Here is a 72,089-nt window from a genome sequence, read left to right as displayed (position 1 = left end):
TTGATAGCATAACAATGGAAACTCAAGTCAATATCAATGAGACCAATGAACATAGCACTATTGAGTACTATACTCGCAAATAGATAGAAATTTAAAAATCAGCGAAATATGAGTAGCATACATGGCCTTACCTTGACCAACAAACAGTTGGATTCAGCAAGCAGAGCAGTATGTTGCAGGAGAGCAGGTAGATGGCCACAGGTAGCACACTGACGAGTTTGCTCGAAGCGGTCACAGAAGTTCACGGATAGCACGACGACGAGCAGATTAGCATAGATCTCAGTGGTTCTCAGGTAGCACGTTCAGGAGTTGACTTGCAAAGCACAAAGATGTTCTCATGAGACATATCAAGTGGTTTATAAAGTATTACAAACAGGGGTGTGTTTGTGAATGAATGACGTGTGTATGTTGTGGTACTATGTGGTTTGCCGGGGGCCGGCCAGTGTGAGGGGGGGTCCTGGCTGGACACACGGGGTCTGAGGAGGCCATGTTAGCGATGGGCCCTTGGCATGGGATACCTTTTGAAGTGTACATGCTGTTTGGCACCTTGGCCGTTCGCGCCCCTGACAGCCCCCCATGGCACCGTGCATCCACTGGCGTGAACCGCCTTTGATAGAGGGGGGTGGGATGGATGGGCCTGGGGCGTGCAGATAAGGCACAGGAAGACTGCTGAATGGAGACACACTTATGTGGATTGCAGGGGGGCGGCCTGCTTCAAGGGGGAGCCCTGCCTGGAGACACAGAGTCTGAGGAGGCCATGTGAGCGATGGGCCCTTGGCGTGGGATACCTTTTGAAGTGTACATGCTGTTTGCCACCTTGGCCGTTCAAGCCCCTGACAGCCCCCCATGGCAGCGCGCATCCACTGGTGCGAACCGCCTTTGATAGAGGGGGGTGGGATGGATGGGCCTGGGGCGTGCAGTTAAGGCACAGGAAGTCTGCTGAATGGAGACACACTTATGTGGATTGCAGGGGGGCGGCCTGCTTCAAGGGGGAGCCCTGCCTGGAGACACAGAGTCTGGGGGGGCCATGTGAGCGATGGGCCCTTGGTGTGGGATACCTTTTGAAGTGTACATGCTGTTTGGCACCTTGGCCGTTCGTGCCCCTGACAGCCCCCCATGGCAACGCGCATCCACTGGACTTGTTGTTATGGACTTTTGTTTTTGTTAAACTAACCACTTTTTTATACTTTATATAGTTATACTCCGCCTTTGATAGGGGAGGGGGGTGGATGGATGGATGGGCCGGTGGGCGTGCAGACAAGGCACAGGAAGACTGCTGAATGGAGACACACTTGATTCATTTAAAAAAATTTGTTGTTAAAATATATGTGGTGTTTTATTTTGTTTCTTTTTTTGATGGCACAAAAACACAAAACTTTACACATTGTACAGGTCAGGTTGCAGCACAGCGAGGGAAAATCCCCTGTACTGACCGCTGTCACTCGGGAAAGTTTCTCTTATGGCACGAACGACACAGGCGGGTATTACTCTTCGAACGTGGTGTCCAAGCCTCCCGTGAAGCCACCATGTAAAGGAACGATAGGCCACCAGCCGGTACCACCTGTGAAAAATAATGATACAAACTGTTTTTAAATGACCAAGATAAGTTGATTAAACGTTTGTTGTCAATGACAATTCTTGTAACTAATGGCATTCTGCTCGGACAAATGCTATCTAGACACTGCACACTATTGAACGACTTTCATGCGTTACAATGATATGTAGATGTAATTTTTGATATAGGAGACGACCATGAAATGGTAGTGGCATCACAAGCAGATTATACTTACTCGTTACTCGGATTACGAGGACGAACAGTTGCGCAAAGTTCATGCATAAGCACCATCATTATCCTCAACACGGACCGTGGGAGGCAGGCTGCCCTGAAGTCTGGCAGCTCGGTGATGCATTGCGGTCGTGGCTCGCCTTCCAAAATGTAGGCCACGCATCCCGAGTTTTCACAGTAGCAGCAGTTCTCCTCCTCGGTTGGCATTAGCTCGCACCGATTGCATGTGCACCAGGTGGAAACACCGTTCATGCGACTAGGTCCAGTGTCTTCATCCGTTGATTTGTCCTGCCAACTGCCGTCCGAAGCACCATCGTTTTCACGTGTTTCCCTTTCCAGTAGTTCCTCCTCGGTATACTCGGGCTCGTACATGCAGGGCATTATTGTAGCCATTGTGTGGTAAACAAACTAAAATAATTTATAACGATGGTACAGGTGTTCCCAAGGGCTACAAGCGGCAAAGGTAGCTGACCAGAGCACAGAAACGAGTCACAGAATACTTAAAGTAACACAGAGAGAGGAATGGAATCGGAAATCTGCTGCTGTGCATTGTGAAACGGTCTGTTTATACTTATTGAGGAAAGAGGCGTCCTGCCATTTTCCATGGCGACACGTCATTAGCTAAAGCGCAGCGAATGTTGACACAAGACATGTTTTGGCGTTGTGAAATGGGCGGTACGCGTCTGCTGATGACAGGCTCAGGGCGGGGGATATGATTTAGTGCCGCAAAAGCAGGTCAGCCAGGGTGATGGGGGAAATGATAGGATTATCACAAAATGGCAGCTCCCTGGTGCCTGTTTTCGCATGCGTTTAATGGACGAAAACTCGGGTAGGGGCCCTAGGAAATTTTTCTAAAATCGAGCGACTTAGGCTTAAAAACACATGGCCGACCCGTAGGGACAATAAACATTTTTGACCGAACCATTCCTTTAAGTGCAAAGCAGAACAAAACAGTCATAACATTGAGAAGAAAATACAGTTCTACTGGCAGCCAGAAGCTTCGGTTGTTGGCCTTGTCAGTGAGCCAAAGCTTTACTCTGGTTTTGAAAGCAATGAAGGATGGTTCCATTCTAATAGGGGGGGGTTAAGGAGTTCCAATACTTCGTGGCTTGGACAGGGAAACTGGCTCCCCCTGAAGTTTTTAGGTTAAACTTAGGAATTGAGCGGAGCTGAATTTGGGAAGATCTGGTGGGACGGGCTTGTTGGTATTTAGAGAACTTGTCTGACAAGTATTTAGGCCCAGAGTTGGGCAGAGATTTGTGAGTGATTGCCAGAGCGCGAAGTAATATTCTATCGTGCACTGGGAGCCAGTTGGCTTTCTGTCTAAGGCTGGAGATGTGGCTGGATCTTGGAATGTTTGATGCTGACCTTAAGGAGTTGTTTTGAAGGACATGAATTCTGTTGAGTTTCTGTTCAGAGGATCCTAGGAATAGCGTGTTGCAGTAGTCTATTTTGGAGAGCGCTAAGGCTCCGGCTAATGTCATACAGCTAGAGGGGGCCAAATATGATTTACATGCATTGATTAGCTTGTTAGTTTAAGCTGTTGATGATGCAATGGAGCTCACTTGTCTCCTTAAGGGCAAGGAGGAGTCGAGATAAACTCCCAGTGTTTTTATCTCCTTTGCAACTATAATCGGGTTCCCATCAATGTTGAAGGACATATAGCGCAGGTCAAGTTTGTTAAGGTGGGCCTGCGTGCTGACAATCAGGAGCCCTGTTTTTTCGTCGTTAAGGCAGAGGCTGTGGGCAGCCATACATGCCTGTATGATATCGTTAATTAGTTTAGAGTCAGCTTCGTAGCAACCTGACAAAGTGATGAGACCTGGCTATCATGTGCGTAGTTCGTGTAGATGACACCCATGTTGTTGAGACGGTCAAAGAGGAGCTTCGTGAATATGTTATAAAGCGTTGGTTTAACGCATGAGCCCCGGGGCACCCCGTAGTGGATGGGGATAGGGTCTGCTGAGGCAGAGGGCAAAAAGACTCTGGTGGTGCGATTGGATAAGAAAGATTTAATCCAATTGGAGGGGTTGACAGAAAAGGCTGCTGCAGTGGTTAAATGTTCAGTGAGGATCTGGTGATCGGCCAGATTGAATGCAGCCGAGAGGTCTAACAGGAAGAGGATGGCTAATTTGCCTTCATCTTTCACCTCTTCCATCTGTATTTTCAAATTCAGGAGGGCTGTCTCAGTGCCATGCCAGCGTCGAAATCCAGATTGATGGAGGCCAAATAGGTGATTGTCCTCCAGGTGTTTCTGGATTTGCTGGTGAGCAACTTTGTCCAGAATTTTTTGCAGGAAGGGGACGGTTGTGATGGGCCTATAATTTGTTGGTATGTTAGGGTCTAAGTTGTTTTTTTAGGAGTGGTATGACCCAAACCTCCTTGAGGTTGTTGGGGACAAGGCTGGTTTTGAAAGAGGAGTTTATCACTGTGGCGATGAAAGGAGACAGCTCTTTGGCACCTGCCTGGATGATGGGAGCCGGGTACATGTCTCCTTGACATCTTGAAGGCTTTAGACCTCTAATGATGTTTTCCACTTCCTTAGGAGTGACCAGGGAGAAGGTAAATGGAGGGCACTGATGGAGTTTATGCTTGGGAAAGTGTTTACCGGCTTAGCTGTTTGCAAGGCTATTCTTCTTGGCTTCTATTGTGGTTTGGAGTGAAGCTATTTTGTCCACTAGGGCTTGTTGTATTTTGGTGCACCAGCCTATGGCGCCAGGCTCATAAGAATAAAGTCAGTCCTGGCGCCATGGGCGCCAGGCTCATTACAGAAATCTTACCTGTTGCAGACCATGCTGCATACCTACCTGATGCAGACCATGCTGCACGAAGCCACAAGCCAAATGAGGCTTAAAGGGACTACTTTACCTCAGGGACTCCTTTCCTCTCGGGTGGGGCTGTGGAAGAATACTTACCTGGGACTTCTTCCAAGGCTATTTAAGCCACACCCGGACAGCCACACGTGCTTCGCGTTATTCTGCTTGCTGCAGCGTAACGCTCACCGTGTCATCAGCAGCTCCAGTCTTCAGCCACGCCCGCTTCAGCCCTGGAACACCTGAAACAAGAAAAGGAGAAGGAGAAGAGGTCAGAACAAAACCCTTACCTGAATCCTTGATCCAGCACATCGTCGATCTGGAAGAGAGAAGCCTTCTCAGGTGCATTGCCACGCACCTCGCAGAGCCGCGCTGAACTCACCAACCGAGGCTGCATTCCTTTACTCCATCGCGAATCCAGCATCTCCAGGCCATTCTTCAACACCTGGGGGAGACAAGAACAGATAGGTGAGCAAGGGCAATACAACCACCCCCAAAGACTTACCTGATTTACCGTAGGGGGGTACTCACCTCATCTCGAGTCGGCGCAGTCAATTCCGCATCACCGCCGCACCCCGGCCCCTAAGGGGAAAAAACAAGGACAATACAACCTAACCCCAAAGACTTACCTGATTTACCACAGGGGGGTACTCACCTCATTTCGGGTCGGCGCAGTTAATTCTGCATCATTGCTGTACCCCGGCCCCAAAGGGGAGAACCACAATAGATTTACCAGGATCTTACCAATTGCCACTTGGAGCTCTTCTGGTGGTTTAAATCTGCAACCTGCAAGGAATCTGGCAGAGTGAAGATCAGACTTTTGAACTCTTACGAACAATTGGACTTAGAGTCAATACTGGAACTCACCAATTCCTCCACGCCAGTGAAGTAACTGGTCGTCTACGCGCCCCTGCGCTCGACGCAGGGTGGAGAGCTCATCTTTCCAAATCTTCAGGTGAGATTAAGAGGGAACTTCAGGAGTGTTCTGTGGGCAGACAAGGGGAGTGGGAAGGCGGGTTAACGCTCAGATTACGGGAGGTTAATTCCCTTTCTCCATTGCAGAAAGATATTTGTACGAGTCCAACAAACGAAGCTAAGTGGGTCTGTCCAGTCTGTCATCTCGGCTCTACGTGTTACTCTGGTGGAAGCAACAGCGGGCCAGTCCAGATTGACGCCCCCGTGGGAATCAGGTGAGCGTAACAGAACGCGAAGCCTACCCACAAATACCCACCTGGGCGTCATGGAGACCTCGGAAACTGATCAGTTGGCCCAATTATTAGGGGAACTAAGGGCCGAAGTGCATTCCGCCCGCCAGGAATTCAATGCCCTCAGGAGGGAATTGATAGTGTCAAAAGAACAAACTGATGATTTGGCCAGACAGCTATTACAAAACCAGGCTGGACAAACACCTCTACCTGGACTCGGGGCCAGCCCAGCTCCGGTGCCACCGAGTAACCCTGTGCAGATAAACCTTCCTGGAGCCGTTCCCTTGGGTCCGCCTGAACGCTTTGCCGGAGACCCTAAAAGGTTTGCTATATTCATGAATCAATGTCGCTTACACTTTTTATGTAGACCTGGAGCTTTCCCAAACGATCAAGCCAAGGTAGCTTTTGTACTGTCATATCTCAGCGGCAGTGCAGCGGACTGGTCCATTCCGCTAGTAAATCAGGATGACCCGATTCTTCGAAATTTCCAAGGTTTTCGAACTAGTATGGAAAGACTGTTCGCTCGACATTCCCAAGGACAGGTTTTGGATAACGAACTTTTATCCTTACGGCAAGGTAATCAGGATCATTTATCTTACATTGCAACTTTCAATAGATTAGTTGTGGAAACCGAATGGCCTGAAGCCAAGCGAATTACATTATTCCATCGAGGGCTTCGGGGAGAACTCAAGGATGTTTTAGCCCAAGTCGTGAACCCGCCTTTAGACTGTGCTGAATATATAGATTTTCTGGTCCAGTTAGATCACAGACTTCAAACCAGAAAGGCTGATCGAACCAAGTTTGAAAACAAGGTCTTGGTTAAAACCTACGTACCCTCGAAGGGGGTAGATGCCTCAGAACCCATGCAAATCGGGGGGGTTAGAGGACCCTTAACCCAGAAGGAAAGGGAAAGAAGACGGCAACAGCAATTATGTTTATATTGCGGAGCTACTGGTCATTTCCTTCTGAACTGCCCTGTAAAACCACCCAAGAAAACTATAGGAGCAGCAGACGAAAACCACTTGAAACCTGACTCGGGAAACGATCACGCCCGGCAAGCGTAGAGGTCAGCTTGCCGAACTTAAAGAAGGACACTCTGACCTCGCATTTCACCATACCCATGGTCCTTATAGATCCAGAGCAACCATCACGCATGCACGCGGTAAAGGCGTACGTAGATAATGGAGCCATAGGAAACTATTTGGACTACGGATTGGCTTCCAGGATGAATCTACCTCTCACCCGAAAGACCACTACCGATGTCGTCACCACTGTTGATGGAACTGAAATTGCCTCTGGGCCCGTAACTCATTCCACTGCAGAGATGACTTTGCTGGGTCAGGATGGACACTGAGAGGTTATGGTGTTTGATTTAATCAAGGCTCCACAGTTTCAACTGATACTGGGAATCCCTTGGTTGGGAAAACACAATCCCTGTATTGATTGGCGAGAGAAGAGACTAACCTTCCCAGAATGTGCTAACACCTGTTACCCAAAGAGAACTCTAAATTCAGTACTGGCCCCAATAATCCCAGCTGCCATACCATTACCTGCTGAATACCAAGACTTTCAGGATGTCTTTCAAAAGGAGCAGGCAAACACCTTACCGCCGCACAGATTGTATGATTGTCAAAGAGATCTCATACCAGGAGCACAACCACCTTGCAGGAGAATCTATGCCCTTACAGAACCTGAAAATCTCCACTTGCGCCAGTACCTAGACCAGTATCTTGCTAATGGCTTCATCCGCCCGTCCAAGTACCGTGCATCTTCCGCTTTGTTCTTCGTGCCAAAAAAGGAAGGCGACCTTAGAACATGCATTGACTACCGCGCGCTGAATCAGATAACTATCAAGAATCGGTACCCATTGCCTTTGATCCCTGAACTACTAGACCAGGTAAAGAACGCTTGTATATACACAAAACTAGACCTTCGGGGGGTATATCATCTGGTACTCGTCAAAGAGGGTGACGAATGGAAGACTGCTTTTCGCACCAAGTACAGATTATTTGAGTACCAGGTGATGCCTTTCGGACTGTGTAACACACCAGCAGCCTTCCAGTTCTTCATGAACGATGTCTTCCGAGAGCTCATCGATGTTTGTGTAGTCGTTTACATCGACGATATCTTAGTATACTCCCTATCAGAATCCGATCATGTAAAGCACGTCCGAGCAGTCCTAGAAAAGTTACGCCAGTATAAGTTATACGCTAAACTGGAAAAGTGCATCTTTCACACTACGGAAGTAGAGTTTCTTGGATTTATTCTGACCCCGAAAGGAATCTGGATGGATACACAGAAGGTGGACGCAATTCTTAATTGGCCTTCGCCAAGCTCAGTCAAAGGAGTGCAAGCATGCTCGGCTTTGCCAATTTCTACCGTAGGTTTATCCCGGACTTCTCACACATTGTACATCCCATTACAACACTATTGCGAAAGAATAAACGCTTTACATGGACAGAAGAATCCGAGAACGCCTTCCAAGAGTTAAAAAAGAAATTCACGTCCGCTCCTGTATTACGACACCCGCGCCCAGAGCTTCCCTACATAGTGGAAACAGATGCATCCAGTTCAGCTATGGGAGCAGTGCTCTCTCAAAAGGATCCCGAAACTAACCAGCTGCACCCAGTGGCGTTTTGGTCAAGAAAGTTTTTGGCTCCCGAATTAAATTATGCTATAACCGACAAGGAACTATTGGCCATCAAGTCCGCCTTCAAGGCTTGGCGGCACTATCTGCTGGGCGCCAGGCATACCATTACGGTCATCACTGATCACCGCAACTTACAATACCTAAAGGTAGCCAAGGCCCAATCTTCACGCCAACTCCGTTGGGCATTGTTCTTCGCCGAGTTTGATTTTGTAATAACCTATCGACCAGGTTTTAAAAATGGAAAAGCTGATGCCCTGTCCCGAATAGGAATGGAAGAAACAGAAAGAGCTTTAGAACCTGTACCCATAATTCCTGAACAGAGGATCCTTGGTCTGACATCCATACACTCTCTGGAGGACATTCAAGAAAAGGTCCATCAACTCTTTGATTCCGATGCCTTACAGGGCTGGGCAAGGAAAGGCCCAGAGTATTCTGTCACCAACAATCTACCTTATTACCAAGGCCGGCTATTTTTGCCACTAGAGGAACTACAGAAACTTGTCATTTCTCATTACCACGACACCTCGATGGAAGGACATCCTGGCATTGCTAAAACTGAAGCCAAAATCAAGAAACAGTTTTGGTGGCCCACCTGGCGAAAAGATGTCAAGTTGTTTGTCATGTCTTGTGGCATTTGCGCTCAAAATAAAGGGGAAAAGAAAAAACCCGCTGGGTTATTACAACCATTAGACATACCACCTACTCCTTGGCATACCTTGTCATTAGACTTTATCACGGATTTACCCCTGTGCAAAGGTTATAACACCATTCTAGTTATTGTAGATCTTTTTTCTAAAATGGCCCATTTCATTCCTTTAAAATGAATACCTTCAGCTTCAATCCTGGCCAAGGAGTTCCTTGAAAATGTTGTCCGTCTACATGGTTTTCCTTCCGTGTTAATTTCAGACCGGGGAAGTCAATTTATTTCACATTTTTGGAGGAAGTGCTGCCAGCTGGCATAAATTGATGTTAGGCTTTCAACCAGCCACCATCCCCAGACCGACGGTCAAACTGAGAGAACCAACCAGACTCTTGAGCAATACCTACGTTGTATGCTACATCAATCTGAGGAGGATTGGAAAGACATTCTTTGGATCGCCGAGTATGCATACAATAATTCTGTGCACTCAGGAACTAAACAAAGCCCTTTTTTACCATATATGGTCACCATCCTCGAACTTCAGACTTAGATGGTCCCCAGCATTTAGAGATGCCTGTGGTGGACCATCTCCACGCTGTTATCTCACAAGCCTTTAAAGAAGTGACTGCACATTTACAAAAGGCTAAGGATAAATACAAGAAGGATGCTGATCAACACAGGGGTGAAGCACCGCAATACCAAGTAGGGGACCAAGTATGGTTAGCCACCAAGTACTTACCACTCAAGGGAACACGGACTTTTAACCCCAGGTACTTGGGACCTTATTCTATTAAGGCTATTATTAACCCAGTGGCCGTCAAGTTGGACCTGCCTGGTCATATGCGTGTTCATCCTGTTTTTCACGTGTCTCTTTTGAAGCCTGTGCAACCAGGAACTAGACTAAGCACCCGACCGGAACCTATCCTCATAGACGGGGAACCCGAATTCGAAGTCAAGAATATTTTGGACTCTAAAAGGGTGAGATCAAAACTCTTCTATCTCATTGATTGGAAAGGGTATGGTCCACAAGAAAGATCTTGGGAGCCTAGTGACCATGTGCATGCACCTCAATTAGTGAAAAGGTTCCACCAAGAATTTCCAGACAAACCAAGGCCGAGAGGGAGAACAGCTTTAGGAGGGGCCTTGAGGGGGAGTGCTGTCACGATGCCTGCCCCCGGAAAGCCAGACCAGGCCCAGCTACCCCGGAAGCAGGCATCATGCCACTTGAAGCATGCCCAAAAACCCCAGTTAGGGGCTCTTTGGCTACAGTCCTGGCGCCTATGGTGCCAGGCTCATAAGAATAAAGTCAGTCCTGGCGCCATGGGCGCCAGGCTCATTACAGAAATCTTATCTGTTGCAGACCATGCTGCATACCTACCTGATGCAGACCATGCTGCACGAAGCCACAAGCCAAATGAGGCTTAAAGGGACTACTTTACCTCAGGGACTCCTTTCTTCTCGGGTGGGGCTGTGGAAGAATACTTACCTGGGACTTCTTCCAAGGCTATTTAAGCCACACCCGGACAGCCATACGTACTTTGCGTTATTCGGCTTGCTGCAGCGTAACGCTCACCGTGTCTTCAGCAGCTCCAGTCTTCAGCCACGCCCGCTTCAGCCCTGGAACACCTTTAACAAGAAAAGGAGAAGGAGAAGAGGTCAGAACAAAACCCTTACCTGAATCCTTCATCCAGCACATCGTCGATCTGGAAGAGAGAAGCCTTCTCAGGTGCATTGCCACGCACCTCGCAGAGCCACGCTGAACTCACCAACCGAGACTGCATTCCTTTACTCCATCGCAAATCCAGCATCTCCAGGCCATTCTTTAACACCTGGGGGAGACAAGAACAGATAGGTGAGCAAGGGCAATACAAACCACCCCCAAAGACTTACCTGATTTACCATAGGGGGTACTCACCTCATCTCGGGTTGGCGCAGTCAATTCCGCATCACCGCCGCACCCCAGCCCCTAAGGGGAAAAAACAAGGACAATACAACCTAACCCCAAAGACTTACCTGATTTACCACAGGGGGGTACTCACCTCATTTCGGGTCGGCGCAGTTAATCCTGCATCATCGCTGTACCCCGGCCCCAAAGGGGAGAACCACAATAGACTTACCAGGATCTTACCAATTGCCACTTGGAACTCTTCTGGTGGTTTAAATTCGCAACCTGCAAGGAATCTGGCAGAGTGAAGATCAGACTTTTGAACTCTTACGAACAATTGGACTTAGAGTCAATACTGGAACTCACCAATTCCTCCACGCCAGCAAAGTAACTGGTCGTCTACGCGCCCCTGCGCTCGACGCAGGATGGAGAGCTCATCTTTCCAAATCTTCAGGTGAGATTAAGAGGGAACTTCAGGAGTGTTCTGTGGGCAGATAAGGGGAGTGGGAAGGCGGGTTAACGCTCAGATACGGGAGGTTAATTCCCTTTCTCCATTGCAGAAAGATATTCGTACGAGTCCAACAAACAAAGCTAAGTGGGTCTGTCCAGTCTGTCATCTCGGCTCTACGTGTTACTCTGGTGGAAGCAACAGCGGGCCAGTCCAGATCGACGCCCCCGTGGGAATCAGGTGAGCGTAACAGCAATAGGTTTGGCTTTTTTACATGTTTTCTACATCTTTCTATCATGTAGTGTGGCTTACCTTTCAGTATTGTAGTGATGGTAACCTGTGCTGTAAGAAGTGCACACGTGTCTATCCTGAAGCGTGCCTTAACGTTCATGATTGCAGTGATGGTGTCCTTGCAACGTATGAAGTGCGCATGCATTGTATCAGTATTGCCTTGATGTTGTCCTGTCCTGCGTTATGTGCACGTGTCTATCCTGCATTGTGTTTTACCTTTCATATTGCAGTGATGTTGTCCTGTCCTGTATGAAGTGCACATGCCTCCAGTCTTCAGCACGGCTTACCATTCCGTATTGCAATGATAGTGTCTTGTACTGTAAGAAGTGCACATGTTTCTATCATGTAGTGTGGCTTACCTTTCAGTATTGCAGTGATGGTGTCCTGTCCTGCGTGATGTGCACGTGTCTATCCTGCATCGTGGTTTACTTTCCTGTATTGCAGTGATGGTGTCCTGTCCTGCGTGATGTGCACGTGTCTATCCTGCATCGTGGTTTACTTTCCTGTATTGCAGTGATGGTGTCCTGTCCTGCGTGATGTGCACGTGTCTATCCTGCATCGTGGTTTACTTTCCTGTATTGCAGTGATGGTGTGCTGTCCTGCGTGATGTGCATGTGTCTATCCTGCATCGTGGTTTACTTTCCTGTATTGCAGTGATGGTGTGCTGTCCTGCGTGATGTGCATGTGTCTATCCTGCATCGTGGTTTACTTTCCTGTATTGCAGTGATGGTGTGCTGTCCTGCGTGATGTGCATGTGTCTATCCTGCATCGTGGTTTACTTTTCTCTATTGCAGTGATGGCGCCTGTCCTGCGTGGTGTGCATGTGCCTATCCTATATCGTCGTTTACCTTTCAGTATTGCAGTGATGGTCTCCTGTCCTCAGTGAAGTGCACGTTTCCATTCTTCAGTGTGGCCTATTGCAGTGCGGGTGTCCTGTCCTGCGTGGTGTGCACGTGTCTATCCTGCAACATTGTTTACCTTTCAATATTGCAGTGACGGTGTCCTGTGTGCACATGTCTATCCTGCATTGTCGTTTACCTTTCAGTATTGCAGTGACGGTGTCCTGTGTGCACATGTCTATCCTGCATTGTCGTTTACCTTTCAGTATTGCAGTGACGGTGTCCTGTGTGCACATGTCTATCCTGCATTGTCGTTTACCTTTCAGTATTGCAGTGACGGTGTCCTGTGTGCACATGTCTATCCTGCATTGTCGTTTACCTTTCAGTATTGCAGTGACGGTGTCCTGTGTGCACATGTCTATCCTGCATTGTCGTTTACCTTTCAGTATTGCAGTGACGGTGTCCTGTGTGCACATGTCTATCCTGCATTGTCGTTTACCTTTCAGTATTGCAGTGACGGTGTCCTGTGTGCACATGTCTATCCTGCATTGTCGTTTACCTTTCAGTATTGCAGTGACGGTGTCCTGTGTGCATATGCCTATCCTGAATTGTCGTTTACTTTTCAGTATTGCAGTGACGGTGTCCTGTCCTGCGTGGTGTGCATGTGCCTATCATGGTTTACTTTTCAGTATTGCAGTGATGGTGTCCTGTCCTGCGTGGTGTGCATATGTCTTTCCTGCATTGTCCTTTACCTTTCAGTATTGCAGTGATGGTGATCTGTCCGGCGTGGTTTTCACATGTTTATATCTTGCATCGTGGTTTACTTTTCAGTATTGCAGTGATGGTGCCCTGTCCTGTGTGGTGTGCACATGTCTTTCCTGCATTGTCGTTTACCTTTCAGTATTGCAGTGAAGGTGTCCTGTCCTGTGTAGTGTGCACGTGCCTATCCTGCATCGTTGTTTACCTTTCAGTATTGCAGTGATGGTGTCCTAAATGAAGTGCACATGTTTCCATTCCTCAGCATGGGTTAGTACAGTGATGGTGTCCTGTCTGTCTGATGGGCACTTGCACTGAGTACCACATTTCAGGTTTGTAGAGGTGTTCTTACCTCTGTGAGATGCATTTGTATCTTCGAGCAGTGATGGGAGTCTTCACGTATTGCATTGGATGTGTCCTGCCCTTTGTGAGCCACACTTATATCATTCCTGCATTGAGGGCCACCACTTAGCACAGTAATTTTGGTATTTGTATGACTCATCCTGCAGTAAGGGTCACCCTTTAGCATTTTACTAGGGTGACCTGCCTTATCTGATGGGCACTTTTGTCAAGGAGTTCCCCCCTTCTCACCTGAGTTTGATCTTTGCTGGATTTCTTGGTCGATGCCTTCTTGCGGACGGATCGGGTCTTGAATAAGGCTGCACAAGTCTCTTCCGACTCCAGCATGCGTTCAAAGTTCCGGGATGCAAGGATCCAGGAATCCAGGAAATGTACAGAGTGCGCTACTCAGCACATGGGTCCAGGAATCAAGAAAGGAAGGAAAGGGACTAGGAATGGGGTTGGCTGGGAAAGAACCAAGGATAACAATACCGTGAGCTACGGAGCACACGTCTGGTCGCTACTTCGCAATAGCATTGAGATGCGCAGAGCCGCGGGAGGAGTGGTCTATTAATAGAACACGCTACGTCCAACGTGTAGAGCAAAAAAGGTGTTTCACAGTGGACGGCCATGTTGGGAGTACAAGGGAGTGTAAGCCCCATTGAGACAAGGACCAGAAAGTCCAAAAGGGGCGTGTCCTGTAGGTCATGACAACTTGCTTCAGTCCAGTGGTGAGGGCCATTTACACGAATGTAGTGGAGGGGACATATGTGAGGTGAACTGGTTTCACCCATAACTTTAGTGCCACTTTTCTGCACTATGTTGTTACGTTGTCTGGTCCTGGATTAAGGTAAGTTTTCTCAGTCCTCAATAGCTTCACTTAGGCCTTTAACTCAGTCCCTAGACCGTTAACATGTGTGCGAACACTTGGAATGGGTGCTTAACGCTATATTTTGTTCTGACAGATGCATGAGAGTCTTCTCGGCCAATGTCTCAGCCCCTGCTGCTCCAGTCATCTTCATTGTCCCCAAAGTTCTTGTGTCTCCCCCACACTTTATAATATTTTTACCAAACCCCTATTTCACCTCTTTGATGACCAGGGCTTTTCCCTATACCAGTTATGCGGATGACAACCAGATCCTCCTCCCTCTCCCCAGTAACTACTCTACTGACTCTAATACTCTGCTCTCAGTCTATCAAACCATCCAGGCCTGGGGGGCCTCCCACCCCCTCTGCCTAAATGTTGACAAGACTGAAATCCTCTTGGTTGGGGCTCAAGCCTCACTCAGGAAACTGGATCAAGCCTGCAACACCTTTGCTAGCGATGGCATCACCATACCAGTTTCTAGTGAAGTAAAAACCTTGGTTGTATACTTAGATGCCACCATGTCCCTAACAAGACAAGTCAACACCGTAGCATCTGCAGCGACTTACTCCTCCAAGTTAATCAACACCTGCAGACCCTTTCTGTCCAGAAACAGCTGCCTCACATTGCTCGTGCGCTCGTCGGCTCCAGTCCAGATTATTGTAATGCCTTATTTGCAGTGATGTGCACATGTCTATCCTGGAACCTTAATAATCTCCAGGTCATCCAGAACGATGCACTCAGAGCCTCACTTAACATCCCAAGACCTGAGCAAATCACGTCCACCAGAAGAGTACTCATTGGCTACTGATCCGATAGCGCATTATCTTCAAAACATTAGCCATAACCCACAAATGCCTTGAGACGAGAGAGCCATTAGATAGAACAGTAACATCATTTTACCACATTTTATGTCAGGCCTGCACAAGCTAGTGCAACAACCAATGAAGAAACTGGTGGGAATGGAGGCGAAACCATAGCCATAGATACAGTTGATGATCGTGCATTACTGCCGATTGTAAAAAGAAAAGAAGAAACAGAAAGCCGAGAGCAGAAAGCAGGAGCGGGAAAAGTTAGTTCAGAAGAAGTTATCAAAATTAGCCATATAGGGAGCAGCATTGACAAGTAATGAGGGTGTGGAGACACAAGAAATGCGACAAGCGCAGCAAAATAATGTAGCATATCCTCCAGATCAGAGTAGATACAATTTGTGGCCAAGTGGAAGATGGAATGGGTGTGGAGGAGGAGGACTATATGGATTTCAAAACCCTTGGGGAGGAGGAAGATTCAGTGGTGGACTGCCGCAACAATACTAAACTTGCCGAAGAAAAGGACACATGGCCAGAACATGTAGAAGCAGAAGAGGAATGCAGCAAAACTGGCAGACTCCAAGAGTGGGGATGGTCTATGTCCCGTAATACAATACAGAAGCACAGGAGCATTATGCCCAAGATCACACACAGGTTCAGATGCACGCGCTGCAATCGCATCAGATACAGCAAGTGCCATTGCAAATTCATTCACCACAAGGGCAAACTCAGCAAGTCCCTATGCAGACACAAGCCAAGATACCACAACGGAATATGAATACGGGAGCCCAGTAAGCATCTGCACCTAAATTAGGGAGTGTGACTGTGATAGGAGGGAATCCTTTCACAGGTACAGGTATGCATTTATATCCACAATAGGACAGCCCACATATCGACCTGATGTGTTCAGTACTACCTGTTACACCGGACCCCCAAGCGGTACCAAGGTAAGACATTTTCATTTCTTGTAGACACTTGGGCGACTCGTTCCTGTGTCCATGAGGGAAAATACCCAATGTCAGGTATTGCCATGAATGTGCAGGGATTCACTGGGCCGATGAGTTTATTTCCTTTCACAGACAAATTACCAATCTCTATAGGACATATCAATGCCATTATTATATTCTAGGCAGACGCCCGGGTAACATATTAGTGCATGATTTGATGACAAAACCTAACATGACAATATCTTTTACTGATTAAGGAATAGTGTGTTCCACTCCAGGGATATATTATATGAATGTGAGAGAGCTTATATTAGCCTTCACAGGCCCAAAGGAATTAAGAGGAGTTCCTTTAGATTCAGGAGTATTTTTGTATGTAGCGACTATTCTATTATCATGGTTGACCAGGTTGGTAGGTAATCTATTAATGAGGTTAGACCAGAAAACCCATGGATGATGGAGAAGGGCAGACTATTCCTTTGGAATTATTAGCTGCAGTGGTAATAAAGGAAAAGGTGGTTCTTCATGGGACAGATGATGAGGGAAGAGGATGGGTAACAGTGATAGCCCTCAGTGAGGGATACAGGTTGACATATTTGACAGATCAGGAGCTGTTTAGGGATGAGTATTTTTCATAACTCTCACTTATTGGATGAAAGTAGAGAATGGAGAAATACCACAAAGAATAGCGCTGGTAAAAAAGAAACCATCATTTTTTCCAACAAGATTTTGAGAAAGTGGCAAGAATTTTATGGACGACAAGTCCATATGATGTGGGTCTATTAAAAGGAGTAGGAGCAGTACAAATCAAGCTTAAGCCAGGAGCTCTTTTGCCATGAGCAAAGCAATAGCCTATGTCTAGAGAAGCAGATGAAGGAATATTTGAGACCATTTCTGCTTTAATGAAGCAAGGAATATTGGTGCCAACTGATTCTGCATGCATCACGCTGGGGACCCAGTGAAAGCCTCAATGGGGGGGTCATGGAGGTTTATACAGGACCTTCGGCCCCTAAACAATATAGTCGAAGTTGAGTTTCCTTTAGTCCCAAATCCTGCGACAATATTGTGCAATATCCTATCTATAGCCATGTACTTTGCAGTCATAGCTTTAAAGAATGCGTTCTTTTTAATTCCCCTAAATGAAGACACACAAGATATGACTTCCTTTCCATGTAGAAATATTCACCTGAAACATACTTCTTTGACCCAGGGGTACTGTGAGTCCCCTTCATTCTTTAACATAGTCCTTCAGATAGACCTGGGTAATGTTCAGCTCGAAAGTGCAATTATTCAATATGTGGATGACATTTTTGTGGGCAGTTAGACAGAAGAAATATACCATGAATATTGAGTTAAGCTTGTGACTACACTCTTGGAGAAAGGGTGTAAGGTGGATAAAGAAAAGTTACAATACCGTCAGAAAGAGGTCTTGTATATAGAACAGTTGATTTCTCATGAAAGGAGGAGAGTGACACCTGAGAGAGCAGAAGCAATTATGAAGACCTCAGAATATAAAACAGCGAGAGAAATGCAACAATTTCTAGGCCTATGTAACTATTGTGTGGCTTTTGGTTACAGAATATATATTCAATCACTTTTAAAATTACTTTAAGGAGCACAGTTTGACAAAAGTAAAATAACATGGACAGATGAGATGCCTGAAGGATTTGAAGAATTAAAAAAGGCAATAAGTACAGCCCCTGTGTCAGGAATTCAAGATTATCATAAAGAATTGTACTACTTGTCTCATTCAAATGGGGACGTAATGACAGCAGTCCTTACACAGAAATCGGCATTAGGACATGATATGATCTATGATATGATATGATATGGCATTTATAACGCGCCTATACACAAGTGTTTCAAGACGTGACGAGGCATTTGAGGGGGAACAGAGGGAAGCCAAAGGCAATGATCATACTAGGCCAGGTGTCATTCAGATCGTGCAAGTGCATGGGAAGGGGAAAGGGGGAAAGTGCAGGGGAGAAGGGGCAGTGGATAGGGCAGTACATGGGATAATAGAATAAATAACAATAAGTAAATGTACGGCCAGCTGGTGGCAAGTGCAAGGGTAAGTGAAGACATCCAGTGTCAAGTGCTGGTAGTAGGACTGTAGGGATACAGAAAAACAGTCCCCAAGTGCGGGGTTCCCAGGAGGGCAGCGCAGGTGTGCGACTGGTGGGGGAGGGGACCTGGGACCAAGATCAGCCGGTAGCCAGATAACCAGTGCAGTATCAGTTTTAGCCAGGAATTCAGCCGGGGAGAGGAGACGAAAAAGCAGAAGCGAAGAGAAAGGTTTTTAGGTGCTTCTCCCCAAGTTTCAGTGAGGCAGGGAGGGTGTTCCAGAGGGAGGCCCCAGCCGAAGAAAGAGATCTACCACCAACTCGTTGCTTAGAGAAGCGACTGACCCTGAGGGAGTTGGAGGCGGATGAGCGAAGAGCTCGAGAAGGAAGATATTTAGGAAGAGAGAGTTGAAGGTATTTAGGCCCCAGGCCTCAGAAGGCCTTGTGCAGAATGACGGAAGGTGCCTTTCAAGAAGGAGGAGGTTTGGCTGAGAGGCCTGGACCATGACAGGGCCATTCTGGTAATGATGCCCCTAGAGGATAGGAAGTGTGCCAAGAGTACTTCCCATCGGTTTACACCATTAATGGGTGAAGAAGAGAAAGGGGAGAGGACTAAGGCCATATGGGGGAATCCAAAGGTCCGGAGAGGCAATGACAAAAAGGATGTCAGTCACAGTCTGCCTGGAAGAATCTTTGATGTAACTGTCAACAATGTGCAGGCCTTGCTTGGAGACCAGGAAATCTTTCTTGAATGTATTCCTTCCAGACTTCGAAAGAGAGAAAGGCTAGGTGATAGAGTAGCAGTTAGAGTAGATGGGGGAGGGGGAGAGCAGATAAATGGGGAGGGGTATAAAGAGGGGGACGGAGCAACTGTACAACGCACGACAAACTCACCAGGTGGCCAAGCATCAAGACAGATGCAGACGAGTCAGGTGCAAGATAAAGGAGGTCCATTAGATTAGATGCTCACAAACTGTGCCTGTCAAAGAGCAGCTGGGTCTCAGGAAGTTTCACAGATTGAAATGCAATTGCAGGCTCTTCAGGGCAAGCGCTGAGTGCCTCAGGCTCCGCAGCCCAGCATCTGCTGCAACCCCAAGCCACTCATTCTCATACGCAAAGATATGTGCTCTGCGCAGTGACATGTAGCGATCCTTCCAGTTCCCTAGGAGGGCTCCACTCCCGAGGAGGCCTCCACTCCCTAGGAGGCCTCCGCTTCTCTGTAGGCCTCCGCTCCCTAGGAGGCTACGCTTCTCTGTAGGCCTCCGCTCCTTAGGAGGCTCCGATTCTCTGTAGGCCTCCGCTCCTTAGGAGGCTCCGCTTCTCTGTAGGCCTCCGCTCCCTAGGAGGCCTCCGCTTCTCTGTAGACAACCTGCTTTCTCTGTGGTATTTGCTTTCTTTCTACTCCCTTTCACACCATCTTCTGTGCTCCTGAGAGCACATCCAGGGCCACAGATCTCACTCACTCAAGGTTGCAGATGTCACTCATCTAGGGCTGAGGCCCTCATCCATCCAGGTCCATGGATCTCAGTGGTCTGGGGCTGCAGAGACACACTTCCAAGGATAAAACTCTCACTGCCCTAGGACTGTGGATCTCTCTCATTCAATTTGATGGTGACTGCCACAGTAAAAATATAAAAAATATATGTGTCTGTGTATGTATGCATATGTAGGTGGATTTTTATGTATGTGGGTAGGGTAGACTAACGGCAGAATTCTACAACAATAGACCCAGCTTACAGGGCAGCCTAAGCTTTTACAAAATGTATGATCCTATCCATAAAGACAGCACTTTTAGTCAATTTTCAGAGGCTTGGAAGCTTCTTCTTTGTGTTGCTTGTGTGTATGTGTGTGTGTATTTCTACACACATAGCAGAGTATACTAAAGGAGCTCTTACAGGCAGTATTCTTCAACCATAGACACAGCTAACACGGTACCCTAAGCTTTTACAAAATGGATGATCCTATTCAAAAAGATTCAGTTTTACTCCATTTTCAGGGGCTTACAAGCTGCTTTGTGTTGCTTGTGTGTATGTCTGCACAGGTGGCAGGGTAGAATAAAGATGCTCTTACAGGCAGTATTCTTCAACCATAGACACAGCTTCCAGAGTAGACCAGCCATATGTAAAATGCGTGATTCTATCTGCACAGATGCCGTTTTGATCAGTTTTCACAGACCTACAAGCTTCTTCTTTGTCCTGCATGTTTTTATGTGTATATATATCTATACACAGGACAGGCTAAACTAAATGAGATCTTACAGGCAGCATTATACAAACCTAGACCAAGCCTATAGAGTGGCTCGGGCATTTACAAAATGGCTGATCCTCTCGGCGCAGATGCCGTTTTGCTCAATTTTCCGGGACTTACTCGCGTCTTGGTGTTGCACATCACCTGTTTGCATTTCTCAGCTGCTTTCACATGAGACCCGGGAAGGTCAATGTACTGTTGTGTTTTGTGGGCACAGAGAGCACACACAGCATTTTCACAGTGAGTGAGTGTGGGGTACTTGTGCTACATTCCCAGACATTTTCCTCAGGTATCTTACACCAATGTGTGTAAAAGTTGTAAATGTAAGAGCACAATTCACTAAACACCTCACACACTTAAGAAAGATAGCAATTGAGTATATCTCCTTCTTCCTCTGTCTTGTACTGTAAATAGCTGTTAATGGGCGAGGCAGTACCTTCCCCGGCTCCAGTAGACCTAATGTGGTGAACAGCTCACACCATGCGCACATGCTAATCTGTGACAGCCCCCGCCCCATCATTTAGCTGTAGCACAAGTAAGGAAATCCCCCTGAAACCTTTAGCTAGCAAAGGGACCAGGGAGACTGAAACTCAAGATTGCAGTCTTATTGGAAAGTCAATCATATCCCACACTCCGTAAACCCCTGTTTGTCCCTACCAATATAGCGTTTCCTGCAGCCATCACCCCCACCTGAGTCCCCTTTTTAATAGTACAAGGAAGTGCACATGTATTGATAAATCCACACTCCACCTTCCATCTTTTCTGCTCCTCATTTCATCACAAACAATTCCCTTCAGGAATGCATCATCACTCCGATACCGAAGGCCTGGTGCCACGTCAAAATCAGCTGGGTTTTGGCTGTTGATTGCGGGGGGAGAGGGGATGTCTTTTTGGACTGTGTGAGAAGAGCTAAGGGCTCGTGGAAGACAGCAGGGTAGATCTCTGGGCGAAATTAACATCAATGTTGTGAGTAGGGGGCTCCTACCCACAGCAATACCTGACAAACGCCTTCCCTGCCTCGACCGGTACAAGTCAAAGCAGGCCACTGACATGGCACTAGAGCAAGTTAGAGTGAGGTTTTAGATATCTCTCAGCCTGCTAACCAACATACTAAGGAAGGTGAGATGGGTGACTGCAGTCCTCAACTTTCAAGCTGGTCATCCACTGAATCTTAAGTTCTTGCCTCTATGAACACTGAACTGGTTATTGTAATGTCTGAGTTTCAACATTGCCCCTTTTCCTCATCTGCCAACTCATAGATGTGTATGTGCTCCAAATACGGTCAGTGACAGAAGTGTACCAAAAAAGTAGTGGAACTGTGACTCCGGCGACGAACAGAGCAAGATGGGACTAACTTGCAACACATTTTTAAAGGGGGGCAGTCATGCTGGTTGACAGCCAATTGATTTGAAACAGATTTCACTTTACCTGTAACTCATATCGGCTGATAAAGTGGAGAAGCGTGCCTTAACTTCATAAAGAACAGTTCTGATTATATGTCAATAGTATGAACCTTTCTTTGTGCCTGCTAAACTTTTGTATTATCTATTTCTGCCTTTAAATTCGCATTTCACATTTGTTTTTGATGAAAACATTTGACTTGAGAATGCTATTTGGTTTAAAAAATTAGTTTATTTTAGTTCTTGCCCTCTACCCGTGTTTCACTGCCATTATATTGCATTGGCAGATCCTCAGGAGGGATGATCCCTTTTTGGGATAGATTTGGTTTAGCTAAAGAATTGACAAACATAACACATAGCTTAAATATTCAGCAGTATCTGTTATAATTCAAACCAGTTTTCAAAAATATTCAAAAGTATTTACAAATTATAACACTGGTTGTATTTCAATTATTGACATGCATCAAAATTTGTTACCCATTGTGATATAGGCAGAAAAATGAGCTTATAATTGTTCGTGCTTTCACAAGTACATTTTTACTGTAGTTTATACCTTTTTCTGTCATTTGTACCCTTAACAAAACTTATACTCACATTTTTGGTTTTGTCTAATGTTTTTTGCTGTGAGATTTTCAGCACACATTAGTATTCAGTAATTCTTTCATCCCTTGTATTTGGTCATTGTTTGTAGCCAGTTATCTGTTCATTTTTTTTAATAAGATTTAGTGGTTGTACCTAAAGAGGAAGAGTAAGAGGGTATTTTAGTTCTTACCCCCCCATAGGTGCTCTATCGTCTAGTGATAATTATATATAGAGACTACTTAATCTCATATGGAGTTATGAGGGCCACTTACCTATGTATTTTTGTAGATATTGTTCTTCTAATGAAAGAGCGGCATGATAACCATCTTGTTCCTTGGTCGCGGTATTTTCCATCTTCAAAAGGGTGCCGCAATCACGTGTTTAAGTTTGTTCACGTGATCGCGTCTGCCATTTTCGAATGTGAAGGTTTAATGCATTAGCCGTGCTCGTGCGTCTGTGTGAGCCGCTTAGAAATGGTGCCGCGATCACGTGTTTAATCCATACGCGTGATTGCGTACACCTTTTTAGTTTGGGAGAGTTTTTACAATGTTTAAATGAGGTCTAAGCTATCTCTTCGACGGCCATCGACCTAAACAATTTTCCTATGATCACGTGATAAATATGATCATATGATTTTTTCTATGTTTTTTTCATACTGAGTTAATGGGTACAAAGTACATTTCCATTTACGATTCTTTTTTTAGACAATTTGAAGAATAATGTACACTAAGCATGATTGTAACCGACCAAATTACTATAATACTTTACTGGTATTTTTGATTCGCTTGGAAAAGAAAAGAAGTTAATTTTACTACAATAGATTTATCAGTTCGCCTTCAGAGTTCAAACCTCTATGGCATGAGCCCAAAGTACAAATCCAGTATGCTTCTCTTATCCTAAGAATTTTTCCACGTTGCTTCCTCTCGGTGGTACCATGATTTTTTCGATTCCAAAGAATTTTACATCACTTTTTTGTGAACCTTTATGTTCTGTCTGGTGATGATATCCTAGAGGGTATCTTGGGTCTTCCTTGATGATTGATATTATATGTTCTTGTATCCTTTGTTTTAGTTTTCTTGTTGTGCTGCCAACATATATAGCTACATTGTATTGCATATACAACTAATTTTGTGTTGCAGTTGATAAAATCCAGAAGTTTATATTTTTTTTCCATTTTGTAGCTATATTTCTGTTTTTCCATTTGCACTGTATTCACAGATTATGCACTGGCCGCATTTGAAATTGCCTACGAGTCTTTGTGAATCCCACATCCTTGGTAGGCCTTTTTGTTGCACTCTATTTGAAAAGTGGGAATGACTGAGTTTGTCCTGGAGACTTTTAGATCTTCGAAAGGTGATGTTCACTTCTTCATTCAAGCTGTTTGTTATATCATCATCCATTTTTAAGATGTTCCAATTCTGTTTTAGGATTTTCCTTACTATTTTTATGTCTGATGTATATGTTGTGATGAATCGTATTTTTTCAAAAGTTTTCTTTTGAGTTGGTTTGTCTGTCAATAGTTCCTCTCTTGTCCGATTTTCAGTTTTCTGATATGTTTTCTGGAGATGTTTTTCTTTATAAACTCTCTGTTGGAATTTATTCATTGCTATTTTCACATTTTTTTGAAATTCTTCGTTTTCAGTACAATTTCTTTTTATTCTTAGCATTTCTCCGTAGGGTTTATTTCTTGTGATGTGCTTAGGATGGTTGCTTTCTGCATGTAAGACTGTGTTGCCAGCTGTTGGCTTGACATATAGTTTTGTACACATGTTTCCTTGTTTCAATTTTAGTTCCAAATCCAAGAAGTGGATTGTTGTTTCGCAATGATCGATGGTGAAGTTCAAGTTATAAGTATTGTTATTTAAGAATGTAAAATAATCCTGGAAGGTGTTGGTGTCTCCGTTCCAGATGATGAGGACATCATCAATATATCTGCCCCAATAGATGATATGGTTCTCTGTACTGAAAGCTTTATGTTGCCAGACATGTTCCAACTGAAATCAGCCTACGTATAGGTTGGCATATGCAGGTGCAAATTTTGCCCCCATAGCAGTCCCTTGTTATTGCTTGTATATGTTGTTGAAGAGGAAGACATTGTTGTTAAAAGTAAAATTGAGCATTTCTAAAAGCATGATGTTGTGTGCTTAGTAGGAGACCGACCTAATTTTAATGAAGTATTCTATGGCTTCCATACCTTTCTGGTGTGGTATCGATGTATAAAGAGAGGAGACATCTAGAGTCACCAGCCTTAAATTAGTTTCCCAGTTTATGGCTTCTAGCTGTTGTATAACATGCTTAGTGTCTCTTATGTAAGAGGCAAGTCCCGACACTGGGGGTTGTAAGAAAGTGTCAATGTATTTGGATATTGGTTCTGTTAAGGAACCAATACTATTTATTATCGGTGTAAGTGCTGGGAAGGAAACAAAAGGTTTATGTATCTTTGGGATGAAATATATAGTTCCCAAAATTGGAATTGGTTTGTTAGAAATTGTTGTTCATCTTCTGTTAGCAAGTTGAGATCCGTCCAGTGTTTTGTCATGGTGTTCCATTCTTGTTTCAGGTTCTTAATGGGATGTGTTGATAGTTTCTCATTGCAGTTTTGTAAATTCAGGTGTTCTTCTGCTGCTTTAAGGTATTCTGTTGTTTTCAAAAGGACAATATTTCCACCCTTATCTGCTTTTTTTCACCGTGATGTCATTGTTCCTGCTAAATTTATCAAGTTCTGAATTTTCTTCCCAGGTTAACTTGTATTTGATTCTTGATGTTTTTCCTGTAAGGTAGTTTTGTCTTAATCTTGATGTGCATGCTTTGAAAAAGAGCTTAATCACATTATCGTGTAGAAGATTGGGAATTAATTTGGACTTGGGTCTCAAGTTTGTTTTATGACTAAGGTCCGTATCAATCTCCATATCTGCTGATACCTTGTCTATAGTATGGATATCTTCTTCCTCTCAAATATTCAAAAGTTGAGCTGTATCCTTCATGTGCGCCACTGTTAATTCTGAGGGTCTTATGGGTTACACTGTTCTTATTATTTTTGCATTATGAGCAAAATGTTTCTTCAATTTCAGGCACCTGCGAAAGCAGAAAAGATCTACATTTACAGAAAAATAATCCAATTTCTTGGAAGGGCAGAAGGTGAGTCCCTTGTTTAGGGCTCTGACAAGGTCTGGCGATGGGTCTAGATCTGTAAGGTTTATTAGTATATTTTTGTTGTTGTGATGTTTTTGGTATTTTGATCTTGTTTGCATCCCTTTGCTTTCGGACAATATATTTGGTACTATAGCCCCTTCCCCTCCGTCCCCTCCTTGTCCTTCTGCTTTTTGAGGGTTCTGAGAACCTTTGGAGGTTTTTGTTCAGGCGAAATATTGGGTTGTTCGCATGTTTCTGAATATCTTGTATTCCTCTAAAAAGGCTATAGAGGTAACTGGGTCTTTTGCAGGTGCTGATTGATTTGGTGGAATGCTTAGTTCTTGTTCAGTGTCACTCTGAGATTCTGCTTCTGAGGATGGTGGTGAAGTTAAGGTTTGCAGTATGGTTGAAGGCTTTTTCATTTTTTGAAATTGACTTGATGTATAGTTTCTATTTGGTATTTGCTGTTGGAAAGTGTAGATCCTTTTACATTTATAATCCATTTCATCTCTGATGACATTTTTCTGGTTTTTGATTTTGAGGTCATTTTCAAAACATTTAATGTAGTCGTCTAGAATTTGGTAATTTTTAAAAGTTGCTTCTGGCAAGTTCAATTTATCAATATCTGCTTTTATTTGTTGTATTTCTTTGGTTGTTATATCATGTGATTTTTTTGGATTATTGATTATGTGTGCCATCATTTCCTTTGATGTGTTGATTATTAGTTCTTCCCATTCTTGAAATCCTTCTAGGTCATTCTCTTCAAAGGATGGAAAGATGCATATGCCCAAACCCCTTGGTATTCTATTTACTCGTAGGTATTGTTCCATTGTTTTTATTTCCCACCATCTTGAAAGTACCTTTTTTTCCCAGTTGTTCCAATTTTTCAAAGAGTGATTTTAGTGATTCTTTATTTGTATTGGTTGGTTGTTGGTTGGATACTTTCAATCCCGAAAATAGTTGTTCCGCTTCTTGTTCTCTTTTTTCATAATTTGAAGCCATTTTAATATTTTGTTTTTGTGATCAAATAGGTTCTGCCTTTGTTGTATTTGAAAAACACTTGAGAACAGTTCTGGAATGGTGGAATGGTGAAATTAGTTGCAAATACTAGTGGAGTTGTTAAGAGCAAAAAATAAAAGTAGAGGATCACTGTTCCCGACCGTTTCTGCTCACTTCGACCACTGCATAGGGTGCAATACATCTATTTGAGCGAGAGAACTATTGGGAGCCAGAGAAATGGGACCCGTCTGTAAATGGCCTGGAGTAGGTGTGCATGTTGTCTTGCCTTGTACAGCCTACTCCTTCCCTTCCCCAATCTAGCCCACTCCCTCTTAGATCTTCTACCACCTTACACTATTTATTTATTGAATATATAAAGCGCACAACCAACCCAGAGGCATAGAGCGGCTGTTCCATATACAGGTTATTTAAATAAGGTTCATTAGTTTGGGGAGGAAGGATAGGTCAAGGGCAATGTGTCTGTCTTGGAAGCAGGACAACGTGGTGCAACACAGGTTTGAATCCTGATCCTGTGCTTAGAAACCACTTGCTGGCATTAAGTGTGTTGTAAGTGAACAATCAAATTAAATAAAAATGAATACATATTATGTATTTGAGTAGATGATGGAACTGGTGCGGGGAAAGAAAAGGAGAAATGCACAAAATGTGATTCAGTCTAGTAAGACAACTCTATTTTTTGTGCTTTTTAGAATACCCTGTAAGATTATTCTGTTCTCAGTGACGGAAGGAGGAAGTTCTACGGTTTAACTGCGATGTAGGGGAAGATCGAGCCTCTGGCTTTAGTTCGTTAAACTTTAGGTAATAGTAGGCGGTGAGCGTAGGGTATCCAAGTAGGTCTTGTAGAGTGGGATTTGGTTATTTTCTGGGAGAAGTGGAGGGTGGGCTGTGTTGTACAGGCACTTATGGGTGATAGACAAAGTTTTGAAAATGATGCGTTCTTGGATGGGCAGCCAATGAGCTGCTGAGATATGTTCTTTTTTAGGAATGTTCAGTGCTGCTCGGAGGGCATTATTTTGTATTACTTGTAGTTTTTGAATGGAAGAAGTTCTTGCAAAGCGGACATTGCAGTAATCTAGCCTCGAGCCAATGACTGCTTGGGGAATTGTTAAGCAGCAGTCTTTAGAAAGGAAAGGTCGCGCAGCATTTACTACTTTGGTGGCATATGCTGCTGGCGAGGCAATAGTGCTCACTTGGCAGGACATAGAGAGGGTGGCATCGAGGTACACTCCTGGGGTTTTTACGGACGATAGAGACAGGGACCAAGATGTTATCAATCTGGAAGGCAGTGTATTGTTCATTGAGATTGTTTAGAGCTGTGGGTGACCGACAAGCATGATTTCGGTTTTGTCTCCATTTAGACACAACTGGTTTGCCACCATCCAGGACTGGATCATGGAATAGGTATGGTTGAGGGTCTTGGAACGTCCACATAGTTGCCTGTGAGTGAGGGTAACATGTGGGTGTCGTCATAGTAGTTAGTGTAGGCTATGCTGAGTGATTCCAGGATGTCGAAGAGGGGCCTAGTGAAGATGTGTATAGGATTTGGGATATGCATAAGCCTTGAGGTACCCCACACGTAATAGGGGATGGTGTGGCATTGGCGTTCTCTGCGAAAACCATCATGACTCTTCCTTCAAGAAAGGATGTGATCCAGGCAGTGGCAATAGGGGAGACATTGGCAGAGATAGGAAGGTGGTGGCATAAGATGTTGTGGTTGGCCAGGTCAAAAGAAGCAGACAGATCTAGGAGGAGAAGTGCTGACTTTCCATTGTCCCTGATCTCGTCCAGCTGATTTTTAAGTCCAGCAAGGCTGATTCTGTACCATGGCAGAGGCGGAAACAGACTGCCGCATTCCTAGGATATGGTTGGCTTGAAGGAAGTGCTGAACTCGCAGGTAGCTGCCCGATCAAAGGTTTTTAGTAGGAAGGGGACAACTATGATTAGCCTGTGGTTGGTAGGAGTAGAGGGGTCTAAGGATATTTTTATTAGGAGGGGGAGAGCCCAGGTGTCATTGAGGCTGGCAGCCACTGTGGTTGTCGAGAAGGAAGCATTTATGAACGCAGTGATGAGTGGTGTGAGGATTTCTGCGCAGTCACCAACGCACCACATGGCCAGCCATTAGCACATGAAAGTAACTGAGCCACGACTAATCTCTACTCTCTAGCCCTGTCACACTCTCCCACATCATCGGCTAACCAGAGCCAAAGCATTGTAATCTATCAGATCCCAGGCTCTTCACTATGGATAACCTAGGTTTCGCCACCAAAGCCATAGAAAGCAGAATAGCAGTCACCACCGGTTACTTCCAACCTGCAGCCACCTACACCACAGTTTTCGTGGTTCACTGTGATTTTAAAAAAAACTGTAATAACTAAAAGATTTTTAACAAACCTTAATTACCCCAAAACTACCAGAGGGTTGCACCCCGTTTCCCTATGATTATATCCCCACCCCAATTTAAGATTTGTTTAAAAAGTTGTTATTTTCATTTCGATAATATCACTGGATGCCAGTTTTCGTTTCTGCCTCTCCCAATAGGCAACTCCAACCACCTTTTTTCTTAAAGAGCCATGCACAGCGAGGACCTGGATAGTGGCAGAAGAGCGCTATATAAGCCAACTTACATTACATACAAGAAGTTTATGCATACAAAACATTTTAACGTAACATAGGTCCCTTCCCTGCCAGTTGCACACCTGCACTGCCCCCCTGGCAACCCTTGCACTCTGGGACTGTTTCTGTATCCCTGCAGCCCCTTTCCAGCACTTGACACCTAATGTCTGCACTTACCCTTGCACTCGCCACCAGCAGGCCGCACTTTCTACTTATTGTCTTTATTGTTATTGCACTGCGCCCTCCACCCCTTCCCCCCGCACTTTTCCCCTTTCCCCCCTCCCTTGCTCCTGCGCAATCTGAATGTCACCTGGCCTAGTAGGATCGTTGTCTCTGTCTTCTTCTCTTGCCTCATCGCGCCTTGAAACCCTTGTGTATAGGCGCGTTATACACGCCATATCATATCAAAGCCAAGCGCAGGGGCTGAGGTAGAAGAGGTTGGTTCGCTATCATTTGGCTGGATTAATGTCAACGGTGGGACTGTGGCATAAACTCCCTCGGTGTCCAGTCATAATGTCGAAACAATAATGTCGAATCCAAAAAGTCGAAAACAAAAATGTCAAATTTTTTATTTTTTTATTTATATATTTTTTTTGGGCTCTGGGGGTAAAAAAAAAGGGGTAAAACAAAAAAAAATGTAAAAAGGGGGGTATTTCGAAAAAAAAGCAACCAAAAAAAAAAATTCGACATTTTTGTTTTCGACTTTTTGGATTCGACTTTTTGACTTTCGAGATTATTGGATTCGACGTTTTGACTATAAACCGACTCCCTCCATGCAATATACCCCTTAACATTTCTGAGCACAGATAATGTGTGTGCCTGGAGACTGCCCCTGCGTGGTCACGGTGCACAGTATAAATAAACATAACATAGCATGCATGCATAGGGATTTCACCAATATAAACCTAGATGACAAAGCGTTGTCACGAGATCAGAATATACTAATGGCTTTAAAAGCTGGTATGGTCATAGTTCAGCAGCCACTGTCCAATGAGGTGTTATATTGGAAGAAAAGGTTCTTCAGCGCCATCCTGGGTACAGGTGGGAGGAGCCAGGGTGTTGGCATGGGCGAGATATTGCAGAGTCTGGGTGCATAGCAGGAGAAGGCCTGTTTTCTAATCTACTCTTTTTCGTATCTTTGGATTCAAGCCTATCCATGGTGTGGCCTCAGGGGTTGCCCTTGTCTCTGGAGTTGGTCAGTGTTTTGACTAGGTAGGTCAATAAATTGGAGGTCAACGCTGTTTAAATGATGATGGCAGGGTCACAGGATGCAAAACAAGTAATAGACCTATGTTCCCCTCTGTCTCACTCCGCATGCAGCCACCGCCCACCGACCCGTTACCCCCACCCCTCTGTCCAATGCAAACACGATATTAGGGTCCTGACTGTCCTCGATTTCATCCCTGCAACTGCACTATTAACTCTGAAAGAAACAGTTCTCCACAGCATGCAGCTTTAAGCAGCCTTAACTCCCACCATTCGCACCTCTTAAAGGACATACCCAGGACTACAACCACTCCCTCCCTATCCATTACCTGCACACACAGCTGTGCCTGCAGCAATTCCAGGTTAATATCGAGCTAAATTGCAGAAGACAAACACTGATCACTGCAGTGGGGCCTATGTGGCGGCTCGGGAATGGGAGGGCCAAGCCTTAAGCAGGCTGTTCAAATAAACAGAAGCAAACCAGCACCCGCGAGACAGCTCAGCAAGCTGTGAGTCCTGCGTGTTCTGGGGAGGGCACAGGTTCTACTCCACAGCAAGGGTGGGGGGGAGAAAAACAGAGGTTCTGTTGCCTGACATCCAGGAACGGCACTCCAGTTTACAAAAAGTAAAGAAACAGTGGTGGATTTTCATGAAAAGCAGAGGACGGGCATACCTTCTATTTCCCGCCCCTTTGATATATGATATGGCATTTGTAACGTGCCTGTACACACGTGTTTCGAGGCGCGACAAGACAACAAAGGGAGGACAAAATAACGATCCTACTAGGCGGGGAAGGGGCAAGGGGAGAAGTGCCGGGGGTAGGGGAAGGGAGAAGAGCAGGTAACTCAACAAGTGCAGCCAGCTGTGGCTCATTAGTTTAGAGAGAAGGGACTGTAGGGTTGCAGGCACAGACCCCTAACTGCTTTGCTCTTGAGAGGTAGTTGTGAGGCTAAGCTTTTGGAGCTTGTCAGAATAATATTTTTATGGGTGGGGGTGATGTGACTGTATTTCTTCTGGCCTGTGACGAGCCAGGCTGTGGTGTGCCGGATGGCCTTGAGGGGGGACACAGAGACAGCCAGGACTTCTGTGAGGTGGTCCTTGCCACCACGTAGTTGGGCGAAGGGTAGCAATTGGATGGCAATCCTGTAAGGCTTGATTCTGCAGCACGGTATAAGCTGGTACCATGCTGTCTGTGACTTCCTGGCAACTTGAGACGTCCTGTCACCAGTGATCCAGAGAGATTTAGGATAAGGTGAGAGTTTGTGAGTGAACCCGATCAGTGTGTTTTTAGAGAGGCCCGCCAATGCACTGTACCAACATTGGGGTGAAAATATAAGTAAGCACAGATACTGGAATAAATCCTGGGGTGGAGTGGGAACCAAAAGAGGCCTTAGAAATAACTTTCAAAGTGGCCCCATGTTTCGCTTTTTCAGCAAGTCCAACTCTTGTCCTATGAGAACATTCGGAAATAAAATAGATTGCAACACAAAAGAGGCCCAGGGTTCAGAGGCCTACTGGGGAATCTCCAGAGCTGCCTGTAGGCCAGTCCACCCCTGCCAGGGTGCAGCGACCGACTGGGGAATCTCCAGAGCTCCCTGTAGGCCAGTCCACCCCTGCCAGGGTTCAGAGGCCTACTGGGGAATCTCCAGAGCTGCCTGTAGGCCAGTCCAGCCCTGCCAGGGTGAAGAGACCGACTGGGGAATCTCCAGAGCTCCCTGTAGGCCAGTCCAGCCCTGCCCAGGGTGCAGAGGCCTACTGGGGAATCTCCAGAGCCCCCTGTAGGCCAGTCAACCCCTGTCAGGGTGCAGAGGTCTACTGGGGAATCTCCAGAGCCCCCTGTAGTCCAGTCAACCCCTGTCAGGGTGCAGAGGCCTACTGGGGAATCTCCAGAGTTCCCCGTGGGCCAGTCCACCCCAGCCCAGGGTGCATAGGCCTACTGGGGAATCTCCAGAGCTCCCTGTAGGCCAGTCCACCCCAGCCCAGGGTGCATAGGCCTACTGGGGAATCTCCAGAGCTCCCTGTAGGCCAGTCCACCCCAGCCCAGGGTGCAGAGGCCTACTGGGGAATCTCCAGAGCTGCCTGTAGGCCAGTCCACCCCAGCCCAGGGTGCAGAGGCCTACAGGGGAATTTCCAGAGCTCAAAGTAATATTCGATTCTTCCAAAATTAGAACACCATTCACAAAGTTAATGACTTTCTTTTTGTCTTATTTATTTAGACCACTGTTATCATCCTCCACTTAAACACTCAGGGATCATGTACTAAAGACACTGAAAAGTTCTTAGTAATTTTGTTAAAACGACACCCATTCTTTGGGACCACCCTTTACGAGCCTTGGATATCCTTTTTTGGCAGCTATCCTTCAGCCTAACCCCCTCACAGCATAAGTGATATGAAGGGTCCCAGTGGGCTAGGACTCCCATTATACAGGAAGCCCTGTATTACAAAATGGTGGCCACCCCCTGTTGACGTGGGCCGTGGCTGAGCCTGTTGGAAACTCTGGAGAGAACCAGGAGTGCCGCTTCCCTACTGAACGGCTGCTGGAGGAATGGCTCCTCCCTGATGCTTTGGTACACACACCCTCCATTCCCCACCTAGCCTGAGACTGGGTGATCTTCTCTCCCGTTTCCTCCCCAGGTTGCTTGTAGATCTCTTGCTTCCAAATAGCCTTTCCGCCACCTCCCCCGTTGTTATCTCCACGCCCCCTTGCATCTCTGCTTTCCTCGCCGTGTCCTTCCCCCTATGATTGTAAAGCGCTGCGTTACTTCCCGAAGCCAGGTGTGCGGTCAGTTAACACCCTAATACTAATGCGGTCAATAATAAAGTGTGGAAGGTCTTCCTCCCACATCTGGAATGCTAGAGCCGTGAAGGACTCTGTTCCATGGTGGTATGCCCCTTTACTGCGTCGACATTATCAGTGCAGGTATTAACTGCGGCCAACATTGTAACGCAGGTCTTTACTGCGCTGCTAATGCCGACGTGGCAAGCATCCATGTCCTTGCTCGGGGGGAGGGAGTGTGGGGAGGTGTGGGGGAAGTTGTGTGAGGCGGCAGGCAATGGCAAAGCCTGGGTGGGGAGTCGTTAAAAGTAAGACCAGAGCAGGGTTGAAAGGTGTGAGAGGGTGAGCTGGGACATAACTGCAAGGTGGTGAAAGGGGGACCCCCCTTCTAAGAAGAGGGTAGGATGTAGGGGGTTTAAGGGTAGACCCCCTTCCTTCAAGCACAAGAAAGGCTGCATGACCAAACAAGTACCGTGCGGAAAGTGAAGGCGTGCAAGGGGCCCACATGGTCAATGATGCATGGAAATTGAGCGCTGCAAAGTCAAGGAAGCCTGTTCCAGCCCTACCAGCCTTTTCCCCACATTATTCGGACAGGAAATCTCCAGGCAAAACATTGGGGCGCGTTACAAGTTGCACGATGTGAGTAAAATGCAGCGGTATTACTGTATACCGCTGTATTACAGCACCGCTAAACTATAACTTTGGCAGAAAGTTGGATTCACCACCAGCTATGAGCTGGAGATAAATCCGCCAGCTTTCTGACACATTTCGGCAGAATTACTGCTGCAGTAATTCCACCAAAAACCCATCATGGATTTCTATGGACTCCAATTAATGGGGACTAACACTGCCTAATGCCACTTGTAATCCAGCGGAAATACCGTCGGACCAAGTGGCGTAATACAGTTTGCTGGTATTTCCACGGATTTACTGCTGAGATACCACCAAACTTGCAATGATCCCTGTATGGGACTAATCTTTAATTTTATTTTTACAGTTCTCTGGCACTAAAACAGGGTTGTGAGATCGTGTGGCTAATAAATTATCCTAAGTCCTCTTATCTCCAAACACAGAACACAGAATTAATGTTCTAGAACATACTGGGCCTCATTACAACCATGGCAGCCCCGGTATGAACGGTGCCGGTAATGTACCGGCACCAATCATACCGGGCCGCCACATTATGAGTTTGCTCGCGGGTGGCGGTATGCACGTCTGGTCTGGCCAGACGTGCATACCGGCACCCGCGAGCAGACCAGTATGCTAACAACGGACCCGTCATTAATGGGTCCATTGTTAGCATCCTCCCCATTCCCATTGAGCCCTATAGGGGCTCAATGGGAATGGGGACGTACCGGGTCCGGGTCCCGAAAATGGGAATTACCGGGCCCGCAAAAGTCGGGATGGGCCGGTAAGTCCCTTTTTCCGGGATCCGACATGAGTTTGGAGGTAGCCATGCCGGCATGGATACCTCCAAACTCGTAATGAGGCCCACTGTCTGAAACTGGCTGTAGGTGACCCTCAAACAGAGTAGACCAAAGATTGGACAGAAAACAGCAATAGGGGCCTCTGGAATGGGATGGTTTGAATTAGTTACATTTGTCTAGCGTTTACAACCAACTGAATTGCCTCACAGAACTTCACAGGTGCTAGTGAAAGGTGGTGGGTTGAGGACAGGGGTCAGAAATCATTCACTTTCCCACAAAGTTAAAATGTGGGGCCTGGAATCAGAAAATGTCCCATCAGTTGAGAAACAATAAGCAAGTAATTTCAGTGCCAAGATACCCCACCGGGGGAACGCCGGTTTATTAATGCGAGGTTATGAGGCGTTATGTTATGTTATGGTACATGTGTGGAATGTCTTCAGGATGGAAACTGAGGGGCTCCTTCCGCCCCTCGCTTCCCGTTGCCCCCTCCCCAGACACATTCTCCTACTGCTTTTTTCCAATACTCATATGATTCTGGCATTATTTGGAAAAATATGGAAAGCGCTTCGCTCTTAAATAATAACCCATTGTGAACATGTTGATCAGTGTCTGCTAATTGACAAAACGTCTTGTAAGCTTTGTTTAATTGGCAAATAAAAGCACTGAGCCGCAGCGGCAAGGAATGGATTCCTTATAGCAGTAATTATGTACATATGAGAATTTAATGAAGAGACATTGCATTTTTAGGGTATTAATGAAAATCAATTATTCATAAATTACTAAATCTCTGACTTAATGTATCACTTTATTAAAGTACACCTCGTCTATCAGACTGAAGGGTCTAAAAGCCAGGTTGAGTGATAGTGGGTGAGTTGAAGGGGCTATGGGTGGGCTATTTCTCAAGAGACTGGGGAGGGACGGCTGCAATATGAGGTCTCTGTGCAGGTTTATGTTCATTCAAAGCTTTTACGTGACATGCAAGCGACTTCCTTCAGTGGGTTAAGACGTGATTAACCACAGAAAAGCAACGTAGGCAACTTCACGCAAGCTTTTGAATGTTGTCCGAAACGCCCTATGACCAGCAGTGGCTGTGTCAGGGGCGTGGTTCAACATTAGGCTTCGGAATGAGGTAGGTACCACCTACTGGTCTCTGCCAGATAGGGCTCTCCTTACCAATAAACCGTCTTGGATCCGGAACATCTTGGAAAACTTCATCAGCACCCGGAGATCCTCTTTACTTGTGCAATCTGACTCTGTTAGAGGAAAACTCACAAAATCTTTAATGTGTGGATAGAATTTCCCAGTGATCGGGTCCTCTTTCGGTGCAGTGATAAAATCTGCATCTGGGGTATCTTTACTCCACTGGGCAGTCTAGAGTTCACTATTCGCACAAGTTTGTGACCTGGTGACAGCAGCAACTTGGATTTCCCCCAGCAGGGATTCTGTTTCTATGAAATCCCACTGCAGGGCTCTGGTTTTAGCCAGCTGGTCAGTCAGGTCATTCCCAGTCTTGTCTGACCCCTCTTTTCTGGAATTACCCCTTCTTTTATTCCAATGGATGGTCATCTCCTTGGAGGTCATCAGATCGCCAATTGACTGGATCAGTTTGGCGTGCTTTAGGGGATACTGTTGGCACAAAGCATGCCTTGATTCTTCCATTTAATCAGGTGCTCAACAAACCCATTCCTGACATAGTCACAGTCAGTGTTTATTAATTGAGTTGGTGGTGCACTGCAGTGAGGATGGCTTGATGAACAGCCATCAACTCTGCAACCTGACTACTTTGGGGTCCTATTTCTAACCAGCTGATGGTTTTGGGGTATCATTCACCCACACGTTCCTAATGCCAATCACCAGTTCTTTTTCCATGTTGTTATCAACATGGTAGGAGCACCCATCCACATAAACTGTGGGTATCCCCTGACATGTGTCCCCCTCTTACACTTCCAGGGAAGTAAGATATTCCTCCATATTGTCATTGGTCCTCAGACTTTCGTCCTCGAGACAGTTTTCTCTAGCACAATCATGCAATTCCGTCAACCCATGCGCTAGTGGACTCTTCTTGTTTTGGCCATATCTGACCTCCACAGGAAAGTCTTGCATGGACAGACTCCAGGAAGTAATTCTGGAATTACTAACGTTCCCCGCCCGCATTCTGTCACTTTGTAGCTACTGTAAGGGTTGGTGAGGAGTCTTGACAATGATGTGCTAGCCCCGTATGAATGGGCAGTAGACTTTCAGTGCCAAACCATTCCTAGCAGTGCCTTCTCGCACTCATTGCATTTTTTCTCCACACAGAACCAAGTCTTGCTCACCTACAAGATTACTCTGTTGACCTTGTCGTGCTTTTGATACAACACCGTTGTTAGACGAAGGCTAACAATTGATGGCAATCCTGAAAGGGTTGATTCTGCAGCGGGGTATTAGCTAGTGCCAGGCTTTCTGTGACTTCTCGGCAACGTGAGACATCCTGTCACCAGTGATTCAGAGAGATTTAGGATAAGGTGAGAGTTTGTGAGTGAACCTGATCAGTGTGTTTTTAGAGAGGCCCGCCAATGCACTGTACCAACATTGGGGTGAAAACATTACTAAGCACAGATACCGGGATAAATCCTGGGGTGGACAGGGAACCAAAAGAGGCCCTGGAAATAATGTTCAAAGTGGCCCCATATTACACATTTTCAGCAAGTCCGACTATTTGCCTATGAGAAAATTTGAAAATAAAATCGATTGCCACACAAAAGAGGCCCAGGGTGCAAAGGCCTACTGGGGAATTTCCAGAGCTCCCTGTAGGCCAGTCCAGCCCTGCCAAAGTGCAGAGGCCTACTCGGGAATCTCCAGAGTTCCCGGTAGGCCAGTCCAACCCTGCCCAGGGTGCAGAGGCCTACTGGGGAATCTCCAGAGCTCCCTGTAGGCCAGTCCACCCCTGCCCAGGGTGCAGAGGCCTACTCGGGAATCTCCAGAGTTCCCTGTAGGCCAGTCCACCCCTGCCCAGGGTGCAGAGGCCTACTGGGGAATCTCCAGAGCTCCCTGTAGGCCAGTTCACCCATGCATAAATCCAAATATTTGGGAGCTCAAAGTAATATTCGAGTCTTCCAAAATTGGAGCACCATTCACAAAGTTAATGACTTGTTTTTTTGTCTTTATTTATGTTTCGTTGTTTTTATCCTCTACTGAAACACTCAGGGATCATGTACTAAAGACACTGAAACGTTTTTAGTAATTTTGTTAAAACGACACCCACTGTTTGAGATCGGCCTTTGTGAGCCTTGGACATCCTTTTTTGCCAGCTATTCTTCAGCCTAACCCCCTCACAGCATAAGTGATATGAAGGGTCCCAGTGGGCGAAGACTCCCTTTATACAGGAAGCCCTGTATTCCAAAATGGTGGCCACCACCTGCTGACGTGGGCCGTGGCTGAGCCTGTTGCAAACTCTGGAGAGAACAAGGAGTGCCGCTTCCCTACTGAACGGCTGGTAGAGGATTGGCTCCTCTCTGATGCCTCGGTAGACACACCCTCCATTCCCCACCTAGCCTGAGACTGGGTGATCTTCTCTCGTTTGTTTCCTCCCCAGGTTGCTTGTAGATCTCGTGCTTAAATAGCCTGCCCACCACCTCCCCGTTGTTATCTCCCCGCCCCCCATGTATATATGCTTCCCTCGCTGTGCCCTTTCTCCTGTGATTGTAAAGCTCTCTGTTACTTCCCGAAGCTAGGTCTGCGCTCAAAAAAATACCCTAATAATGGTAATAAGGACAATAATGAAGAGTGGAAGGTCTTCCTCCCACGTCTGGAAGGCCAGAGCCGTGAATTACTCTGTTCCAGGCTTGCATGCCTTTACTGCGTTGACATTAGCAGCACAGGTATTAACTGTGACAAAATTGTGGTGCAGGTCTTTACTGCGCTGCTAATGCCGACGTGGCAAGGATCCATGTCCTTGCTCGGATGGTGCCGGGAGATGTGGGGAAGTGGTGTTAGGGGGCATGGAATGGGTGAAGCCTGGGTGGGGAGCTGCAAAATGTAAGAACAGAGCAATGTACAAAGGTGTGAGAGTGTGGGTTGGGACATGACAGCAGAGCAGTGAAAGAGGAGGGTGGGGAAGAGGTGGGATGAAGGGGGTTGATGGGCAGCCCCCCCCCCCCGTCCTTGAAGCACAAGGAAGGCTGCATGGCCCAAATAGTCCCAGTGTGGGAAGTGAAGGCCTGCAAGGGGCCCGCCTGGTCAATGATGCGTGGAAATTGAGCGCTGGGAAGTCCAGGAACCCTGTTCCAGCCCTACCAGCCTTTTCCCAGAACTATTTGGGCAGGAAATCGTCCAACAGGCAAAACATTGGGGCTCATTACGGGTTGTGGAGTGCAAGTAAAATGCAGCAGCATTACTGTATACCTCTGTATTACCGCACCGCTAAACTACAACTTTGTCAGAAAGTTGGATTCACCTCCAGCCAGCTTTCTGCCAAATTTCAGCAGAATAACTGCTGCGGTAATTGCACCAAAAATTCCCCATGGAGTCCTATGGAATTAATGGGGACTAACACTGCCTACCACCAATTGGCGGTAAAGGAAATACAGTTTGGTCTTACCTCGGCGGATGTACCGCTGATATACTACCAAACTTATAATGAGCCCCATTGTCTTAATAGGACTAATGCTTCACTTTTATTTTTTACAGATCTCTTGCCCTCGGGTTGTGAGGTTGTGAGGCTAAATGAAACATTTAAAAACATTATCCCAATGTTTCTTATCTCCAAACACTGAACAAAGAATTAATGGTCTAGAGCATACTGTCTGAAACTGGCTGTAGGTGACCCTCAAACAGAGCAGACCCGAGTGGACAGAAAATAGCAATAGGGGCCTCCGGAATGGGATGGTTTGAATTAGTTACATTTGTCTAGCGTTTACAACCAACTGAATTGCCTCACAGCACTTCACAGGTGCTGGTGAAAGGCGGTGGGTTGAGGACAAAGGTCAGAAATCATTCACTTTCCCATAAAGTTAAAATGTGGGATCTGGGATCAGAAAATGTCCCATCAGTTGAGAAACAATAAGCAAGTCATTTCAGTGCCAAGATACCCCACCGGGGCGACCGGGGGTCTATACATGCGAGGTTATGAGGCGTTCTGTTATGTTATGTTATGTTATGGTAAATGTGTGGAATGTCTACAGGATGGAAACTGAGGGGCTCCTTCCGCCCCTCGCTTCCCGCTGTCCCCTCCCCAGACACATTCTCCTACTGCTTTTTTCCAATACCCGTATGATTCTGGCATTAGAAGGAATAATTTGAAAAGCGCTTCGCTCTTAAATAATAACCCATTGTGAACATGTTGATCAGTGTCTGCTAATTGACAAAACGTCTTGTAAGCTTTGTTTAATTGGCAAATAAAAGCACTGAGCCGCAGCGGCAAGGAATGGATTCCTTATAGCAGTAATTATGTACATATGAGAATTTAATGAAGAGACATTGCATTTTTAGGGTATTAATGAAAATCAATTATTCATAAATTACTAAATCTCTGACTCAATGTATCACTTTATTAAAGTACACCTCGTCTATCAGACTGAAGGGTCTAAAAGCCAGGTTGAGTGATAGTGGGTGAGTTGAAGGTTCTATGGGTGGGTTATTTCACAAGAGACTGGGGAGGGGCGGCTGCAATATGAGGTCTCTGTGCAGGTTTATGTTCTTTCAAAGCTTTTACATGACATGCACGCGACTTCCTTCAGTGGGTTAAGACGTGATTAACCACAGAAAAGCAACATTCTGAGTGTCCACTAAAATATGCGTATTCACCGTTCTGACAAAACAGATCTATTACCTGTTTCCGTGGAGCATTTTCACGTGCTCTTCTTCTTAGTTCCTACCCATGTGACGAGGAAGCCTCTCCCTGACTCAGTCATTCCTTATATCCCTAAACATAGAAGAAAGACTACATTTTCAGATTCTGCGCCACTACAGACCATAACATTGCACGCTTCACTCCCCACCTACTGGTGAAATGCTTAAATACTGAGGAGGCGGAGGTCCACATCCTCACCATTCCCTATGGATTGCTAAGGTTGAGGAAGTCCATGTCCTCATCATTCCCTATGAAATGCTAAGGTTGAGGAGTTCCACGTCCTCATCATTCACTAGAGAATGCTAAGGACGTGGAGGCCCTCAACCTCACCATTCCCTATGGAATGCTAAGGTTGAGGAAGTCCACATATTCATCATTACCTATGAAATGCTAAGGATGTGGACGTCCACATTGCCACCACTCTCCATAATGCTGAGGATGAGGAAGTTATAATGGTTTATTGGGAGGCCACCCTTAACACAGGGCGTTCCTCCCCTCCCCAAGCTAAGTGTCAGTTTACACTTCAAGAAATAAACAAACTGGTCAATGAACAAAAGTCATTTACTGTCAGACTCCGTCCTTGGAAGCTCTGGCAGAGTTGGAAACATTAGATCACAGGAATTGTTTTAGCATTCTAGTGTTCCCCAACATGGCCGCCACAGCTATATATGGAGACCACGCCCCTTAGAACAGCACGTTGTATCGTCATTTTGACACTCTAATGCTGCGGTGCTAGCACTGTATTGTTCCTCCTTGTGCCTTTTCCCTGCCCCTGTTCCCGTACCTCCTGTGTTCTCTCTCTCTCTATTCGGGGTAGGTACCTCTGTGCACAGGTGACTTGGCGCCGGTGGTTCGGCTCGTTTCTTGTTTTCCAGGTGAGTGTCACGACCCTCGCCCAAAACCCCCTCTGGCAAACCCATTGGCCAGGTGGAGTCAGGACTCGGGCCTCTAGAGCCTGGCATCCTCTTCAAATCCCTCATGGGGCCAGTCCTGGTGCCTATGGCCCCAGGCTCATACACCATGAAAAACAATGTGCTTGGGAACTACTTTATTGTATTGTCAGCCAACATGGAGGCATCCACATAGCTTGGTTCCTAAGAACCAAGCTATGCAGTCTAGTGTTTTGGGTGTGGTAGCCTAGGGACTACTTTACCTGGACTATTTTGTTGGGGCTATTTAAACCACACCCGAGCAAGACAACACCCTTCTCGTTACTTTGCAGCTTGCAACGTGCCGCTCACCGTTTCCAGCTATTCCCTCGAACCTCGAAGAAGCAGTACCTGCAAGGAGACAAAAGGAACATCATTAGCAGCAGCATCTTACCTGCACTCTTCATCTTTAAACACTCGCAGGTACTGAGAACAGCTTCCTCAAATCTGCATGCCTCCTGGACAGAACGACCTTAAAGAGGAAGATAGAGGCAACATTAATGAAAGCAGTAGATATATTTACAAATTACGAACTGTTCAAAAGGCTTACCTGGCTGGTCGCCTCTCGGCTGGCACCACTCCGGACATTCCACTCACGCTGAAGAACACCGTGACCTACAAGGAAAGAAAACACAGGTTAGCAAAGGCAAGACTTCGCAGCGCTGCGCATAGCGCTTACTTACCGCATCATAGCGCTCTTAATGCGCAATCATTTACCAGCGGGGCTCAACCAAGCCAGTTTGCCAGGCTGAAGCTCCGCATACCTAAGGGAGAAAAAAGAGACATTTTAAACAAAGAAAGGCATGCAGGATAGTGTTAGGCGGAAACCTGTTCAGTTCCCTCTGGGACCACTGCAAAAGATTTAGGACTACAGGTGTTTGTCAGTAAACCCACTTGGTAGCAGTCTGTATCACACAGATTCACATGGTAGCTGTGGCTGAGCAGTCAGACTTCCCTCAAGAAGAGTTAAGCAGTATGTGGAGTATACAATATAGGGCAATTCTTCACAGTAAGACAAGCAAACACGCAACAAGGCTTCAGTGTATAGATATACAGGTATTTATTTATAACGGAACATCTATAGAAAACACTCTGGCACTATCACGGCAAACAATTCAATTACAATTACTCTACGAAGCAAAAGATCAATCCCCCTAACAATAGTTCGACAAGTCTAGGTTTTACCAGCATCACTTATTTACAGACAGAGGTGTATGCTGCCACCTAGATGGCACTCTAGTATTCATTAGGACGGGAGAGAAAAATAGTAGGTTACGAAATCAACACAGTTCAATACTTCACGGGAAAAATGCAAGGCAAGAAGACAAGAACCACAATAGATCATAAAGTTCAGAGGCCAGGCCCACTCGGAGAGAGGCAAGGCGATATGTCCCAAAAAGTCTCTTTGTGGAAATGCGTTCGAGTCTGTGTAGCAAATTGTTATTAGAAGATTGAACCAGTTTTGAACAATATGCTAGAGAAAGCTAGTAGGCGACCCTATAGAGAGGCGAGGATTAAGACACCTCACTCTATCCGGCAACAAGGGACGCCAGGCGGACACAGTACCTTGATTGTGGAGAGACAGCTCCGGTGGGGGCAGTTGTTCCTGGTGGTGGATGCACGTCGGGTCTTTGCCAAGAGTAGAGATGATCTCGTCATCGAAGAAAAGTGAAGTCCGGTGAACCACCAGGGAAGAGACCAGCCGCGGAGTGCTCCGTCACAAGGCACCACCTTTTGGTCGTGGTACAGGGGTAGTGGCTATCCGGTTGCCGAGGTGCTCTGCACGGGCAATTCGACCACTGCGCCCTGAGGCGAAGAAAAAGCAAAGGGGACTGGTTGTTCCCACTAGTCAGGGGAAGAGACTCTCCGGCTTGGAGATCTCCTCTGTCGTTGGGAAGTGGTGAGTCGGTTCAGCAGGGCTCCACCGGAGGTGTCGTCGTTGCAGGTCGGCTCAGCTTTACCCTCGTCGGATTCTTAGGTCCTGTGGCGACTTCTGAAGATCTAGTCCCAAAAGCCCTGCTTTTATGCAGAAAACCCCCATTCATCCAGCCTAGCTGTCAATCAACACACACTAAGTGGTGAGCGGGGAGGCTCACCACTTGGGCCAATCACACCAGAGTGCGACCGGAGTTGGCAAGGCAACTCGGTCCAGGGTGCCTAAACCCCCTCCCACACCCCTGTGGTAACCCAGACAGAATGGCACCACTTTGGAGGGTCTCTGTACAGAGGCCCGCCAAAAGTGGAACAAAGGGCTCAACCTTTGGTTTAGGAGTCACAGAGACGAACACAGACGCCATTTTACAAAACCGAGTTCTGGCAGAAAATACCATCCGATAGACTTATTTAAGATAAATAGACCGGTAGTATGTTAGAGACTAACGAGAAAAAGTATCAATCTCGAACAATGGGAAGAATCCCATGGAGTTATATTCAGGGTCGAACATAACAAGTAGTTTCCACTGCCACCAGCCAAAACTCGACGAGGGGGGACGGGACAGCGCCCCCTCGAATAACAGATCCAGGAGTAATGGAATTACCCCTACTAGTACATCCATAATAGAATGGTTTGTACTAGTTCTGTTAGTAAATTTAGGTCTAGTAAAGCCAATGGTGACTTTACATGCCTGGGGAGACAGTAGTCAGTCCCCGGGTATGGAGTCTATGACAAGGGTCCGCTAGGACGCCCCAGTGTTACGGCACATAGGGTGCGGTGTAACACACATAGAAAAACATATGAGACCCTATGGAGTAAAAGACCCCATAGCCCATAGAACACATTGACAGTTAAAGGAATTACACACATTCATGTCCAAGAGTGGGAGAAAAAGAGTCTCACTCTTGGCAGGATGGAAAAAACAAACTCCAGAAATCCAGCAAAGCTGCTGGGGGACTCACTAGGTTAGGAAATTCAGCCTAAACAGAGAATTCTCCCTAACACTCGGCCCCCCCAGACTAAGGGACAGGAGGATTTAATCCACTCCTGGATGAATCTCATACCTCTAGTCGATAACATACATCCTAGAGAGACCATCAGCATTTTGGTGGTGACACCCTGACCTGTGCTCAATGGTGAAATCGAACCCTTGCAGGCAGATCGACCATCTCAATAGTTTTGGGTTTTCATTAACCATCTCAAGGGTTGGTGGTCAGTCTGAATGACAAAAGTAGAACCATACAAGTACGGCCTAAACTTCTTCAGAGCCCACACGATAGCAAAGCACTCTCTTTCGATTGTTGCCCACCTTGTTTCAGGATCCTTCAGCTTGCGGCTGATGAAGCAAACGGGGTGCTCCCTACCTTTCCCATCCAGTTGACTGAGTATGGCACCTATTCCTACATTCGAAGCATCTGTCTGCACAATGAAGCGTTGGCGGTAATCAGGAGCTCTGAGTACTGGGGCTTGGCAAAGAGCCTTTTTCAGGTTTTCAAAAGCCTGATTGCACTCCTCGTTCCATCTAACCTTTTTAGGAAATTTGGGCGAGGAGATGACATTCAGTGGAGAAGCTATGGTCCCATAGTTCTCTATGAAATTCCTGTAGTACCCAGTGAGGCCTAGGAAGGCTCTCACTTGGGTTTGAGTAGTAGGTGTTGTCCAATTTTGCACAGCTTCAATCTTACTCAGCAAAGGCCTTATTTTTCCACCTCCTACCTCATGTCCAAGATAGACTACCTTACTCTGTCCAATTTTTGGCATTTAATCGCCTTTATGGTCAGATTGGCTCGTCCAAGAGCCTGCAAAACATCTCTCAGGTGGGTTACATGTTCTTCCCAGGAATTGCTGAACACTGCGATGTCATCCAAGTATGCCATGCAGAAGTCCTCCATCCCATTCAGAACCTGGTTTACCATCCGTTGAAACGTAGCAGGTGCATTCTTCAATCCGAAAGGCATTACCTTAAACTGGTATAAGCCAACGGGGGTAGAAAATGCAGTTTTCTCCTTGGCATGGTCTGTCAGGGCTATTTGCCAATAGCCTGACGTCAAGTCAAATGTGCTGAGGAACTTGGCGGCGCCAAGTTTATCCACCAACTCATCTGTTCTTGGCAAAGGGTGGGCATCAGTCTTGGTGACTGCATTAAGAGCTCTATAATCCATGCAGAATCTAAGCTCTTTAGATCCGGCCTTTGGTACTAACACAACTGGGCTAGACCATGGACTAGTAGAGGGCTCTATTACCCCGAGATCGAGCATCTTGCTGACCTCACCTTTGATGTGGGTTTGTACGTTTTCTGACATTATGTAGCCTCTGCTCTTGACCGGCAGACAGTCACCAGTGAGTATGTCGTGCTGGCCCCAAGGGGTCAAGCCTGGCTAAAGCGAGAACAGAGAGGCAAACTGATTCAACATAGATTTGCACTCTTCTTGTTGCTCGGGTGTCAGATTGGAGGAGAGATTCACTCCTTCAATTTGTTCGTCCAAAGGTAAGCCTCTGAGGAGATCCAGAAGAGCTTCACTCTCTTCTTCTTCCTCCGACGATGCTAGAAGCAACGCTCCTACATCGGGTCTGGAGACATACGCTTTGAGTCGGTTGGTGTGAAAGACTGTCGGAGCCTCCTTGGGATTGCCCAAGTCCACCAGATAGTTGACCTCTCCGAGTTTACCCACAACTCTGAAGGGTCCCATCCACTTGTCTTGCAAGGCCCTCTGCCTTGTTGGGATCATAACGAGAACGAGCTGGTCTTGAGCGAACTGAACCATGTTAGCCTTTTGATCGTCCCAGTGCTTGAAGAATGCTTGTCCAGCTTTCAAGTTATCGCTTGCTTCTGTCATCATGTGTGACATTCTCCTCCGGAGACCTATCACGTAGTCAGTCACTCTGACTGGGTTGGGGGAAGGAGCACTCTCCAACCCCTCTTTAATCAGGGCCAATGGACCTCTGACGGGATGACCATAGAGAAGTTCGAAGGGAGAGTAACCTACTCCCTCCTGAGGGACTTCTCTATAAGCAAAGAGAAGGCATGGCAGTAGAAGGTCCCACTTACGCTTAAGGGGCTCTTCTAAAGCACCTATCATGCTCTTCATGGTTCGGTTGAACCGTTCTACCAACCCATTGGTTTGGGGGTGGTAAGCTGTTGAGAACTTGTAAGTAACTCCACAGGTTTTCCACATGGCTTTCATGTAGTGGGACATAAAGTTTGACCCCCTGTCAGAGATTACTTCCTTAGGAAACCCAACCCTAGTAAAAATACCAAGGAGGGCCTTAGCCACAGCCGGGGCTGTAACAGTCCTCATAGGAATTGCCTCAGGATACCTAGTAGCATGGTCTACTACAACAAGTATAAAGCTGTTGCCTGAGGAGGTTGGAGGATCAAGGGGACCAACAATGTCAATCCCTACTCTCTCAAATGGGACTCCCACAACTGGGAGAACACTAAAGGTGCCACATTCTTGGAGCCAACCTTACCAGAGGTCTGGCAGGTGTGGCAGCTCCTGCAGTGTTTTTCCACTTCGGCCCCCATCTTTGGCCAATAGAAGTAGAGCGAGAGCCTTTCCTTAGTCTTCTTGAAACTCAAGTGACCAGCCAAAGGAATCTCGTGGGCTAACTGCAAGAACTGTGGTCTGTTCTCTTGGGGTACTACACGTCGTTTGTAGTCTCCAGGTGCAGACACGGTCGGTTCACTGTAGAAGAGGCCATCTTCCCAGTGCGACCTGTATTTCCCAGGCTCTTGCCCTACAGCCTGAGCTTCTGCCTGGTGGCGAAGACCTTCCAGAGTTGGACATTCTCTCTGTCCCTTACTGAAGTCTGCCCTGCTGGGTCCAACCTCTGCCAGTAAAGACTGCAGCTCAGGATGGTCAACAGGATCCAGATCTCCAATGAGTTCCTGGCCTTCTATTAGCTCTTCCTCAGAGTCTAATTCTACCACACAGGGTTGTACCTCCCTCTCAGCCTCAGCTGGATGTGGAGTTACGGGTGTAACTTTGGACAACCACAGGGAAGTCTGTGTTGGCTGCACTGGAATGCCGGCTGCGGGTTTCGGGTTAGAAGTCTTAGGTTTCCCCTTCGCTTCTGTTTTCTTTGAGACAGCGGCCGATAATTCCAGTGGAGCAGGAGTGATTTCTCTCTTCATCATCTCCTGGAGAGTACCGCGCATGGTCCTCTCTCTTGCGGGTCTGGTTAGCTCCTGTAACCGTTTACTAGGAGGTCTGGGAGTATGCGATACAACTCCGAGAGTTTTCAAATCGTTACCCAACAGTACGCGTCCTGGTACCTCACTCTGTATGCTGACAGGTATCTTCACAGTCATGTCGTTACACTGGATGAGAACTGGTAATTGGGGAAGCATCTGCACAGGCCCTCCAGCTAACTTGGTGAGGCGTTTGGGTGCCTTAGCAACATCCTCAGCCTGAAAAAATGATTTATCCACCACCGTTATGCTGGCCCCAGTGTCCCTAATGGCAGGCGTCTCCTGACCATTCACCTGGACACTGTCCTTATAATACTCTTTAGTATTATCGGGGATAGAATTATAGACATCTAAATTCTGTTGTTCCCACAACCCCAGAGATACTAAAGAAACGCTGGCTGAGACTCCAATGGGTTCGTCAGCTAGCAGTAGAAAGTTTCCACTTGCCATTTGGACGTCCTCCTCTGGAGCGAAGGCTAAGGAGACAAGCTGGACCCCTGAAGGTTTACCCTTACATCTGGGATCTCCTTTCACGTGGTCAGTCGAGCCACAAACAAAGCATTTACTGAATGCTTTCTGGAATGGTGGCTTGTTCTGGCCTCCTTCCGGTTTTACACCAGAAGAAACACTATTCTGCTACGGTTTTCCTTGTGGTTTACCCTTCTGGTTTTGTTTGGAGCCCTCTTTGGAATTTGAGTTATTAGAATTCTCTTTTGAGTCTTTTTTAGGCTGCTTTCCCTCATCCTTTTTCTGAGTTGCCGCAGAATCCTTGTGAGTAGCCCTGTTGGCAACCCACAAGTCAGCAGCCCTAGCTAGCGTCCGGGAATGCCAAGTGCTGTCTGAGCTCAGGAGAACAGGCATCATAAATAGACTCCAACATAAAAAGATTCTTCATACCCTCATAAGTGTTCACTTTGTAACCCTTAATCCATCCCTCTAAGTTTTTCAACCCTTCACTCACCCAGGTAGCCCAAGGGGTACCATCATGGTTTTTGAGGGTTCTAAACCTCTTAAGATACTGGGAAGGGGTCTTCCCGAATCTAGCTATCAAAGCTAGTTTCACACTTTCGTAATCCGTCTTATCTGCCTCCCCCAATTCCATTACCACATCAGTCGCAACAGGAGGGAGCCTAGAGAACAACCAGGGAAGTAAATCGTTCCCGGTGATGTCCTGGAGCCCATGATTGTACTCAAACAGTTTTAACCAATCCAACACATCCAATCTCGGTTCATACATACCCACTAATTCCTTCGGCATCCGGGGTCTTTTGGGACTGGAGCTCCTAGAGGAACCAGAGGAGAGAGAAGCATTTTCCATAGACAACTTTTTCATCTCTAACTCGTGATTAAGTTCTATTTCTCTGAGTCTTAACTCAGCTTGCTTCTGCTCAGCCTGGGCATTCATCCGTCTGAACTCGAGCTCTTGGTTTCGTTCGGATTGGGCCAAGAACCGTTTGTATTCTAATTCGAGCTTCATTTTTTCGAGTTCAAAATAAGCAGGGTTACTTGTGGGACCTGGTATGGGCCCCGTAGGTACAGCGGGTAAGGCAGGTAGAGGAGCAGGGGAGACAGTTTTGTTAGCCTCTCCTTCCCCTTCAGCCTCTTCATCACTATCATCACAATTATGATTTAGATCAACACCATCACTGTTATCTACATTTGCTGGAGAAATTGGTTCCTCTGAACCAGTACCCAGACTTTGGTTCGCCAGCAATCTCTCTATTAGTTCTAATTTCTTGCCTCTTACAGAAAGATTCTCTTGCCTACAGAGAGCTCGCAAACTCTCAGTATTTTCACCTGACAAGGATTCTTGACTGTAAGTTTCTATCGTAGACATGTTTTTGAAAGTTGCTTTTTAGTGCTAAGCTTTGTGGTTAGTTATCCTAAAGTGTCGAAAAGCACTCTAAACTGTATACTCGATACAAATCCCACCACTGTACACCAGTGTTAGGCGGAAACCTGTGCAGTTCCCTCTGGGACCACTGCAAAAGATTTAGGACTACAGGTGTTTGTCAGTAAACCCACTTGGTAGCAGTCTGTACCACACAGATTCACTTGGTAGCTGTGGCTGAGCAGTCAGACTTCCCTCAAGAAGAGTTAAGCAGTATGTGGAGTATACAATATAGGGCAATTCTTCACAGTAAGACAAGCAAACACGCAACAAGGCTTCAGTGTAAAGATATACAGGTATTTATTTATAACGGAACATCTATAGAAAACACTCTGGCACTATCACGGCAAACAATTCAATTACAATTACTCTACGAAGCAAAAGATCAATCCCCCTAACAATAGTTCGACAAGTCTAGGTTTTACCAGCATCACTTATTTACAGACAGAGGTGTATGCTGCCACCTAGATGGCACTCTAGTATTCGTTAGGACGGGAGAGAAAAATAGTAGGTTACAAAATCAACACAGTTCAATACTTCACGGGAAAAATGCAAGGCAAGAAGACAAGAACCACAATAGATCATAAAGTTCAGAGGCCAGGCCCACTCGGAGAGAGGCAAGGCGATATGTCCCAAAAAGTCTCTTTGTGGAAAGGCGTTCGAGTCTGTGTAGCAAATTGTTATTGGAAGATTGAACCAGTTCAGAACAATATGCTAGAGAAAGCTAGTAGGCGACCCTATGGAGAGGCGAGGATTAAGACACCTCACTCTATCCGGAAACAAGGGAAGCCAGACGGACACAGTACCTTGATTGTGGAGAGACAGCTCCGGCGGGGGCAGTTGTTCCTGGTGGTGGATGCACGTCGGGTCTTTGCCAAGAGCAGAGATGATCTCGTCGTCGAAGAAAAGTGAAGTCCGGTGCACCACCAGGGAAGAGACCAGCCGCGGAGTGCTCCGTCACAAGGCACCACCTTTTGGTCGCGGTACAGGGGTGGTGGCTATCCGGTTGCCGAGGTGCTCTGCACGGGCACTTCGACCACTGCGTCCTGAGGCAAAGAAAAAGCAAAGGGGACTGGTTGTTCCCACCAGTCAGGGGAAGAGACTCTCCGGCAGGGAGATCTCCTCTGTCGTTGGGAAGTGGTGAGTCGGTTCAGCAGGGCGCCACCGGAGGTGTCGTCGTTGCAGGTCGGGTCAGCTTTACCCTCGTCGGATTCTTAGGTCCTGTCGGGGGGAAATTCTGCCGGGGTCGGCCGGGCCGTCCGCAGACCTCCAGGCAGGGAGGCCCCAACTCCTCCCGTGTGTATCCCAGATAAGATGAGATAGAGTATGAGACGCACACAAGGAGCAAGGTGACTCTGCTGTTTATTAGACAAAACGGCAGGGATGGGTCAAGGAGCGCACGCGTTCGTCCTGACACACACACAATTGTGGGGCTCGCAGGCCCTTTTTACTGTATTATGACGCGCTACTTGCGTCACTTCAGAAAGTTAACAAAAAACCTATCGCCACTCTTAATTGGATGTTCGAGTGGTAGGGTTAGTATAGCACACATATAGAGAAAGATATTAGTGGATAAGGTGTAGTCAGGTGGTATATCTGGGTTGTCCCTACAATTAGATACATGAAAATTGTTACATGAAGGCTCCTGAGGATTGGCTAAATGTGCTGGCGTCAGTGATAAGAGCCCCAAGTTCTGATTGGTGCACCCGTGAGCTTCCCAGCCTGGGACCACCGTCGTTCCCAGCTCTCGGTGTACCTGTAAGTTGCAACAATGTTTCACTATGGGTACATGCAGACAATGTGAGGACTTATTCATAGCTAGACGGGGTACCGTTCCCACTGTTGCAGATGTCCATTGAGCCTTTCAAGTGTATCTGCCAGTGTCTCGTAGCGAGGGATCCAGACGCCTCTGTTCTCCAGGGTTTGGCATCTCGTCAGGTTCGGCTTGATCACGTGGGGAGGGACCGTGAAAGAGGCATAATTCTGCACAATTAATATTGTTTTTCTACTGTGCGTCTGGTTTAATTTGTCGGTGTGACTTTAACGTTGGTGCGCGGAGTGCGAGATTGCAACATCGTGCCTTTGATGATTTGCTCTTGGAACGTGGGTTTGCAACATTGCGACCTTGGCTGGTTGCTTCGCCAAGCTCATTCTGTAGGATCAGCAACTGACTCTTGTCTTGTTGATGTCCACGGGAGCTCTTGTTTGAGGCCTACTTTGGCCCGGTGCATAAGTTGTTCGTTTGGTGCACAGGTGCTTTAGGTTATAGGAGCATATAATTCCATAATCGGTATTGTCTTTATTATATTTCTCATCGTTGTACCTGATTTCAAAGAGAAGCGTGAGCAAGCTAATAAAAGTTCATGACGCGTCTTGCGTTTCTGCATTCTGAAAGCCTATATAAAAATAATAAAGATGCACGTCCGTGAATATGCCTGTCGCCTACGTCATAGCACTGAGTATATTCTTCGTGTAGGTTGGTGTGGGAATGTCCAGTGTGTATATTTGTACAGATGTGCTTCCCGCTGTCTAGGTCGTCATGGCATCTCTAACGACGTGTAGATTTTAGTCTAGTTGATCCGTGCCGCAGGTGTCGGCATGGCCAGTGCGGGCTGCTGGGCAAGCAGATGGACACATCCGTATGTTCCTGTACCAGGGTATCTGGTCGTCTGGTAAATGGGCAAACTCTTCTCGTGGCGGGTGTTTGGGTCGTGACCCTCTAGGCCAAGCGCGAGAGGTGAAGGACGGGAGCCTGGTTTTCCATTCTCCCACTTCAGTCCCCCCTCTGGTCGACTTGTCGACCACAAACATATCCTTCTCGTTATCTCCTCTTACTCGCCATATCTTGGTTATTCCTCCGAGATGTCCATAGTGGTTTACATGATCTTCAAATGACCAATACATATATTCACAGGTACCCCCAGGAGTACAATATACCCATCTTCCTATGTAGCTCCTGGGGTTTCTTGGGTTCTCGGTCTTTACTGACGGTGGGTCTAGATGGTTGGTAATTATTTGGGTGCGCAGCTTCTCCCTTTGTGTATAATTACACCTGTATGCTGGCCGTCATCTGCTGGCATCAAGGGGTGCATTCCCACCATTTCCAGCAATTCGTCAGTATTGCGTGCCTTTCGTGCCTTCCAAAATCTAATTATGATCAGGGTAGCTCCAGCCAATATGGTACAGCCCACTATTATTTTTAGTCCATCTGACAGCCAGGATGGCATCCATGACCATAATAGTGAAAACCAGCTCTCATCCTTGTTCACACCATTGCTTTCATCCGTCATTTTGGAGTGCATCTGGGCTAATTGTGAAACTGCTTCTGTCAGTGTACCATTGTCAGCATCATTGGCAGGTATGAACGTGCAGCATGATTGTCCTATCTTTGCACAAACTCCTCCTTCCATTGCTGTGAGAAGGTCCAATACATATCGGTTCTGTAGTGCTACCATCCTTACAGCTCGCAGCTCTTCTTTTATTGCGTTGAACCCATTTACAGTAGAATTGATGGTCATCATTAGTTCCCATCTAGTTATTTGGAGCCATTTTGCGTTTGCGTAGGCCTGTAATCCCGGGTGTATTATTGAGGAGAAGAACATTGCTGCTCTGCTGAATAGTCTGTGTTCTGGCGGTATTGATGTTAGTGCCGTTTCCGACCTTCCCCATAGGTAATTTCCTGTCAGCGGCTCTCCTTGTCTTTTTCTTCTATTTAGGACAGTGTCATTGCTGTTGGTCCTGTTCCCTTGCTCCTCTTGGAGTGGTGCAGATCTCTTTCTTCTCTTATCCCCTTCATTCATTCTAGGAAAGTTCGCCACATCGACGTGCTTCTTAGGTACCACTAGTGATGGTACATTGACGTGTACCATTGTGCACACACCATTCCACAGGGGAGGCAGTGTATGGTATGCCTTTTCTCCACAGGCCCAATAATGATCCATTATTACTGCTGTTCCTGCTCCCCCTCAGGTAACTCCGTCACACTTGCGCAATTGGTGTTATATCCTACGTCCACCTCTCCTTTATGCTGGTAACATACCTTGGGCGCAGCCAACGGTAGTATAGCTATTGGGTGTTCATCTTCTTCTACCCATGTGAGCATTGGTACATACTTGATCCACGTCGTCCAACATCGGTGATTGTGTGTCTCGATGGTTGAGATAGTTTCTTTTGTTACCATGTTGCTGCCAATCACTCCTATCTCCCAGCTGTTATCCAGATACACCTTTCCTGTTATCGTCAGTAGCGGCCTCTCCCAGCATCCTTGTTTACCCGGAATTTCAGTGGCGTACCAATCACATGGTAGATACTTCAGTGTTACTTTCTGTGTTTCTCCTTTTGCAGGGCCACTTGTTATATATTTGAATGCTTCAGCATGTAAACTGGTCTTGTGATAACTCAAGTAGGTCTTGAGGAAGTTGTTTTCATATGGGTATGAGTCTCGTGTTTTCCATGTCATGTGCACTACAGTTCCTTGAAATCTTCCTTTCGTCTGGAACAGTGCCAAGTATATTATGCACTGTGCTACTTTCTCATTTATTTCTGTAGCAACAAATGTTCGTGAAGCACTCATGGCGTATGGTATTAATGAGCAGACGTAGCAGCTATCCTCAGTTGTCTGCTTACCAATGCGGGTCATGTGTTGGTACCATATATTGTTTGTGACGTGTGCTGAATCTTGTACATAATTATCAATACCTTTATTGTCTGAGTATGTGCTGCGTTTAACTCTATTTTTCTTTGGTGTAATGTTACTACTACCACCTGACGTAACACCTGTTGCAGCAAGGAACGGGGGTATATTAGGTTTGGGTGCAGCAACAAAATTGATAGCACAGCTATACTGCCATACAGAAGCAGCCAAAAATCCGGTGATTATCAAAATCCCTATTATTTTTATTACAATTGCTAATCTCACCGGCATTTTGCTCTTACCTTGCTGCGGTCCTGGCAGCTTATTCTTGCGACGTTAAAGTTGTCCGCCTAAAAATTCTCAGAAATGCTCGTTTTAAATGTTAGTTTTGTTTTGTTTAAGCTCTCCCTATCAAATAGTCATTCAGTGCCCAGGCGAAGAGCTGCTCCCACGCTACTCTAAGTGATTGGTCTCTTAAGACCGGCAAGTATGGGCGGAGGTGGGGCATGTAATATTCTATGGCCAGGAGGAAGGCTGTGTAGTAAACACGTACCCTTCTTCTTTTTAGGTATGTTGGCCTTTTTATTTCGTATACAAATTGGTGTGACAATTCTTCTGGGTAGTTATCGTCTGGGAGTACCATCTACGCCTGGACAGTGGACTTTGTTAGTTAGCTTTCTACTTAACAATACAATAATACGCAGTTCCTGTATGTGCGAGAGAAAAAGAGAACATTCACGTGTTTACATGTGTATTTGTGCGACCAAGTTCTTTTAGTTTATGTTACAACTGTCCTGGGGGGGGGATGGCGTAATTATTTTTACTCTTTGAACGTGTGACCATGGGGTGGGCAGTGTAGTGATCACCCCTTTCTTCGTCAGTTATCGTCTCTGGGGTGTCGGGGTAGTGAGAAGGTAAGGGAACAATTGGGTCGTTGTCTGTGGTAGAACTTCCTTCCGCTGTCAGGGATGTTGTTGCTGTTGTTCCAATGGACCTGTCGTTGGCGCTGGGGCGGGTCTGCAGTTTGTATATCTTTACATCATGTAGGTGGTTCCAAGCACGCTTATCCTTTAGTTTTACTGCTCTTGTTGATACGTCTTCTACCAGATGTGGACCGGTGAACCTTTTATCGTTCCATCTTCTATTGAAATTGCGAAGTAGCACGTGGTCACCTTTGGCAATTTTGCACAAGTTCTCTTTTTCTAATTCTCTACTGGCGCCTTCTTCTTTATCTCTGGTGGACCCGCCCCGTGTGCGCTCGAGCTGTTGAGACACAAACACAACACTAGTAATCAAAGATGACACATATTGATACATTTCATCACCTAGTATACTCGCTGAACTTTCGTGGTCAGTGAATGCCCTTGACGTTGGCGTTAGAGGAAGGCGCATTTGACGTCCAGTAACCACCTCGTGTGGGGTGAGGTGGTGGTCGGACCCTGGCCTGTTCCTCAGCTCGAACAATGCTAACGGAAGGCAATACAACCAACTTTTCTTTGTTGTTTGTTGTATCTTTGCAATTGCCTCCTTCAATAAGCCATTTAGGCGTTCACATACGCCATTAGCCTGTGGGTGATATGCACATGCAAATTTGTGCTTTATGCTCAGCAGGGCTGTAATATGTTGGAACATTTCGTTTGCGAAATGTGGGCCATTATCTGATCTTAATACTTCGCACACTCCCCACCTGGGGAAGACCTCTCTTACTATGAATTTGGCTGCTCTAAATGCATCTGGGTGTGAACAGGGCCCTGCTTCAATCCACCTAGAAAATGGGCATACTACTACAATCATGTATCTATTACCTTGACATATGTTGATCATATCAACATAGTCAATGTGGAGGTGCCGAAAGGGTCCTTCTGGCCGGGGTATGGTACCTCTTATCACTTTTAGGGTATGACCGGCCGTAAACTGTTGGCATGTGAGACAATTGCCGATAAAATTTGAAACATGAGAATTTAACTCGGGACAGAACCAATCATCTCTAATTCGTGCTGCAATTATTTCCTTGCCTGTATGGGCTGGGTGATGTAATTGGCTCAGGGCGGTATTTAAAAGTGCCAATGGTATTACAACTTTCCCAGTACCACTCTGGCGCCATAGTGCGTCAGTTGGTGACATTGTACATCCTCTTTTTACCCATATTTCCTTTTCGGCCATTGGTGCTGCTGCTTGTAATTCCATAATCTGTGTGGCTGGGAGATGGGTATACCCTTCTCTTATTAACATCTCCCTAGCCATTCCCCTCCCTCTCCCTCTCTGTGAGTCTGTGGGGTCCCATATCTCACCAAAGTATGCAGCATATTTCGCATGTGCGTCTGCTGCTGCATTCCCTTTTGAGACATGGTCTTCACCATTGGTGTGTGCGGTGCATTTTACTAGGGCTAGCTCTTGGGGGTCGTTTATTACTTCAATTAATTCAGCCAACAAGAGGGCATGTTGCACTGGAGTGCCGTCAGCTCTCCTAAACCCTCTTCTCCTCCATTTTGTTAGCCCTGAGTGGACAGTGGATGTAACATATGCACTGTCCGAATATATTGTTACACGTTTGTTAAAACTTTCTTTTAATGCCAATATTAGTGCAACTAGTTCAGCGGCTTGAGCAGAGTAATGCTGTGGTAACTGTACACATTTCATAGCCACACACACCGGAGCCTCCATCATTTTTACCACTGCTGCCCCAGTTCTCCTTATCCCATCTCCTTGATCAATAGTTGATGACCCATCAATAAACAAAAGCTCACCTCCCTCTAGTGCATTCTCTTCAACTTTTCTAGTACATGAATACATTTCATTTAGTTGGGTGCAGTCGTGGGCGTAATCTCCCTCCTCAATTATTTCTGCTAGAAATCTTGCAGGGTTAACAGTGCTACATCTAACAATCGCTAGTTCAGCCCTAGACAAAATGATCTCATAACCTGATGCCCTTTGTGTCGTTAGTGTGGACTTGGGTTTATTCAATATTGCAAATAATGCATGTTCCACAAACAGTGTAGTTGGACACCCCATGGTTATTGCTGATGCCTTTTCTACTGCAAAAGCAGCTGCAGCGAGGCCTTGTTCGCAAGGGAAGTGGCCTAACATCACGGGGTCTAAGTGACCGCTATAAAATGCTACTGGTTTATAGCCCATGCTTGTTTTTTGGGCCAATACTGCTTTCATTACTGCTGAGTCGCAATGTGAAAATATAAAAAATCGTCGCTCATAGTCTGGGGATGCCAGTACTGGAGCTGTTGATATCGCGTCCTTCAATTCGTCAAATGCCTCCCTCATTTCCATAGTCCACCCCAACCTTTTTTCCCCTTTATTTGCTTCCTTCAACCCCTCAAGCAGGGGTCCTATGTATGAGCTGTAATCAAATACCCATGCTCTACAGTAATTGCATAGCCCCAAAAATTGCTGCAGTTCTCTCACAGTCTGTGGCATGGGAGTGCTTGATATGGCCTGTGCTCTTTGTGGTGCAATCTTTCTTCCATATTGGGATATCAGTTGGCCAATGTACAGTACCTGTTCCTGACAGTATTGTATTTTTTCCATGTCTACTTTATACCCGTTTTCAGCCAATATAGTCAACATTTTTAACGAGTCCTCTCTGCATTTACTTTCATTTGTACTGCAAATTATTATGTCATCCACATATTGTAACACTGTGCTTTCCACCTCAACGTTACCCAAATCCATCTGTATCACTCTATTGAAAATTGAGGGTGATTCACAATACCCTTGTGGTAACCTGGTATGTTTCCATTTAGTATTTCGGTAAGTGAAACTTGTTAGATCTTGTGAGTCGGGGTGTAGTGGTATTGAGAAAAAAGCATTTTTAAGATCTATTACTGTAAATCGTGATGCCTCTGCTGGAATGCCACACAATATTGTGGCCGGGTTTGCTGTTACTGGATATTCTGCTTCCACTATTTTGTTCAAGGGCCTTAGGTCCTGTATGAAGCGCCAAGACCCCCCTTTAGCCTTGCGCACTGGGTACACAGCCGTGTTACATGGTGATTCTGAGGGGACCAATATGCCATTGTTTATAAGGGCCGTTATAGTTTCATATATGCCCTCATCTGCCTCTTTTGACAATGGGTACTGTTTTACTCTTGGTAGTATTGCACCTTTTTTCAATTTTATCCGTACACCCCCTATGCTTTTAATGCATCCTACGTCATAAGGGCTAATGGTCCATAATGATTTGGGCACCTTTGCCATATCCTCCTTAAAGAAGGGGACTGGGGTGCATGCAGGTGCCTCAAGTGCCATAGCAATTTTCTGCGCTATATGTTTGTGAGCCACTCGTAACCATATTTCTACACTCATCATGAACACCATTTCCCCCTCCTCTTTTTCTTCTGAAAACAGTTCCTCATCTGACACCTGGGTCAACCTACATCCTTCTGCTAGTGCAATCACTGCCCTCCATGCTCTTCCTTCTTTGTCTTGGGCGTGCACAGCAATATACTCAGCTGTTGTAATAATGCTTTCAATGTCTATTGCAAACACCTTTCCTTCCTGTTCATTAACAGGTGTTTCTGGTCGGAACAGGTAAGCTGCTGGCCTCCTCCATATTTTACCTTCTATCCCTGGCATCCATGCAATTGCCATGTCTGTCCCATACTGGAATATCTCGCCATCTATTGGTTCCGCCCTAATCGCTGTCTGCCCACAGTATGCTTGCATAATCTGTCGTGCTGCTAGCATGTTAATCCCTGGAGTAGAGCAAATTATACCATCCTCTGTAAATGAGATTGTCATATTTAACCTATTCATTATGTCCCTCCCCAGTATATTTACTGGTGAGGCACTATAATACAATAGTGGAACTGACAGATCGTAATCTCCGATAGATAAGGGGACGTTATCAGTAAAAGGAACCAATCCTTTAGCCCCAGAAAATCCTTGGGTGTTCATGGCTTCGCCTGACATCTTAAATTTACCTTCCCTTATGCAAGACCGGGTTGCCCCGGTGTCAACAAGGAATGATAATTTTTTGTCACCTATCGTTACCTCTATGCGTGGCTCCTCCGCACTATTAGGTGTTACTGACAGGATGGGACACACCAAGGCCGTCTGTGGGCTGTCCTATTGGGGGTATAATGATTGGCCATTTCCTGTGTAAGGGTTGTGTCCCAATACCGTCACCCTACCCAATTGTGTTTGTTCATTTTGGGGTTGTTGTGTTATCACTACTTGTTGTTGTGGCAGTGGCTGTTGTTGTGTTAATTGCTGTTGCTGCAGTGGCTGTTGTTGTGTTAATTGCTGTTGCTGCAGTGGCTGTTGTTGTGTTAATTGCTGTTGCTGCATGCCCTGCTGTTCTTGCGATGGCCTAGGTTGTGCCTGCTCATTCCATGCTGGTGTCCCTGGCCTGACCCTACACGTGCGTGACATGTGTCCTAGTAGTCCACAACTCCAACACACGGGTGGTTCTCTGTTTTGCCATGGAAAGCTCCCTGTGTTGTCCTGGTATACCTGTTGCCCTGTGGGGTATGAACTTCCAACTCCCCCCACCTGCTGTTGGGTATTATATCCGTATCCTCTCCCTCTCATAAATCCTCCTCTCCCTCTGTTATACCCATAATACCCAGCTCCTTGCATCTGGTACCCTCCTCCCACGTTTTGTGCGTGTAATTGTAGTGGCGGCATTTGCTGTATTATACTTTGTCGAGGTGCTATTAGAGCTGGGTCTTGTGCAGCCACTATTTGCGTGGGGCTTTGGGCCATTGTTGTGGGCGCAGTTATTAGTGCCCCCTCCATTGTATATTTAGTTAATTTTTTCTGTACTAGTTTGGCCTCTTCCGTTTTCCTGTCCTCTTCCTTTTGTTTCATTTTTCCTTGCCATATCCTGCAGTGATGTACTATTGTCAGCTGTATTTCAGGCCATGGTTTTACTTCCATTCCCACTACTTTCTTTAGTTGTTTCTGTACTCCTTCTGGGAGCCCTTGTACTAGTATATGATAAAATATGGCTGGTGTTTTATCCCATTGTTCTCTCGTTTCCATGCGCCACTTTTCTTGAATATCCTGTATATAATCAACGGGATCTTCATTCTCACGCATCTTACGGGAAGTGATTGCTCCTATATCTGATGTGTCTGGGTACTGTACTCTCAGTGCCTGCCATAGCGCATGTCTGCAGTTTGCAAATGGCGCCCCATCATGCGATGTGTTTGTTATTGTTATCCCATGGAATCCCGCTCTCTTCCAAATGTCGTCCGCTCTATCCCCTAATATTGATATTAACAGGCCTTTCACATCTCCTACTGCTAGTTTCTGCCCTGCGGTGTGTTTTTCCATTTCATATATCCACTTACCCGCACCTCCACTTAGTGATGGGAGCCTACATTTTATATTTTCTTTATCCGTATGCTTCCATGGTACATACTGCGGTCTAACCCCTCCTCTCTCCAACAGTGGCATTAAGTTGTGTCCTGTGTCACCCTTTATGTTCCATAATATTGAGTCCTCACACCCCTCCTCCTCCCCTATTTCCCTTACCACATCAAATTCTTCCTTGCTACCCCTCCTCCTACCTACCTCTCCTTCCCTTCCCCTTGTTTCGTCATCCTCTGTGCTTAATATGGGTATGCTTATCTGTCTGTCTTGCCTGCGGCTAGGGAGGTCTCTAAGCCGGCACGCATAGGGAGTCACTTCGTCCATGAATGGCGCAAGCTTTATTTTGCGCAGCGTGCGTGTGGTTGTTGAACATGTAGGGTGCGATGGGGGAGGGCGTGATGGAGATGGCGATGGTGTGGCTTCATGGGTTTGTTTTCCCACTAGTTGTTGCACCCTCTCCTCACTTTGTTCCAGCTCCTCCCTTCTCTTACGGATCCATGGCGAGTCTATATTGGTTCTAGTGAGGTACAGCTTATCTAAGCTTTCCCTTTCACTCTTTCTTCCTACCCTTTCTACTCCTTCTTCCTTCTTTTCCCCTTTACTGTTACTGTTTCTAAGTCTATTCGCTCCATTTCTCCTCTTCCTTTGTTATCAACTGTTCCCCCGGGTGTTGATGTTGTCGCTACTTCTCTACTTCTATATACATCCCCCCATTTTTCACTCTCCTTATTTCTCCCTCCTCTTTCCCCTTCACTCCTCTCCTCCATTTCCCTACTATTTTCCTCCCTTTTCCTTTTTAATTCCTCCATCACTTCGTTGCTCATCTGTTCCAATATTCTTTCATCTTCTTTCTTTCTTTCCCATTTCACCCTTTCTTTTTCTATTGCTTTCTCTTCTTCATATTTCTTAGCTGCCTCTGATACTACCCTCCTCCTCCATATTTCCAATTCCCTTTCCTTTTCCTCTTCTTCCTTCTTTTTTTCTCTCAATACTACTCTTGACACCCTTTCTGCTGCTGCTCTTACCCTTCCATCTTCTATCCTTTGCTCCTCATTTCGTTCCCTTAATTTGTCCAATTCGTTTTTACCCTCTTTCCTTTTCCTCACTCTCTCTTTTTCCCCCTTCTCAAGCTGTGTTAGTAATTCATTCTGCTCATCCCTTAGTTTTGCCAATTTTTCCTCCAAAATCTCTTCTCTTTGTATTAGTAGCTCCTCCCCCTTCATCTCACTCTCCCTTCTACTATCCTCGCCTGTTCTCTTTACAGCCTCCCTTTCTTCTCCCGTTAGTGAACCCCGTAATTTTAATAATATCTGTGCAGCTACCCACTCATCATGTCCTATCTCTACAATCTGTTCTTCTCCAATCCTCCCCTCCCCCACTATCTTCCTGTGAGCCACATATGGTGGAGGGCTGTAAGCCGGGTTCGAGTATCCTTCAGCCGCCCTTAACTGTCCTTCCATTTCTCCTAGTTCTCTTAAAGGGTACAACCCTTCTCTCTCAGTTTTCACTCCCTGTGTTATGGGTATCTCGTTGCTCGGTTCCTTTTTTATGTCTTCTAAAGTGTCAATCTTTTCTCTTCCCTCTCCTTCATTCTCCGCATTCTTTTTCCTTTCACACCCCTTTTCCCCATCCGTTCCCTCCTTCATAATCTCCTTTACTTCCGGTGTTTCTCCCACAGAGAACATTCCATTTGGTCCTGGTTGGGATCCCTGGAACATCCTCCATAAGTTAAACACCTCCATATGGCTCGCCAACTTCTTCCCCTTGTATGTATTATGCAGATGGTTTAGCAATGAATGTTGGGCATATGGATCGAAACTACCATTAGGCGGCCATGGTGTTAACATTTTGTTATCCGTCCCCTGGGTCCACTCTATGCTGTACTTAATTAATTTCTCCCTATGGGGTGGCAGTGTTGTGCATATGTGTTGTAGTGGGGTAGTGAGGGTGTTCCCCCACCCTCCTGACCCTTTCCCATATGACATAGTTGTGCCCTACTTGTTACTCCTCCCTTCGTTATCAGTTTACAATTTACAACCTTATATTGTTTACCTGGCCCCGTAAGTGTGGGGACTTACGACAATCCTTTACAAAGTATGCAATAATAATAAAAAAAAAAACAAGAAATAATAAAACACAAATATATATATATATGTATAATTTTGTATTGTATATTCCTTCCCCTACGGCCCCCTGCGGCCGAAGCGCACGCAGCCCCCTGTGACTGCGTACCCCTTACGACGATCTTATACAGTCGTCCTTATTCCTCGTTCTCCTCCCCCTTTTACATTTGCCGTGGCTGGCGTTCTCCGTGCTCAGCCACGCCCCTCTCCCCTTCTCCTCTTCCAATCTACTCGTTTATTGTTTATCTTCTTATCCGCTCCCTCATCATTTTTCTCTTCCCCACCACTTTCAAAACTCAATGTTCCTTGTGCTCGTGATATCCTATAAAATCCCTACTGGTGACGTCACCGATGTCTCTACGCTACTAGTACAGTCTCATTATTAGTTTCAAAATACACTTGCAATTTATCCCCGCTAACCCCACAGTTGTCTTCCTGTCTCTCCTGGAACAAGGTAATCTCATCAATAATATAATTGGACTGCACACGCTGCGTCGCCTTGCGTGTGATACGCCCCTCAACAGGAGGGCTTAACCAGCCAATTATCTTCCGTATTTGGCAACTATGCAACTAGCTACCCCCTACAGGGAAACGTCATCTACCTATCGAGTTTCTTGCTCGAACAATAGGAAACCTCATCTACCTATCGAGTTTCTTGCTCGACCAATAGGGAACCTCATCTACCTATCGAGTTTCTTGCTCGAACAATAGGGAACCTCATCTACTCATTGATCAATAAATGCCAAATCGTAGGAAACCACACACGCCCACCCCTACACGTTAGTCGCGATTTAGGCCAATCAGTGTCTACGAGCGACCACACGTGATGTTTCGTGCTCCGCCCCCCCTCTTTCACGTCACTGCTCTCGCACTCTTTTCACTCCCTTTCATTCCATTGCCAACACTATATTGTCAAACCTTCACCGCGCACCTGTGCAACACCTCCCTCCTCCCTTATTTAATTCCTCCCCCCTCCCTCACAATTTCGCGTTGCTCGTTGTGTGTGCCATGCTCACCAAGTTCTCTCGATGCAGGGCCGCTCGACTGCGTGCACCCCTCCAAGCGGCTCGCCACCTCCCCTCGTCTGGACCACGTCTGGACACTCGCCAACCGCGGGCGGGATACTTCTCAACCGGCTCCCGAGGGCCAATATCCGGATTGCGCTGTCCGGTCTTCTCGCAGCTCCGCGATGGTCCTGTAGTCCTCAGAAGGGGGCAACGGCAGAGGGGGCCGCGCCGCCGGGCCTCCTCGCAACGGGAGTGCCTGGAAAAAGTAAAAATAAAAGTCGATCTTAAACAGATCTCAGCAGTGCCTCCAACTTGTCGGGGGGAAATTCTGCCGGGCTCGGCCGGGCCGTCCGCAGACCTCCAGGCAGGGAGGCCCCAACTCCTCCCGTGTGTATCCCAGATAAGATGAGATAGAGTATGAGACGCACACAAGGAGCAAGGTGACTCTGCTGTTTATTAGACAAAACGGCAGGGATGGGTCAAGGAGCGCACGCGTTCGTCCTGACACACACACAATTGTGGGGCTCGCAGGCCCTTTTTACTGTATTATGACGCGCTACTTGCGTCACTTCAGAAAGTTAACAAAAAACCTATCGCCACTCTTAATTGGATGTTCGAGTGGTAGGGTTAGTATAGCACACATATAGAGAAAGATATTAGTGGATAAGGTGTAGTCAGGTGGTATATCTGGGTTGTCCCTACAATTAGATACATGAAAATTGTTACATGAAGGCTCCTGAGGATTGGCTAAATGTGCTGGCGTCAGTGATAAGAGCCCCAAGTTCTGATTGGTGCACCCGTGAGCTTCCCAGCCTGGGACCACCGTCGTTCCCAGCTCTCGGTGTACCTGTAAGTTGCAACAATGTTTCACTATGGGTACATGCAGACAATGTGAGGACTTATTCATAGCTAGACGGGGTACCGTTCCCACTGTTGCAGATGTCCATTGAGCCTTTCAAGTGTATCTGCCAGTGTCTCGTAGCGAGGGATCCAGACGCCTCTGTTCTCCAGGGTTTGGCATCTCGTCAGGTTCGGCTTGATCACGTGGGGAGGGACCGTGAAAGAGGCATAATTCTGCACAATTAATATTGTTTTTCTACTGTGCGTCTGGTTTAATTTGTCGGTGTGACTTTAACGTTGGTGCGCGGAGTGCGAGATTGCAACATCGTGCCTTTGATGATTTGCTCTTGGAACGTGGGTTTGCAACATTGCGACCTTGGCTGGTTGCTTCGCCAAGCTCATTCTGTAGGATCAGCAACTGACTCTTGTCTTGTTGATGTCCACGGGAGCTCTTGTTTGAGGCCTACTTTGGCCCGGTGCATAAGTTGTTCGTTTGGTGCACAGGTGCTTTAGGTTATAGGAGCATATAATTCCATAATCGGTATTGTCTTTATTATATTTCTCATCGTTGTACCTGATTTCAAAGAGAAGCGTGAGCAAGCTAATAAAAGTTCATGACGCGTCTTGCGTTTCTGCATTCTGAAAGCCTATATAAAAATAATAAAGATGCACGTCCGTGAATATGCCTGTCGCCTACGTCATAGCACTGAGTATATTCTTTGTGTAGGTTGGTGTGGGAATGTCCAGTGTGTATATTTGTACAGATGTGCTTCCCGTTGTCTAGGTCGTCATGGCATCTCTAACGACGTGTAGATTTTAGTCTAGTTGATCCGTGCCGCAGGTGTCGGCATGGCCAGTGCGGGCTGCTGGGCAAGCAGATGGACACATCCGTATGTTCCTGTACCAGGGTATCTGGTCGTCTGGTAAATGGGCAAACTCTTCTCGTGGCGGGTGTTTGGGTCGTGACCCTCTAGGCCAAGCGCGAGAGGTGAAGGACGGGAGCCTGGTTTTCCATTCTCCCACTTCAGTCCTGTGGCGACTTCTGAAGATCCAGTCCCAAAAGCCCTGCCTTTATGCAGAAAACCCCCATTCATCCAGCCTAGCTGTCAATCAACACACGCTAAGTGGTGAGCGGGGAGGCTCACCACTTGGGCCAATCACACCAGAGTGCGACCGGAGTTGGCAAGGCAACTCGGTCCAGGGTGCCTAAACCCCCTCCCACACCCCTGTGGTAACCCAGACAGAATGGCACCACTTTGGAGGGTCTCTGTACAGAGGCCCTCCAAAAGTGGAACAAAGGGCTCAACCTTTGGTTTAGGAGTCACAGAGACGAACACAGACGCCATTTTACAAAACCGAGTTCTGGCAGAAAATACCATCCGATAGACTTATTTAAGATAAGTAGACCGGTGGCATGTTAGAGACTAACGAGAAAAAGTATCAATCTCCAACAATGGGAAGAATCCCATGGAGTTATATTCAGGGTCGAACATAACAAGTAGTTTCCACTGCCACCAGCCAAAACTCGACGAGGGGGGACGGGACAGCGCCCCCTCGAATAACAGATCCAGGAGTAATGGAATTACCCCTACTAGTACGTCCATAATAGGATGGTTTGTACTAGTTCTGTTAGTAAATTTAGGTCTAGTAAAGCCAATGGTGACTTTACATTCCCGGGGAGACAGTAGTCAGTCCCCGGGTATGGAGTCTATGACGGGGGTCCGCTAGGACGCCTCAGTGTTACGGCATGTAGGGTGCGGTGTAACACACATAGAAAAACATATGAGACCCTATGGAGTAAAAGACCCCATAGCCCATAGAACACATTGACAGTTAAAGGAATTACACACATTCATGTCCAAGAGTGGGGGAAAAAGAGTCTCACTCTTGGCAGGATGGAAAAAACAAACTCCAGAAATCCAGCAAAGCTGCTGGGGGACTCACTCGGTTAGGAAATTCAGCCTAAACAGATAATTCTCCCTAACAGATAGCAACAAAACTAAAGAACAGCAATAAGACCTACCTGAGCAATATCAAACGGGTCGGTGTCAGTGAAGTAACTGGACTGCACTCACCCATGAAAGACAACGCGCCCCTGCAAAGAAGGCAGGACGGAGAGCACGCCTAATTCTACCACAAGGTGAGGAGAAGGCGCCAGAGGGACTGAAATCATACGGGGTGGAGGGAGGAGAATTACTCCAGTCGGTCAGTCTTAAACACAGCCCTCCTGTGTTTTCAGGCAGAACCTTCCCCGCAGACCACATCAGGGCAAAGCAGAGAAGCATACCAGCGAGTAACCCGGCTGGGTGGCCTCCCTGTGGATACCAGGTGAGCGTAACAGTGAGCCAGCTATCGTTCGCTTCCTTGTTTTGGGACGTTGAGTTCTGTTTCTTTACTTCCGGTCCTGGAGTTGGACCGCGGACACTATTGGTGAGTTTCTTTCTTACTCTTTCTCCTGTGGTCTTTTCGCACCCTCTTGGCGTACCTTTTATTCTTTTCCTAAACTTCTGTACTTATTCAGTCTAATTTCTTTCTGTTATAGAGAGCTTACCTGTATCTTACTTACCTCCTTTCCTTGCCGCTGCCGCCCATTTCTGTAGCGTAAGGATTCAATTCCTTTCACCTTGGATCCTCCGTTCTTTTGTGGCTCACTCTCCCTCTCCTCCTCTTGTCTTCTTTCGGCCCTGTTTTCCCAAAGTGCAGAATGCTCTGCATTATATCTCCTCGAGACTCCTGTTTCCATCTCTCGGTACTGGATACTACATCTTCCAGAAGCCACCGCTCCGTGAATCGGTACTGGATACTACATCTTCCAGAAGCCACCGCTCCGTGAATCGGTACTGGATACTACATCTTCCAGAAGCCTCTGCTCCTCGAATCAGTGTTGGATACTACATCTACCAGAAGGCACTGCTCCTCGAATCAGTGTTGAATACTACATCTTCCAGAAGGCACTGCTCCTCCAGAGACCAACCAGGGAGACCTTGTACTTCTTGCAATCCAAACACCAAGGACCACACTTCTGCGACCCAGGGTTTTTTGTGCCACCGGCTTTTTCCCTGGTTTGGGGTTTGGCTCCTCAGGGATCACAGAGGACAGGTTCCTAATCCTGCCAAGGTGGCCTCTGAGGGAGCCAGACCTTACTTAAACAACAAGAAAGAAAAGAAACCTAAAGAAAGAAGGCTCCATGCCCCAGGCGAACACCCGAGCATCGTTACAGCTCTTCAGAATCCTCAGGTGAGGAGAAGGTTCGGGAGGGTAGGCGTCGCCCTAGTCGACCTGACATTTACCTGTTTAAGGCTGTGCAATTTTGATTATCCTGCACACATATTAAGCAAGCAATTGGGTTTATAGATTGGTATAAATTCCTATGGCAATTAAGATTTCACCCACACATTTGGTTTAAAATGTACACGGGGTGATTTAGTTTGTTTTCAGCCCCCCCCCCTCACTGAAACGTCTGTGTTGGGGAAGTTGGACAGTAAAATTGGGACAATTTGAGAATTTTGGAATGGACAGAAAGATTACACAATTAAAGTACAGTCTACAGTTTTCGGCGCATACTTGGAATGAGCTTTGCTCATTTCAAATTTTAACAAAATTCACCCCATAGTGTAATGTCAAAGGGAATTAATTAAATTAATATTTGTATTTAAATAGGCTAAAGATCTACACCGTTTTGCCCCCCCCCTGCCCACTAAAAAGGGAAATGATTTAAGGCTAGCAGATTCCTCCACCTTTTGGGCTCCCAGGACTCAATTCTACATACATTGAAAACCTCTGTTTAAAGTCAGGAAAGCCATCTGTATGTCAGGACCCTCTGGAAGGAAAGGGCAGTTGTCTGGTCACTCCACTCTCAAGGATGGCCTCCAGCTCTCAACCATAGGACTGAGTCAGCTTTTAGGCCTTCCCAGAAATAGACAGCTCCATACAAATGCAATCTCTACAAAGTCTCCTTTTGGTCTTTCCTGGCAGCTGTCCTATGGTAAGTTTCAACAGCTCTCCCGATGGTACATTTCAGCAGCTCTGTCCCTTTCTCATAGTGCATTCACTTTATATAGCAGATATGGCACCATCAAGTTTGCCATCTTGGGGAGTACCCTGCTGAGTTCTCACAAATAGTATTGGAGAGGTACCCTTCTGTCTCTGTCCAACTCCAGCTCCTCTCTAAGGATTGGTTTAGGAGTCTGGAGCAGACATATGGCAATTCCCATTTGCAATCTCCTTTGTTTTCATTTCAAATATTTGGCAAAAACTAGGTATGTGGCAAAACTTCATAATTGTACTAGCAACTGCCATAGTAAATATGTTTTCTGATTCCGCTAATCAGGGGAAATTTTATAAAACAACAGCTGGGTCTGCACCATGCTGCACAGTCTTTTGGCAATTTTCCACCATTATTACAAAAAGCATAACAGTTAGGATCGTGTCATTTATTATCCATGTTCCTAATTTTACCCTCCACCAGCACACCAATTCTCTCATACCTGTTAAAAGCAGCCAGGAAAACATGTTAGCTTGCCGTTGCAATTCCCTAAGTCGCAGATGAAGGAATTTTACATCACTAAAATCGCATTGAATTTATCTACAAAATAAAACAAACATGTATACAGTGTGATTTGTAGTTTCTGAGGACAAGCCACAATTGTGACAGTCCATTTAAACAAAGGGAATCTTCTTATATGCAAATATGAGGTTCCGTTCCTCCAGGTCATTTGTCTCTTTGGCCCAGCCTGATCGATTAGTATCTTTGTTGTTTGGGGTGTAGGGTGCAGATCATACATCGGGGATGCATTTGCTACACAGAGATCCTCCACTGCAGACATCTGGCATCCTGCCCCCTTATCTGAAAAGCTTCTATTTTCCTGTATTCTTTCTCAGGAGTTCAGTCGTATTTATAGCCTATGTGTTCACACCTCTCCCCCTACATTGGTCATGCACCAGCCGAAGCATTTGGCCTACTCAGGACTGCCTTCAGAGATAGTAGGTCTAGGGAAAGTCTGTTTCGAACACCCTTTAGCAGGACACATTGTATTGCAGCTGTAAACAGTTGGGATGCCAGCCGGGCTTTCAGTGGGGGAGTTCTTTGTGAATTCTGCCCAGATCTCCACCAATTGTCCTTGACTGAAATGGACTCACACATTGCATTTTCTAACATCAGCCTTGATTCCTTGACATACGTGTGTTTTCATGGTCCACTTTGCTTTTTCTCTGAAATTACAGGGCTGTTTCTTTCAGTCATTAATAAAATACACTTTTCATTATCTACTGTTCATTTTCCTGCTGCAAAATGAGTTGGAATGGTCACAGTGCACCACCCTTTGATGTGTGGCAGTTTCAGTGAAAATGCTGCATTCTGTTTCTCAGCCAGTAATGTGATGTGCTTTCGCAATCTGCACTCAGATTACATTTTTGTTTTTGCTTTCTTTAGATTTGCCTTGCAGAAAGACACCTGCATAGTCTGCCTAAATAGGCCTACCAGAACTTTTCATTGTAACCAAGTGAGCTTTTCTTTTCAATTGTTTTGCCAGTATGTTGTATGTGAAACGTAATCTACCTCACCTTTTGTCCACAAACACACCATATCTTTTCCTTGACATCTTTATTTTGGCAGGGGGACATATGTCGCAGGTCTTGACTCTCCTTGCAAACACACATGCAAAGCTGTTTTTGTGTCGGTGTTTAAAAATCCTGTTTAACATTGACCTTTGAATTTCTTCTTCCTTTGTGAATTAAAATGCTGGCTTTTCTTTTGGTAATGACAGGTAGGCCTTTTTCACATGGCAATTCAGTTCCGTTGGTTTGGGGCCTTTGATTACACCCTACAAAGTCCATGTCCTCATTATTCCCTATGGAATGTTAAGGGCTTGCAGGTCCACATCCTCATCATTCCCTATGGAATGCTAAAGACATGTAGGCCCACATCCTTACCTGTCCCTATGGAATGATAAGGATGAGCAGGTCCACGTCCACATAATTCCTGATGAAATGCTATGGATGTGGCAGTTCACATCCTTACCATTCCCTATGGAATGATAAGGATGAGCAGGTCCACGTCCACATCATTACCTTTGAAATGCTAAAAGCGAGAAGGTCCACATCCTCTTCATTCCTTATAGAATGCTAAGGACATGGAGGTCCACAGCCTTATCATTCTCTATGGAATGCTAAGGATGAGGAAGTCCACATTCTCACATCCTCATTCCCTATAAAATGCGAAGGATGTGGAGGCCCACATTCTTACCAGTTCCTATGGAATGCTAAGGATGAGGAAGTCCACGTCCTCAACACTGCCAATGAAATGCTGAGGATGTGGAGGTCCACATCCTTACCATTCTGTGGAAGTGGGAGGCAGGCCATAATGGGAGAGGCTGTGAGGGAGACCTGAGGCAAGGCCACAGTTTTGGGCCGGGGAGTTACTGGGCCCCGGCAAGTCTGCATTCTGTATGCAGACTGGGTCTCCCCTCTGGCAATAACAAGCAGTCAGCACAAGAAAGTGGGAATACAAAAGAAGGCACCAAAGTCTTTACAGAAATCAGGAACAGATTTATTACAGGTAGATAGTAAGTTAGGCACCCTGGACATGGATGATTGACTGCACAGGCTTGCTTGCACAAGGCATGGCATTGATGGCAGGCATGCTACCTAGAAACACCCACTGGCATGGCACCCGGATCATGGGAGCCTCCTTAAATGCATGGGGGAAGGAGGGGTCAAGGGACACTGAGGGAGGAAGGGAAGGGTTAAAGAGGGTGAGAGCTGATAGAAGGGGCAGAGACGTGAGCCCAGGTCTGCAGAAAGGCAGGCAACGGGCCCACACGGGTGAAGACAGAGAGGAAAGGCGGGAGAGAGAAAGGGAAAGAAAGAGAAGGACAGAGAGAGGGAGCGAGGAACAGAGGGGGAAAGAAAGAAGGGGAGAGAGAATGTTAGGAGAGAGAGAGATAAGGAAAGAAACAGAGAAGGAGAGAAAGACAGACAGGGAGAAAGAGAGAGAAAGGGGAAAAAAGAGAGAATGAGAGAGAGGCAGCAAAGGAGAGAAAAGGAGAATGGGAGAGAGAAAGACAGAGAAAGAGAGAGAGAGAAAGGCAGGGCGCAGAGACAGAAGCCAGCAGGTTGGGGAAGGGGTATCCGGGGTGGGGGAGGGAAGAGGAAGGCCAGACTGGAAGACATATGCCTAATGATGGCCTCTGCAAGTCCCCTGCCTCCCCCACATGTCCATCACAGTACTGCAACCAAAAAAGAGAGTGAGCCACAGTCCACTTAACACTTATAAGACTGTTGCTCTGCCCCTCCAGAACCCGACTCCTCACGCCTACTCCTGAGCGACACAATAGTTCCCAGGGTCCAAGTGGCAGGAAAATGGGGGGATTTACAGTGTGTAGGATGACACATACAGACAGAGCTGGGTATGCAATGATTATATCGAAAATAACGAATGCGCATTTACTGAAAAACATAACAAATGCTAAATATGTACAGGGTGGGGGTAAAGGTTTTAAAGGTGTGGGGGCGGTTCACGGTTGCGTTAGAAGCATGGGTAAATGGGGGGTTTGGGTGGACACACCAATTTTTCTCGGTAAAGTTCCATTCATTATTTCTTCATTCATTATAATCACATGTAACCGCAACGCTATAGCTAAACAC

Source organism: Ambystoma mexicanum, chromosome 10 (assembly GCF_040938575.1).
Source record: "Ambystoma mexicanum isolate Mex_15411 chromosome 10, UKY_AmexF1_1, whole genome shotgun sequence".
NCBI classification, from domain to species: Eukaryota; Metazoa; Chordata; class Amphibia; order Caudata; family Ambystomatidae; genus Ambystoma; species Ambystoma mexicanum.
This window is presented reverse-complemented; position numbering follows the sequence as displayed.